Source organism: Carya illinoinensis, chromosome 1 (genome assembly GCF_018687715.1).
Source record: "Carya illinoinensis cultivar Pawnee chromosome 1, C.illinoinensisPawnee_v1, whole genome shotgun sequence".
NCBI classification, from domain to species: Eukaryota; Viridiplantae; Streptophyta; class Magnoliopsida; order Fagales; family Juglandaceae; genus Carya; species Carya illinoinensis.
In genome coordinates this window covers 40378020-40449554 of record NC_056752.1, presented here as the reverse complement: position 1 = coordinate 40449554, position 71535 = coordinate 40378020, and the positions used below count along the sequence as shown (strand labels likewise).

The following is a 71535-nucleotide window of genomic DNA, read 5'->3' as shown; positions in this document are numbered from 1 at the left end:
TGAGATGAAGATTTGTAAAATAACTGAATAAAACTAAAATGATAAAATGAATTGATATGAAAAAAGACTAAGTTTTTGAGGATCCGTCTAATAATTTATAATATTATTTCCAATCAATTTACTTCAATTAAATTAGAATAATGATTTCGTTTAATTAGAAGATTTAGCATTTAAGGTCAAGAAAAATAGATAATCAAAATATCTAATAATAAAATCATTCAATCGATCAAGCTCACAAAATAAATTTTGATCCGAAAACAATATTTAAATTATTAAACTTTACCTCTAACCTTAGTATGAAAATTTAGCCAACCATGTTCATCACAAGTGCTATAAAAATCACATAAATATTCTCCATTAGAAAACTAAAATAAAGCACAAGAAATACTAGAAAATAACTTGGAAGTAATAAAATCTGGAAATCCAACCGAAAACCAAATCACGTCAAACGAAAACGTAAGTATCACAAAAGCAAAACAAATAACTAGCCGCCGAATGAAAACTAAAAAATAAAATAAAATAAACTGCAAAAATGAAAAATAAAATGAACACCCGATAGAGCTTCACGCCTACTGTCCCAGTACACAAAAACTAGAGAAAATAAAGCAATACCAGCCAGCCCAGATCTCCTAAGGTTTGGAACCAAAAACACTATGAACGGAAAAAAAAAAAAAAAAAAAAATTGCGAAAACAGCCAATGCCTCCAAAGGTCTGGACGAAAAATGCCTCTCACCGACACCTCTTCACTCTAACGACCCCTAGGTAGAGCAAGGAAAATAAAATTAATCCCACCACCTAATGGTCTGGTACCTCCCCCTCACGCCTGTTCGCTCAAAAAAATATATCCCCCCAATCAAACTAACCGACACTCCCTTAACTCCAACGTCCCAAATAGAGCAAGGAAAATCCTTTTAAATAGCCACCTCAAGTCCAAGACGCCAGACGTGAAGACTCCCAATCAAACCGCTCCCTTTTTCTTTCCGTATATGTCCTGAATTCCTTTTCCCCCCAAGAAAATAACTCTTGCCTTTTTCTCCATAAAATCCATCGAACATCCTCTTTTTTCTTTTCCTTTCCATATACGTCCAGACCTCCTGCATTTTCTTTTTAAATCCCCATGTCAAAATGGGATTCCGAAAACTTTCGTCTAAGCCTTCAGTGTGTTATTATTACTTTCCTTTTTCGTAAAGTCCAGTCTTCCGTCAATCCCGCTCCTCTTTTTTTATTATTTTTATTCTCTTCTCAGATTTTCATTCCAACTGATTTTCTTCTTTTGCAAAACTTGTTCTTGACTTTTAACCCATTTCTATGACTTTTACATTGTATGTGTTTGTCTACTGCAAACTATTTTTTTCACCGCGTGCATCTACGAATAACCAAGATAAGAAAGTTACTACAAAAAAGTCATCTTCATCTTTTTTTTTTCAGCTGCCTAAGTACGCCGCTTCCTTCTTTCTCTTCATTCCTCTCAATTAGTATACACTTTTGGTCAAAAGTTTTAATTGGATCCCATGTGAATTTTATCTAAGATGAAAATAAGTAGATAAAAATAGCACTGAAAAATAAATTAAAATGAAAAATAAATTATCAAAAATATATTATATTTGTGAGGAAATATTGTCTAATTAAACCATAGTTATAAAATTAAGCATAAACATAAATATCAATCAATTAAAAATCACAACTCGTATTTATGCTTATTAACCATTTTTTCCATCTAAAACTAATAATAGTGTCAAGAAAAATTTAAAATATATTAGTTTTAAATATCTGAAATATGCAATATTTCAACTCAATCAGACACCCTCATTTTCAAGTTATTTTTTCTTTGTCTTCCAATAAATGTTTAGAGATTTTTGGTACTTTGAAAAAAAACTTTGTTTGTGCTGCCTGTCAAATGGGAAAGAGTACATTTAGATTTATAGTTGAGATGGTTTGTGAATAATAGTGTGATTGTTGAGTTGAGATGAGATGAGATGATTTTTAAAAATTTTATGTGTTTGGATTAAGAAGTGAAATGAGATGGTTTTACTTTTTGGAGATTTGATAGATGTGGGTCCCACCAATCATTGCATGGTATTTGTAATATTTTGTTTTATTTATAAATAAATAATAGTAATTAATAAATTAGCTACCCAATTTTTTTTATAATATATTTCCTAATAATATTATAAGATAATAATATTTTTATAAATTTATATTATTTTTAAGAAATATCTTATAAAAATATTTTTTATTTAAAGTTTAATTAATTAAAAAATTGTTCTTAAAACTGGAAAGCCAAAAATGAAAGCGATCGTTTTCTACAGCGTTTGAAAAAGCTGACACTGTTATGAACAGAATGAGAAAAGAGAAAGTTTCGAAGATAGAGAAAGAATGAGAGAGAACTTAGAGAGGTTGAGAGAGAATGAGAGATGTTCTCTTATTGATCTGTATATTAAACTTATCAATTTCTTAAAGAATTCAACGATATATATAGGCGTACAAAGGGGACTATGCTAGCTCACTATGCTAGCACTATGCACTATACATTTGACGACTAGATAAATGTGGTCATACAATTCAAGATAGTTTATAACACTTCCCCTTTGGATGACCATATTTAAAGAATATGCCTCGTTAAAACCTTGCCAAGGAAAAATCCTGTGGGAAAAAACCAATGGCGAAGGAAAAAGAGTACAATATTCATATGTATCGCCGAGTGTTTTAGGATTGCCTCATTAAAACCTTGCAAAGGAAAACCCAGTGGGATAAAACCTTAGCGAAGGAAAAAGAATACAATCAGCACAAGTCTTCAAGACATTACTTCCCCTGAAAAGTGCATGATAACAGGTCTTCAAACCTCCGCATTCCAATGTTCTGCATAATCTTCTTAAATGTTGCAGTTGGTAATGCTTTAGTGAATAAATCTGCCAGATTTTTTTTTTTTTTAACTTGACCATACCTTCTTGATATCAATTTCAACTTTCTTCTCATGAATTGCAATGATCTTCTTGTGTGTATCTGAAAGATAACTCGCATTTGTACATCCAACTAACTGTGGACTTGATCCATGTTGATAAAATAATCACAACTGGATCTTTCTGTTGATCACTACTCTTCTGGAGTTGTACTCTTCTGGAGTTCTTGTAAATAACACAGTTAGTGGAGAATTTATCAACATTAAACTGCTAACCTCATTTTTAATAAAAACGGTGGCCAGCCTTTTGAGATCAGACAAGCACCGCAGATTTTCAACTCCTCTGTAGGTGTCAGGCGTGCTGTTAGGTGCTGCAGCTGTCAGGCGCCTCAGCTGTTAGGCGTGCTGTCGGGCACCGCAGAGCTATGAAGCTATATTTCGTCTCTTTTCTCTTGCTTCACGAGAGATATTGTATCATAATTTTCTCTATAAAAGAGATATTCAGCTCATCTTCATTCACATCTCATCTTCTTCACTTTTCTGTAATCATACTGCATTTTTACTCTGCAATCTCTTTCTGCATTTTTACTCTGCAATGGTTCAGCGATCTTCTCATGGCCAATATATGAGGTACTCTGCACCTCGTTCATCAGCTGTTCCTGCTTTTACCACAGGTGCTATCATGCAATATAATGATCTGACTCGTAGGGCAGATAATGAAGCTATCTATGAGCTTGTGAGTCTCGGTACCCGATACTCATCATCCATTGTCGCATTTTCTCAGCGACTGCAATCCAGAACTTGTGGAGTTGATGATCTCCACGAGAATATTGTTATACTTCAGCGACTTCTTCTGGAGTCCAACATGAAGATAGAATCAATAAAGCAAGAGAATAGGAATTTAAAATCCTTGCTTAAATCTTCTTTTCGATTGCCCACCGCTTTAGATAGGGATGCCATGCATATTCTTGAAGAACAAGAGCATTTGAAGAATGAGGCAAAGTGCCTTAAATTTCTGTAATTCTTGTTTCAAGATAATAAAATAATATTTCACAAATATTCATATTTGTGTTTCTATCTTTTGGTAAATGTTCTGTGTGCTTTATTTCTTCTTTAATAATGCACATTTCATATCAAACCCATAATATGAATCTGAAATACTAATTGTATTAAAAGATGGCATTTCATGACTAATAACATCATTCATCTTCCCCTTGAAGCCGCAAGGGTTTCAGATTTAGATTTCAAATATGTGCAGTTTTTATGAGCTTTTCTGGAGTTTCAATGACATTTAAATCATATATATAAACTGCAATAATAGCTTGTTTTCATTTGCGTTTGGATTGCTTTAGATCATATAAGGATCTTTGAAACTTGATAGAATACATATTTCCAGATGTATTCATATTAGAAGTTTCAGACATTTTCTATCCTTCAGGGATTTTCATATATATATATATATATCATGATCCAATGATCCATATAAATATGCAGTTAATCATGCATATCCAAACTCTCGGTAACTTTCAAACTAATAAAAATCTCAATATGATTTCAACCACTTTAAAAACATATCAATATTGTTTCTTCGAGAAACTAACTTGTGATCTCTTATATCACATTTTCATATTAAAAGCTTCAGGCTTTTTATATCATGTATATAAATATCCACTGATATTTAACAAAAATCACCTTTTTAGGTATTTGGACTTCAAGTCAATATTTATCACATTTTACTTAGTGATATCAATTCTGCAGGAATTGAAAAACTGACTCGTGATTTATATATCACATTTTTATTTCCTTTCTATAAATACCCACTGACATTCAACAAGCATCACCTCTTTAGGTGTTTGGACTATAAGTCCCGATGCATCATATTTTACTAGTGAATCAATTCTGCAGGAATTGTTTTTTTCAAATTTGGCCAATATTTTACGTCGTATTCTTCGACGATTCTTGATTCACTTTCATCATTACTTCTGGTAATGTCAATTGCCATCTCATATGGAAATACGTTGTTGACAACGATTTTATTTCTATTCATAATTTCTCCATTATTCATGAAATGTAACGAGATATCGTTATTTTCAGGTACCTGTCCCTCTTCAAGGGAAGACATTTTCATGATAAACCTCTTCAGGAGGCACTCTTCAGGAGATTTGTACTCTTCAAGAGTTTATATAGGAGAATTTTATACAGAAAATCTGGATGGACTTTATTGCTTGTTTCGTGGGTATGGCCTCTTCAGGAGCACCAATTATTTGTGTCTTTCTCTTTTTTTTTTTTTTTGAGATGCTCTATCTTTTGTATCAATAAGTCTCACATGCCTTTAGACATATCTTATGTTCATTAGACTGCTGAATTTCTTAATTGTCCTTCAGGAACTTCAATCCTCGCTGGGATTTTAGCAGCTCGAATATGAGACATTTTTATCTTATTGCATCCATAATTTAATTATCATATGAACTTCTGGTTCACATATGATAATCAAGATAACGTCGAATTATTTCATCTTATTTGCTTATGACAAATTTTTCTTTCCACTTCTGGTGGTAAGACTTTATAGTAAAAGAATCTTCTGGTTCTTTTATGGACGTCCATATGAAAATCATTCGACTTATCGTAATTCATTTTAGATTATCAAGATTATCATGAAAAGATACAAATATTTTGAATCATATCACTTTTTGATGCATCATAATATTTGATTCAATAATTGTATAATATCATCTCAAAGAGAAAGTTTATAGCTTTTCCAATACGAGCTTCTGGCTCGAAAAAATATTTATTATCACGTTCAATCTCTTAGTTTCTTTGAATGAAACGCATCATTATTTTCACTTCAGGGAATAGAATGATATAAATTCATTATCATTCACTTCAGGGAATGATGTAGATATAGTAAGACGTGACTAATGATTCTCATCAAAAGCTCATTATTTTGATCAGTCATTAAAAGACCATATATAAATTTAAAATATATTGTGAACGTTTGCATTTCATATTGCTACTTCAGGAGCACATTCGAGACGTTCATTCAAATATATATTCTTTAGAAACTTTTCTCTACACAATTTCAATTATGCAACTTCAGGTGCATTAATCTTAATGAACTTTTGATACAAGTATCAATCATTTAAATTATGAGATACTCAAAATCTATTATTGATTTAGGGCGATCCTTCAGAGATGCTCCATTTCTATTTTCAGATAAATCATATCATCAATAATTTATAACAAGTATAAAAGAATAAATAAAACTTATATCTAAACTATGTAAATAAATATAAAATTTATCAAATAATAATAATGAATATAACTATAAATATTCACCTCAACAATTATAAATAATATATTAAAAACTTATTTAAAATAAAAGATCACTAACTTGAAGATCATGAGAACCTCGTGCAGCTCTCCATGAGGACGTTATCATGTGAGGGTGTGTTACCAACTCCACTTAATGCTCAAAAGCTTTGAAGAAAAGTCCAACTATCCAGCTAGCTGCCTAGACAAATGAGAGAAGATTCCCTCACGCCATCCCTCAAAAGTCTTTATTTTTGTCTATACTTTTATTTTCTTTAATATCTATGCTATCCTCATCTTGGTTTTAATATTAAATCCAATAAATTTATGCCCCCACGTGTTAAAAGCTTGCGCATGTGATTTCGATTTATGGCTCCAGGGAGACCTTCATAGAAAGCTGGCCAATCACAACCAGAGTTGAATTTGGTTGTAGACCTATAGAGAGGCGTTCCACATCCTGCACATAGATAAACTCCCTCGGCAAAGAACTTGTCGTATTCTCCTGAGCCTGGATACTCTGCCCTTTTGCCTTAGAATCCGAAACTGCTCGGGCGAGAGGATGGCTTGCCACTCCTCCTCCGACTTCTGGACCGACCCAATTGCAGCCATGGCTACAAAACCACCACGAAAGCTACGCTTACTCCGATGAAACTATCCGCTAAACCCAAATGCAGAAATGGGAGCGGTAATTATGGGTTTTGGAGCAAAGGTTCTAAAATGGATCCCAAAGAGAGAGGTTCGTGCAGTCTTTGGTTGAAAGAGGAGCTTTGAGTGAGTGGGTTTGGTCGTAGGTTCTGGATCCGCCTTTCGAACCTTCTTGAGGATGGACTGAATCGGTATGGGAAGAGGTACGAGAAAATTTGCCATTAATCATTTTCAAGCGGTGAAGCGAGCAATCAACCTCAAGACCCACAGTCGATGCCGATCCAATACTCCTGCTTTGCTGGTGTTGTTTGCTGCGGATCAGGTCAGGTCTAATGCATCGGATCATCGGTATAAGGATGGAGATCCAGTGCCTCTTTACGCCAATAAGGTCGGCCCTTTTCACAATCCCAGCTGGTGTTTGCAGCGGCATATTTGGGGTCAAACATGATGGAGTTGGGAGAAGAGAGAGACGGAGAGTAATCGTACTAATAACGTGTTATGAACTGAATGAGAAAAGAGAAAGTTTCGAAGATAGAGAAAGAATAAGAGAGAACTCAGAGAGGTTGAGAGAGAATGAGAGATGTTCTCTTATTGATCTGTATATCAAACTTATCAATTTCTTAAAGAATTCAACGATATATATAGGCGTACAAAGGGGACTATGCTAGCTCATTATGCTAGCACTATGCACTATGCATTTGACGACTAGATAAATGTGGTCATACAATTCAAGATAGTTTATAACAGACACCTTTTTCTCCAAGTTACAAATGGGTTGACACTATTTTGTTCTTATGTGAAACACAATTAAAATGATCTCAACTCTAAAGCTAATGTAAAACCGGCTCTCTGTATGACCAAAGGTGAGATGAAATAGTGAGATCACCTCTGAATTCAAACCACGCTTTAAAAGAATTCCTTTTCCTTCCTCCAATCGATGTTCCTCTCACCCTCTGTTTTTGGTTTATTGTGACATTTGGAGCTCTGCACTAGTCTCTTCTATTTCTGGTTATAGATATTATATAATCTTTATAGATGACTTCAGTCGTTTTGTATGGCTATATCCCATGAAAACCAAAAATGATAACATTACATGCTTTTTTTACTTCAAACGGATGATCGAAAACTATTTTTTTTTAAATATTAAATATTCTCAAAGTGATGGGGGCCTTAGAATTAACAAAAGACGTATTCAAATCAGTACTGGATGATTGTGGCATTATCTCCTGGATCTCATGCCCTCACACTCCACAGCAAAATGGTATCTTCAAAAGGAAGCATCATCATATTACTAAATTGGGACTCTCTTTAATGTTTCACAGCTTTATACCTAAAAGGTAATGGCTGGAAGCCTTCTCTATTGCTGGATATTTGATCAATCGGCTTCCTACCCCTATCTTACAACCCAAATCACCATTTGAAGCACTGTACAATACTCGTCCAGATTATGGCATCTTAAGAACTTTTGGGTGTGCTTGCTATTCTTACTTGGGGCATTACAAACAAGACAAACTAAGTCCCAAGTTTGTTCAATGTATTTTCTTGGGGTATAGTAATCAACACAAGGGATATCTTGTCTCAAGCCTAAAGATGGACGTGTCTATATTTCTCAATTGTAACTTTTGACGAGTTCCTTTTTCCTTTTGCAGCCATGGACCTCGAGTCCTTCACGGAGACTAACCATCACTAGTGGGTGAATCTGCCCATTTTTTTTTTCTATCAGCACAATCCATAGATCCACCCTCCCTTTCACTCACACCTTCAAAACCAACTTCATCCTACATGTCTCCTTTACCCCATGATACAAACAGCTCACCTCGGCCACTCTCACTTTCCGATTACCACGTCATACACCCTACTGACCTTCTAGGCTCATCATCAACTATCCCTGAAACCTCATATCTCCCACCCCCACCAACTTCCTCTCATCCAATGGTTACTCGGCTTAAAGCTGGTATTGTCAAGCCCAAACACTAAACCTATCTTACAACCAAGCATCCCATTCCTCAAGTGTTGTTAGCCTATTTACCCTCTAAAGATACTGCTAAACCCACCTTTTTAAAACAAGCTTTCAAGGATAAAAAATGGTGCGCTGCTATGCAAGATGAGTTTAATGCCCTCATCTCCAATGGCACTCGATCCCTTGTTTCTCGCCAGCCCTCCATGAATGTCACAAGCTCCAAATGGGTTTATAAGATCAAAGAAAAACATGATGGCTCCATTGAGCGGTTTAAAGCTCGTTTGGTAGTAAAAGGATACACCTAACAAGAAGGAGTGGATTTCACTGACACATTTAGTCTCTAGTCAAACCTATCACCATTCGGACTGTTCTATCTCTTGCACTCACTCACAATTGGTCACTTCGTCAACTTGATATTAAAAATACATTTCTCCATGGCTTACTTTCTTGAGAACTTTATATGGAGCAGCTACCTAGTTTTTCTAATTCCTAACATCCTACTCATGTTTGTCATCTTCATAAGGCAGTATATGGTTTAAAGTAAGCTCCTCGTGCCTATTTTCAATGGTTTAGTTCCTTCCTCCTTCAATATGGTTTTTGTTGTAGTTGAGCTGATTCAAGCATGTTTGTTTTTTCGTACATCAGTTGGGATTATGGTTTTGCTTCTTTATGTGGATGACATTGTATTAACGGGTAGCAACCCCTCTCTTTTCAAATCATTCATTCAAGTGCTCAACCAACAATTTTCCATAAAGGATTTAGGTGACCTTCATTATTTTCTGGGTTTGGAAATTACACGTACTCCATATGGACTCCATCCTTCACAAGCAAAGTATGCTCTTTCACTTCTATCACGTATTAACATGCTAGAAGCCAAGCCATGGACCACTCTAGCTTTAGTAGGGTTTAAACTCTCTCTCCATGATGGCAACCCACTCTCGAATCCATCTCAATATCGACAAATTGTGGGTGCCCTTCAATACCTTACAATGACACGGTCAGATCTTACTTATGTTGTTAATCGAGCTTGTCAATTTATGCACTCTCCTAAAGGTGTTCATTTGCAAGCTATAAAACGCATCCTTTGCTATATCAAAGGCACACTTGATCTTAGCATTCATCTGACCTTATGCTCATCCATGACTATTCATGCATTCTCGGGCATTGATTGGGCTAATTGCCCTGATTGTTGACGTTCCACAACTGGCTTCTGTATTTTCCTTAGCTCTAATCTTGTATCCTGGTCTTGCAAGAAATAAACAACCATTGCTTGGTCAAGTGCCGAGGCTGAGTATCGTGCCCTCACCTTCACTATTTCTGAACTTATTTGGCTTCGCTCTTTACTTAGTGAACTTCACACCTCACTTTCATTGCCCAGCATTCTCTACTGTGAGAATGTTAATGCCACCTACATTGCAACAAACCCCGTCTTTCATGCTCATACAAAACATATCGAAATTGACTATCACTTCATTTGTGATTTGCTCACTTCTGATGTGCTTCAAGTCCAATTTCTTCGTATGGAAAATCAAACTGCAGATATCTTCACCAAAGGCTTACCTTCTTCCAGGTGTCTAGTGATTCACAACCCCATCCTTGATTTGCTCTCCTTGATTATAGTGATCTATTTTTTGTATAGGCATTGTTCTAGGAACGTATATGATAGTCTTTCCTTTTATATTGTATATCATTTTCTATTAAAACACACAGTCAATATATAGAAAGTTACAGTTTCTACAATGAGCTTAGCAATGGGGTTTGGAAATTACCGGAATAGAAGATGATTCAAGTTATGTTTGGGTGTCAAACCTATCTCAACTTATCACAAACTAATCATTGATGAGACTCATTACTTTTTCAACTTCTCATAAAGAGTTAAATATATCTCAACTTACTTCATATATTCAAATATATCTCAATTGGACTTACAAAATATTATTATTCATAAATCAACTCAAATCATTTGAGATCAACTCAATACCTAAATACAATCTAAGAGCTTGGTCCATAAATGTTGCCTGAAATGCTGTCAAAGCCAAAGGGGAAAAGGCACGTGATTTTGAATTTTGAACGATTTATTTTTCATGTTCTCCGTTTTCGAAAAAGAAGTCTTGATTGCGACTCGTCTACAGTAGTTTTTTAAGCTCGACTGCCATCCAGTTCTTGCCCTACTTATCCTTTCAAATTTGGGTAACGATATTCTTATACCTCTTTTACTACTTAATTAATTTTTTTTATTTGAATTTAGATTAAAAATTTTAAAATATAACATTTTTATATAATCTAAACATAAATAAATTCAATCAACCAACATAATCATATAAATTAATTTAAAATATATTTAATTTTATAAAAATTAACTCAAAGAACAAAAGAATGTCAATTTTTATAAAATTAAATTTATTTTTAATTAAATTACATGATAACATTAGTTGATTGAATTTATTTTCTTTTAAATTATATACAGAGGCCATATTTTTAGGTTTCTAATTAAGATTTAAAAAGTAAAAATAAAATTAAATAGTAAAACAATAGTAATAAAGGAGATATTACCTTCGAATTTTAATGAGTGCGTTGAAGGCAAGGCCCACGGCACTGCTTTCTTAGTGCAACACTTGCTCACCTACCGACAATAATAATTTAAGGCTTACAGCCTTGTTTTGGACTATATAGATTGACAATCACATATTTACTTTATAATAATTTTTTTAATTTAAAATATTATATCAAATCAAACTAATTTATAAGTTAATATTTTTATATAATTTTAATTATAGAAAAAAGTATTTCTACCAAATAATATTAATTGACCTGTCTTTTTTCGTCTCACTGATCAGTTATATTTTATTTTTTATTTTGAAATATTCAATTTTCAAATGATCATAATTGCAATATTTACTCTGGTAAGGATGAGATAATTAAAATAAATCGAGTATTTAAATATTTAATTTATCAATGTAATCATTACTACAAGTTAATAACCAACAAAAAACAAAATTACCACATGTTCCGTACAAAATTCCATTTAATATGAGAATTGTGTATCATTATCCATATTAATTAGACTATATAGTATAAATGTGTATCTCTTTTACAATAAAGCCGCCTGTCGAATTGTGAGCAGTAATTTTTGTTTGATATCAATAGTTACATGTTCGTCCCTGGCTATCCCAGTGTGAGCAGTCGCTTTTATTTGATAAGGTAGTATTTAAGGTAGTATTTTCTGGAGTCGGCTTTTTAGTGTATTGTTGATGGAGTATCTATATTTAAAATAAGATGTACTTTTTAACCATTAGACAGAAAATTTACTTGTAAGGGATTAGTCAATACTAAATTTTATAATTTTTAGCTACAGTATTTGTAAAGAGAATATCAAATTTAATATTTACTGTATAAAGAGTAAATTCTTATTTTATTAATTTTTTCTAACTCATTTCTTTCTTCGAATCATGCTAAATATGGTTAGATGAGAAATATAGAAATTTAATTTGTAATTAAGACATTTATATAGAATAAATAGATTTAATTAGATATTTGTGGTTATTAGTATTAAATGATTATTGAAAAAATATAATTTTTTAACCCATAATTTATTCAAAATATGATTACTAATTAATATATATAAATAGGTAGGATAGTAAAATATGATAAAATAAAATAAAATAATAATTAAAAAAATTAAATATTTTTTTAATTATTAATTACTCATTACTATGTAATGAATAAATAGATAATCCAATGTGAAGATTTGATGTGAATAGTCAAAGTCAAATTTATCTCATATTATTTTATTGTTATATAACGAAAAAATAGCTATTCTAATAGAGAGACTTATGTGAATAAAATAATCTAAATCTAAATTTATTTGACATTCATAAAAAATGTCCCTTACATATGCATAATCTATTAACAATACTATTTACTTTTATTTGATGTAGTAAATTACATATTTATCCATGCAATGTATTTAGGGTTGGCTTTTAGGTGGGGCCTTTTGTGTTTTCTTTTTACAGTTAGTGCGTGTTAACGCTCTAAAAATCGGTCAATAGGCCAGAGAGAGAGAAACAGTTATTCTCAGCCCATTGGTGCGATTCGAGTGTCTATCGATGATGTTTGGGGCCTCCTGTTGGTGTTCCAGCATAGTTGTACAGTGTCGGTGCGTACATTGTGGAGAAAATAGATAAAAATGGTCCAAATGGACACACGGATTTACCTGATTCGGCATTAGGCCTATGTCCACCGGGGGGGTGAGGGGTAATTCACTATAATATTCTTATTTACAGACTCTTATGACCTCTCATCTTTTACTGTACAAAAAAAGCCATGCATACATTTTTCGGAGAGGAACACTTGCTCCAAAATCCCTTGGAGTTAAAGAGGAAGACTGAGGAAGAAGAAGTCGAGATCCACTTTTTCTGGAGGCTTTTTATATATCCTTTTATTGTGTGTGTTGATCTGCAATGATGGAACCTTGCCTCTTTGCGTGCGCCAGCTTCATTTCTTTTCCCACTTTCCCTCTGACTTGCCTTGAAGCCTCCTGCCATTTGCCTACCCCATCTCACTCCTTGTCCCCCTTTGTTCTCTAACACCCAACTAGGTGAGCTGGGCCTGGGCCTGGGCCCTGGACCCTAGGATTTTACTTCCCTCACAATATCCCTTTGTTCTTAAGGGCGATTGTTCTTAAGGGCGGCCTGTGATAACAGAAGATCTTGAGAATCTGTAAGATAAAATATACAATAGGAACCGTTAGTAAGAAAGCAAAATATCTTGCATGTGTCAAGCAATAAATGCCTTATTGGGCAATTTTGGCAGGAGAGGCGTGTGATAGTGCGGCGTGCAGGCACGGAACTCGGATGCAACAGAAGATTGCTTGACAGTGCAACATACGAGCGTGGAGCTCGGATGCCATGGGAGGCTGGTTCGACCGCTCAACATGCGACTGTGGAGCTTAGATGCGACAGGAGGTTGGCTCAACTGCACAACGTGCAAGCGAGCTCGGAGCTCAGATGCAATGAGAGGCTGGCTTGACTGTGCAATGTGCTAGTGTGGAGCTCAGATGCGGCAGAAGGCTGGCTCGACCGTGCAAGGTGCGAGTGCGGAGCTCAAATGCAGTGGGAGGCTGGCTCGACTGCTCAAGGTGCGATCGCGAAGCTTAGATGCGGCGGGAGACTGGTTAGACCTCACAACGTGCGAGCGTGGAGCTCAAATGTGGCGTGAGGTTGGCTCGACCGTGTAAGGTGCGAGTGCGAAGCTCAGATGCTATGGGGGGCTGGCTCAACCGCTTGGATGCTACGGGAGGCTGGCTCGACCGTGTAAGGTGCGACCGTGGAGCTCGAATGTGGCAGGAGGCTAGCTTGATTGCGCAATGTGTGAGCGCAGAGCTCGGATGCCTGGGAGCAAGGCTCAACCATGCAAGGTGCGAGCGTGGAGCTCAGATACGGTGGGAGTCTGGCCCAACTGCTCAACATGTGAGTGCATAGCTCGGATGTCGCGAGAGGCTAGCTCCAACGTGCAAGGTGCGAGCCAAAGCTAGGATGCAATAGAAGGCTAGCTCGACTATGAAACGTGAGAACGTGGAGCTCAGATGCTGTGGGAGGCTGGCTCGACCGTGCAAGATGCGAAGTTTGACGGTGTGTAGTTTGTATGTTTATTGTTACGAGAAAAGGTGTATGCTTGTTTTGTGTCTTTGTTTCTGCTTCACTGTTAGTGTTGGAATTTGTGCAAAATAACCCACGTAAAGTGTTTAGAGGCCCCGTCGGCCCCCTGGGTCCACCTTTAGCAGTTGATTGGCCTGTCAACCCATTCCTGAAGGTAACCTGCGCAAGGTGATTATGGAGCTTGGAGGCCCGTTAACTCTGAAGGCTCCCGAAGGCAACCCATTGGTAGTGGTAATGGCTCGGTTTTGTTGGATGGGGGTCTACTAGTCTAGGGACTTGGCCTTACCTCGTGTTGGTTGCGAGTCAAGGGACTCGGTGAGTCTAGGGACTCAACTTTGTTAGACAGTGGTCTGCCAATCTAGGGATTTGGCCTTACCCTGAGCTGGTTACTAGTCAAAGGGCTCGGCGAGTTTAAGGACTCGACTTTGTTGGATGGGGGTTTGCTAGTTTAGGAACTTGGTCTTACCCACGGCTGGTTGCAAGTTTAGGGACTTGACTTTGCTAGACAAGAGTGCTTGCCCACGCTGAATTGCTCTGTTAGAGTGTGGGGCCATGTGGCCAATATTCTGCACTACAAGAAGTGGTTAGTAGAAATGAAATTCACATGAGTTTTGAGAGAGATAAACCGAAGAGTTGAGGCCGCTATAGTCAATCCTTTAGCTTGACTGAAAGATTCGTCCGCTGCCGGCCGTGATTTTCTTGCCTTCTCGCTTCTCTTCCTCCCTCTTTCTTTCTTTTTATTATATCTATATCTCTTTCTTTTTTTTTTCTTTTTTTTTTTCAAAAGGCAAGGCCATGTCTGCTCGCTGGTTCGAGCCAAGTTTTGTAGTCGAGCCAATGGTGGTCGTGCAATGCATGGTGACTGGATGAGGAGTTGAGTGTGCAAAGTTGTGTTTGAGGTGGAGCTTAGTTGCCAAGTCTTTAGGGTTCGATTCAAGCCCGTGCATGACTGTTGTGTGGGTATCTCCTATGTAGACGACTCCTGCATGGAGAAGGTCTTCCAAGCTGTGAAGACTCAAGCGGTTTTTCCTAGTCCCAAGCCCTAAGTGGTGATCTTTCGAGCCCCAGGCCCTCAGCACTGTTCTTCGAACATCAAGTAGTGCAGCTTTCGAGCCCCAAGTCCTGAGAGGTGATCTTTCAAGCCTCGAGTGGTCTAGTCGAGTGGAGGAGGAGGGGTCTTCCAGAGGAGTCTTCATGTCCTGAATACGTGCCGAGTGATCGAGCGAAGTAGAGGAGTTTTCCCGAGTCGCATGCAGAGTTCCGTGTCGCTCGACAGGGTCACGAAACGAAGTCGGTTGCTGGGGGTAGGAGTCGGCCCCTGGGTGGTCAAGACTGGTCTGAACTGTGGAATGCTGCTGGCCCAAGTTCATCAGAGACCCACCATTGGGTGGATGGGTGGCCTGTCAAACTGGATGGCCGAGTCCCGAGCTGTGCTGCGTGTCTGCTGGTACAAGTCCTGCAAACGGGAGGGTGAGCGTGGTTGCTAGAAGGTCACCTTGCCCAGTGACAGAGATCGCCAGCGACTTAGGTGGTGTAGGCTGCGCGACCGCCTGTTTATTGGAGTTGGCGAACGCAGCCTTCATTCGAAGCACATGACACAGGGTGCCTCCGTGACGCTCGTTCGTGGTTCCCATGGTGGAGCTTGGCTCAGGCGGGGACAGAACTCATCAGTTGTTCACTCAGTGACCGTAGGTGTCCCAACCGAGATGCGACGCCACTGGGCATTGATGCTTGGCCATGTACATCGTTGTACCCATAGGCACATGGCTCGACTGTCGGGTGCAACTCAGTGAATGGAGGGACCACTATGGGCTAGACGGAAACAACTGGCAGTCCACATGGTGGCTGCCGGCAAGTCATTGGACCCTACAGCACTAAGCCGCGAGGCTTGGGGGCAGGACAGGCGTGGTTGGCGTGGAACCTCCCCGTGGGGGTAGGTCAGTCAGCGACCACCCTAGAGAACTTAGACGACGCCGGCGGTCTATTTGGTCTCCACTAGTGCCAGTTTCAGCCGTTACAGGGTGGGCCACATCGTCCTTGGTCGCCCGGCTTGTGCCCAGTCGGTACGTCCCCCGTGGCATGCCATGCATGGGGACATGCGCACTGTGCACTTAAGTGCACAATGCCATGACCCCCACATGTTATGTATGGGCTCTGCTTGGAGGTATGCGTGTCCGAACAAAGGGCTTGTGCATAAATCAAGTTCATCATGAGTACCCGCTAGAGTGAGATAAGTGCAATGGCAAGGAATTCGGCAAGTCCTCCGCTTCTGCAAGAGGAAAAAAATAATCTTTCCTCGCCCACCATGTGCCCATTTTTTAATAAATGTAAAAATTAAAGGCATAAGAATACTCATCTTGGAGGGTGTCATCTGCTCGTCTGTTAATTATTCAACATGCTGGAAAATTGTCTTTCTCCAGCCTCCAACGAAAAGGAAAAATCTAATCCCACAAACGGCTCTACTATTAATGCTCTAAAAATCAGTTAGCAGACCAGATGGAGAGAAATAGTCATTTCCAGCCCACTGGCAAGATTCGAGCGTCTATCGATGATGTCTGGTGATCTAGTGTAGCTGTACAGTGTCGGTGCTTATAGTATAGAGAAAATAGAGATAAATGGATACACGAATTTACGTGGTTCGGTACTAGGCCTACATCCACCGGAGGGAGGGTTGAGGGGTAATTCACTATAATATTCTTGTTTACAGACTCTCATGACCTCTTATCTCGCACTGTATAAAGAAAGCCATGTATACATATTCTAGAGAGGAACGCATGCGCCGAAGTTCCCTGGAGTTGAAGAGGAAGATTGAGGAAGAAGAAGTCGAGACCCCCCTTTTCTGGAGGCTTTTTATATATCATTTTATTGTGTGTGTTGATTTGCAGTGATGGGACCCTACCACTTTCCGTGCGCCAGCTTCCTTTCTTTTCCCACTTTTCGTCTGATTTGCCCTTAAGCTTCTTGACATTTGCCTGCCTCATGTCGCTCATTGTCCCCCTTTGTCCTCTAGCACCCAACTAGGTTGGCTGGGTCTAGGCCCTGGACCTTGGGATTTTACTTCCCTCACAATGCGCGAGTCTCGACTTGGATTTTTAGATATTTTTTTCTCTTCTTCTCTATTGGTTAGTGAGTCTCGTCTTATCTAATCCTTTGGAGAGCTGGTTTGCCTGCTAGTTACATCTTTTCAGCTCACTTCTCCAGTGCAGTAGTGTGAGATTGTCAGTCCTTAATGTAAATTGGCCCATGGTTCACATAGTTATGTTGTATTTTAATTTTTTTAATTTGATATTTAGATTTAATTTAGGATAAAATTTACATGAAAAATTTAGATTCTGATAAGATTTGGATTTAATTTGCAAAATCCTTATTTTAGGAATAAAATTATAATTTCCCACAAGTAGAGAGATAAATTTGTAATTTAGCTATAATTCTGTAAATTTCATGTTTTAAGTATTTAGGTAGATTTTATAACCTTTAGAAATATTTCATTTTAGTTCAAGCTACAATTTTATGTTGCACTTATTTGTGGTAAGTTAGCCTCTAACTTACTCCCTGTTTAATTATATATGTAAGGTGACAAGCTTATTATTGTCATGTTCCTGTCACTTATAATTATTATAAATTGTTTAATATGTCATGCCATGCCATTTATTGCAAGTATATGCTTATATGTTACATGCCATGTTATTTGTTCCACGTTCATTTTGTTACATGGCATGCCACGTCACATGTATAAAGATTCTACCATGAAAAATATTTTCAAGTCAATTGGAGTCTTTTATTTTATCATGACTCCAAGTACTAAGATGAAAAGTTATCCTAGTAGAACTCCATTGTCTATACTGGAGAGCTTAAACTCGTGTGAAATTTTCTAAATTAACATAGTACCGTCAACAGGTTTTAAATGAGATCTAAGTAATTGGTTATGGGAGCAAACTCAGTCACCCACTACCTATGGTGCCAACCTCATGTTTATCAGTTTTTAAATCGGTTCAATTATCATGACATACTCACAGTTGACGTGTCACTACGAAAAAAAAAAAAAAAAAACTTAATTTACCGACATCTATATTTTCAGCATTTTTGTATGTACCAACAAATATATATTATTGTTGGTACTTAATTTTTACACCGATAAATAAAAATTTTTGTTAGAATTAGCAAAAAAATATAATTGTTCCAACATTTTTAAAACGCTATTAATTTATTAATTTTGCGCCAGCAAATAAAAAATTCTGACGGCATTTACATTCTCGGATTTTTGTACACGACGATAAGTAGATTATATGGTAGCCATCCCACTCTCTTTCTCTCTCCTCCTCCTTATTACTTTCATATCTGGATCCGCTGCGCCATTGACGACCACGTGCCGACCTGCAAGCCTACCCATCCTTAAACGATTACGTGCCGCCATAGGTACATGTGGAACCTAACGTGCCATCCTTTCTAATGGCCTTTAAAGTTTGATCTTCATATTCTTTCTCCTATTTTGGCACAATATTCAGGTTCTTAAAGGATCCAAGCTAGACTGACCACTATATCGACCAAACAAGTTAATATTTATGCTATTAATTTAGCTTTTCCCTGAATTGTTACTTGGGTATATAATTAAGAAATTAATGCATATTTAAGCACCTAGCTAGCAAGCTGCTAGATGTTCTAAGAGAGTCCCTGCCCCCAGACTTCTCAGTGAGCCAGGTTATACTAGATTCATGGTCAATGGCACATGCGATCCATATAATCAACAAATGTCTCATTGGTTGTTCTTTGAAATATCACATGGGCCGTTTGAGATTGTAGTGGAAGGTCTAAAAAGTACAGTAAAACGGTTTAAAATACTTAAATAACAAAATTTATATGCTTAATAGTTTTACATTAAGGTATTTTTAAACAAAAAGAAAAAATCACGTTTCAACAAAAGTGAGGCTTTTGTTAGAAGCACTTAAAAAAAAATAGTCTCTAGTTTACTGTGCTATATACATTACAAAATTACCCTAATCATTTTAACACAATGACAACTTTGTCCATCTTAGAAATCTCTGACTTCTGATATCCTCCTATCAAATTTCTGCTGAGTACTCCTCCTCCATTTAGACTAGTCTTCAGCAATGCGATCTCGTCCTTCCTTTCAGAAGTCTCCATATTTATTGGGTTAGCTACCTACTCAAAAATTAGATTCTTTCATCATAAAAAAAATGTGAAGAAATGTATGAACAAATTTCTGTTAATGCCCATTCCTATTGATTCTCACTTATTTTTCATCCTAATGAAACTCCACCTCTCATCATACTCTATTTAGACAAAACGGCCCATGACTGAGTTTGGTGGAGTGTGTAAAAAAAAAATAAAAAACCCTTATTTTCCACTTAGTGGTATTGCAAATGGTGTGGAGTGTGCATGCATTCGATGGTATTGCCATTTGTGCAGAGTGAGTTATAATCATCCATTTACAGTGGATTGGAATCTAGGTATATTGTGATTGATATTATTTATCATTTATTTGTTATTTTTGTTTGGTGTTGATTTTCATTTGGGATATTGAGTTTGTGCTTGAGTTATTGGACGGCTGGGAAATATTCAGGCAATAGCAAAGGGTTATGGAATGTTAGAATTTGGAATCTCGTCTGTTTTGAGTGTTATGCATTGGATGGGATTAAAAAAAAAAGAGGCAAGGTTTCTAAAAATTGGTTGGAGGAAAATGCATGTCCAGGAGAAAACCCTTTTGAGTATTATGATTACCGATTTGGCTTAGTTCATGATAATGAGGCATATAGGAGTGGTAGAATCGATGGAGGTCATGATAGACAAGCCTCCATAGCCATAAGTGATTTGTTGTATGAGATGGGTGATGGTGAAGGGGTTCACATTGGTTCAACGAAGCATGAGTATTATGGTTTGGACGTTGCAAGATATAAAACCAACTCTGGTTCCTTTAGAGGTAGATATCAATATATGAATTCGGGATATAGGATGGAAGAAGAAGAAGAACAGGAGAGATAGGTACGCCCTGTAGAGCTCGATGTTTCTTTCAAATCTAACTCACAGGTGGCCAAAGCAATTGTGGCACCGTCTAGCTCAGGAGTTGTTTCTGATGCAGATTTGATCCCTAGAAATGAAAAAACAATGAAAGTCGCTGATGGAGATCATTCAAATTCCCGACTAAGTAAATATGGCAATGTGGGTACTGCCAATATGGATAGCTCCACAGGTATTGCTAAATTGCTAATAAGGCTTCCACCTCTAGAAAGGACTAGAAATAGTTTGAAAAGAGAGTAATGACTTCTGTTTTTGGGAGTGTTCATGATGATACTCCTTAAGTGTGGAAGCAGTGCAGTCCACTGCATTAATTTCAGTTTTAGGATTCTCAGAAGTCTGGAAAGTAGCAAACCACTCTCCTTTTGGGTTGTTCTTTTATTACTTTCATTTTTTTAGTTCAGACCAGAACGAGACAAATATAGCTTGTGCTCTCAGTTTTTAGGTTCTAATTATTTTGTTCATAAAAGGGTCGACCATTTTATTCATTTGCCATATCGAACTACAGAGTCCCCCCAGAATATCAGCCTGTGTGATGAAAATAGGGCTAAAATAGGAATAACGAAGATGGCTGCGGGTTAACAATTATAGACTCTAATTTTGAGAATTTAAGACGCTTGATTGCACTTTTATTGATTTTTTTTTTTTTTTTTTTTTACAGAAATTGGGATTGGGGATTATAGAGTCCAACAACTATTGCTTTTATTGAAGTCTTACTGGGCTGATTTATCATTATCACCATTGTTGTAGATCTGGATAATGCCCATCATTTATGTACTAATGCTTTTATTGAATGGGCGCCTATAAATACTTTTCACATGGGTGCCATCCTTAAGCCTTTATTCATTTATGTTCTACACCTAATTGATTTTTGCATATTCGGCAACTTTACTTTGCAATAGGGACTTCTACAGCTCTGCTGCTTTGATTTTCTTGGCATAATTCTATTTCACATGGAAGGTGTCAAGATTGCTAACCATGTCTAAGAGAAATCGAAACTATGTTGTTGCGGCTACACAAATGTAAGATAGTTAGACAGTGAGATTAATTTAGATAGATAAAATGCTAGAAGATTATGTAGACATATGTGTTAGTGAGATTTATGCGAGTAACCGTCCAGGACCAATTTTAGTAAGATAGGGTGGAAAAATGTGGTTAATAAGTTTAACGAGAAAATTGGTAAAGAATTTTGCTATAAACAACTAAAGTATAAGTGGGATAGTTTAAAAAATGATTGAAACATTTGGATGAAATTGGTAGGAAAGGAAACTGGATTTGGATGGGATCTGATGAAGAAGACAATTGACGCTACGGATGAGTAGTGAGCAAAAAAGTTACAAGTACTATGTTTTTACCCATTTATTTTCTTCTATATAATCAATTAGTATTTATCATTACTGATTACATTGTATCGATATATAGGAAATTCTAGAAGCAGCTAAGTTTCAAAATGCAGATTTGGCTCAAATTTTTAAGTTGAATATAATGTTTAGAGGTATAACTACCACTGGTGAGGGAGATTGGGCCCCATCCTTTGGATTGAGTTTTGAGGATGCAATAAAATTTGATTAGAATGACGATGTATTATTAGATGTAGAGGAGATTTATGACTCGGATGATGAAGCTAATGATATTAAGGCTGATTTAAACACTAAGACAAAAGAAAATAAACGGATTAGTCCTGCAATCCAAGATAGGAAAAAGAAAAAATGAATTCAAATATTTGATCAACATTTCACACATCTTTGTGATGTACTTGAAAAGCGGATTACAACATCATCCTCCAATAAACTTGGCCATAGAATTGATGAGGTTATGGCTGTTGTACAGGAGTTAACTAACATAGAAAAGGGCTATGAGTTTTTTAGGAAAGCAAGTGAGGTATTCCTTATGAAATCACATAGAAAAATGTTTATTGCCTTAAAGGACCAAACATTTCATATTAATTTTATTATTAGAATGAAAAATAAATAAATCAATAATGACTATCATGATCTTATTTTGAGGGTTCATTATGATTTTGTTTTCCAAATACTTTGTAATGAACTATTTTAGAGGTTGTTGAGACTTACTTTTTTTAATTATATTTTTTGGGTGAATTTTTACAACATTTTTTTTTATTGATGCTTGTTCTTAACCATCGTGTCTTTATTATTTATTTTTTTCATATTTTTTTCCTTTTTATAGTCATGGAGAATAATAGTTACAATACTAAAGATTGATTATACAAGCAATATTGATAATGGTGAAGAAGAAGAAAAATAGAATGATATTGACTTTATGATAGTATTTTAATTAATGATGGCTTCTAAATATTACACAACGTATATTTTAAAGGAACCTTGTAGGACCTCTCCGCACATAGGTCACAATTTGTTATGGAAATTCTAAATGGTCATCATGATAGATGTCATCAACAATTTAGGATAAAAAAATATGTATTTCATACTTTATGCAAAGGGTTGAATGGAAAATATAACTTAACTGGTACTCGAAACATAACTATCAAAGAAATTGTAGGAATTTTCTTGATTACATTAGGTCATGGGTTTGGAAATAGAATGGCACAAAAAAGATTTCAACATTCAGAAGGGACTATTAGTAGGCATTTTAATAGTGTATTAATAATTATTTCACGAATGGCGGCCAACATTATCAACTCCACTGATAAGGAATTTAAGGATGTTAAAGAAAAATCCATGAAGATGAGCGATATTGGCCTTACTTTAAATATTGTATTAGAGCTATTGATGGAACACACCTGCCAGTTACTATTTCTCCAACAAAACAAAATCTATTCATTGGTAGAAAAGGCATATATACTCAAAATATCATGATCGTTTGTGATTTTTATATGCATTTCACTTTTGTTTGGGCTGGATAGGAAGGTACCACATATGATACACTTATTTTTATGGAAGTTATTGCGCTTTCTACATCCATCTAGAGGTTTAAATTTAATAAGAATGACATTAATGAACTTTAATAAGACTCATAATTTTATGTGTATTTAAAAGTGTTTTAGATATACGGATTTCAAACAATAAATATTTTTTTAATAGTAAGGCTTATTATGTTAAACATAAAGGTATAAGACTCAAGCTAAAAATAATATTTTCTATCATAATTCCAAATATGGAATATATTAGGGTGCTCCTTAAATCACTCCTTCAAAGATACCATGATCAACTAGCTCATACCTATCTATATATCTAGGAAGAGAAATCCTATTTGTAATCTCCAAGTAGAGATTGTATATGCATACACTTTATTAAAAAAGAATAAATATTATTTTAGAATAAATATTTTAATAATTTTAAAAAAATTTAAAAATAAAATTACTTATATTTAAATTACAATCCCTAAAATAAAAACTGTACTTAGCATTTCTAGTAAAATGCTAGGATGTTGCTCCCTAAATTTGCCCCTATGTTTACCTCCCGACGTGGCCTTTCCACGTGTTAAATTAGTTCCCATTTTCTCTCTCAACCGGCCATGAACTTGAGCAACCACTTCTTCACCCAATCTTCTTCAGCTTTCAGGTACTTGCTATTTCCTTTGCTTTTCTTCTGCACCATTTTTCTCCATTTCTTATTTCGTTTCTTTATTTGTTGTTTGAAACTACCCATTAAAATTTCTTGTTTTCTCGAGCTTTAACGTTTTTGGGCTTCTTGTCTTACTTACCTTCTGGATAATCTTTTCGCAGCTAGAAAATATTGTATCTGTTTCATGGTGCTAATGCTCCCAGTTTCTTAAACAATGTCTATTTCAAAAGTGAATGCATTCATAGTTCTTTTTTTTTTTTTTTTTTTTTTTCAGAAATGGAGCTCGGTTTCTGCCGAAAATGGAGTTGGAGGTGCAGGATGAAGTTTTAGGGTTTCAGAAACAGGTTCAAATGGGGACGAAATCAATGGTCCCGGACGTGTTTCGACCCCTCTCTTTTTTCTTTTTGATAATGACTGACCTGGCCGTCAAGGCCACGTCGGGGGGCAAATATTGCACGGGGCTACCTAGCATTAACGTCCATCTATCTATCTATCTATCTATATACGACAATTTAGTATTAGAGACTGGTTGGTGGATGCTTAATTTCTAGGCCTTAGCCTTTATTCTTTTTACTGTCATTCAAACCGTACTCTTAACTCAATTTAATCCCAGGGTGCTAGAACAGGAACAGAAACCTTAAAGACAGTGACAATTGACCACCAAATTAAGGAATCCGAAAAAGTCCCACGAATAAGGAACTGGCTACCTAGCTATTACCACCTCTCAATTTCTATCTATTTGTCTTCATGTGAAATCACGAAGATAACCGGATCATACATTAATGAATGTGATCGTCAACATACCCAATATACATTTGAATGAGTTTTCATTTGACTTGTAGTGGTGTTTGGCCACCAAAATATTGTGGTCCCCATGACACAAAGTAGTAGGTTAAAAATTAATATAAAATAATTAGAAAACCCTAGAAATTGGGAATCATTTTTAACCTCCTTGTCAACATAATCCACACCATCAAGATATTTCCCGTTTAGTTATACAGATAAGATAAAATGAGATGAAATATTTTAAATAATAATAAATAAAATATTTTTATAATATAATTTTTAAATATTAATTTTATATTAAAATTTAAAAAAATTAAATTATTTATTATATTTTATATAAAAATTTTAAAAAAATATAATGATAAATTAATATGAGATGAGATGAGATTTTTAATTTTAATTAACCAAACAAGGCGTTACAAACATTAACATGTATCCTAGCTAGGCATGATGAAGGATTTCATACCAGCATGTTTAGTGTCGGCAGTAGGCCAGCTTGAGCTAATTAATTTGCAGGTATCCTTGATCAGTAGTAGCTTTTATTAATTATTACGTGCTATATTAATATTGATAAACTGCTCTACCAACAAATCATTACTCATGCAAACATTACTCCATGGAGTTGAATAATTAACGTTATATATATATATATATATACACAAACATAGTGTCAGCAAATTCCAATATTAATTATCATCTATGTTTCTCAGACCAAATGCCGACAAATTAATGTAAGATATTTATAACTTCGTCTTTTGCGCTCCGTCCTATAATTGTCGACAATGCTTCTTTGTGGCAATGATCAATTCTTTAGATCAACTCGAGATAACTAAGGTCCCGTTTGATTATATAGATAAGATGAGATGAAATATTTTAAATAATAATAAATAAAATATTATTATAATTTAATTTTTTAATATTAATTTTATATTAAGATTTGAAAATATTAAATTATTTATTATATTTTATATAAAAATTTGAAAAAATTATAATAATAAGTTGAGATGAGATTTTTGATTTTGTGTAACCAATCTCGACCTAAGTCATCTTGATATATTCCCATTCGGCAAACAAATTAAAACGTACTAATAATCTATTCTCAAGGGTTGTGGGGGTTCTGATAGATTAATTGAACCCGAAACAACAAGAATCGATGATCAATAGTATTTTCAAAAGATAAGGTAAAGAAAAAGATATATATCGAACTAAAATCTCTTGTTGCCACTCTCAATTCCCTCGTACAAACAAACTAAAGCAAGTTGCTTGCAATTGCTTCGTATGGATCTTCAGAACTTGAGCTCATCATGTGAAGTTCAGAAACGAAGCCCAGATGCGCAAATATTGTATGTATAATGAAAGCACTCAAGCAGCATATATATGAAAAATGATCATCCATGGTCTTTTTAATCATATATAAGCAAATAAAGGTAATTAGAAGACACAGAAATCACGACATTGTCTATTAATCTTTTAAAAAAGCATAAAAATTAAATAAAATTTAAAAAAAAAAAAAAAAAAAGCCTTTGATCAGTTTCGATGACATTGACTTTCTTGGTCGACTCAGATCATGATCATCAGCTACGTACAACCTGTTTTCTTATTTTTTGTGCTTAATTCTACTTTAAAATGCAGGTTCATGCATAGTCATTCTAGATCTTTCAGTATGTTCCTACCATTTTCTTGATTGGCTCTATCTACTTCTTGCTCCCTATATCTATGCAAATACCTTCTTACTGGCCCCGCGTAGTCATCAAAACCTAGCGTTTCCAGCGCCCAGCAGACGTCGTCACCGTTCACGGTCTTGCGCCTTTCCTTCCTGCACTTCTCGGATGCCTCGCTGGTGACAAAGCTAATGAATTCCGACACACATTCTTGCATTGTCTCCTTGGCCTCCTTGGAGATTTTTGCGTTGGGTGGCAGAATTTGCTTCATGATCCGTCCAACGTTGGCTATCGGCAGCAATTGCTCTTGCTCCTTGATCATGTAATTATCTTCATTTGAAGAACGAGCACCAATATTATCGTCCATTCCAGCAAACTGCTTGTTCCTGACCAACGAGCATACAGTACTACTACTGGTCCTTTTGGATCACAAGCCCTCTTTATATAGTTATAGACAGTGCCGGAGCTACATGTCGGTCTACCTCCCTTTGAAAGAAATTTTTAATATTTCTAGCTCGCCACCATAATTTTAAAGCTGACCAGGTCAAAAGTTCGATATCTAATGTGGCTGTGCCGAACTGGTCAGCATCAACGGTGGGGCCTCTTCTAAGGAAAAACCTTCAGGGGATGTTATTTTTCACACCGACCAATAAGCAAATGTCACGTAGACATTTCAAAAAGAGAGAAATTGCAACCGCATACACCCATCTTTCCCTCTCATTCACTCTCTCCCTTTCTCTCTCCCTTCCCCATCTACGTTCGACGCCGACGGAAGGAAACCCAAAAAAATTGTTTTCTGGTTGAAAGTATAAGAGTAATCGGTCTAGTTTGACCTAATTTTAGATAAAATTTAAGATCAAATCGATAGGTATCGATTTTATATTTTTTAAAATCGATTACGTACCAATTTTTTTCTTAAACCGATATTTCAATTTTAATAAAATATAAATTTGTCATAAAAATTTTGTTAAAAAAATTGATTAAAAAAATTCTATTTTATTAAAAATCTATTACCATTTACAAAAATCTGTTTTACAAAAAAGATCTGCTATATAAAAAAATTCTGTTATAAAAAATCTATTTTATAAAAAAAGATCTGCTGTGTAAAAAAATTCTGATATAAAAAATCTACTTTATAAAAAAAATCTATTATATAAACAAAATTATGCTATATAAAAAACTGCTATAAAACAAAAATTAAAATAAGCAATCTAGTGTAAAAAAAAATCTGCTACAATCCTATATTAGACGATTAGTATTAGTGTATATATATTAGTATTAGTTATAGCTATATAATATATTAGACAATATAATAGTATTAATATTAGACTATTAGTATAGTTATATATTAGTATTAATTTTGATCATTTAGTATAATTATATTAGTATGAATATAACTATAGTCTATATTAGAATAATAGTATTAGTACATATGTGATTATTTTTTATGTGATAAAAAATTATATATAATATAAAACATATTATATATAATATTAATATATAAATAGTACCGGTCCAGTCCGGTCCAAAACTAATTGGAACTGAAATCGGATCGATTATGACTGGTTTTTCATTTATGGAAACCGGTTCTAGACCGAATCGGTTCAAAACTGGCACAATTGGTCCGGTTTGGTTCGGTCCATGCCAATTTTCCAGTTTGTCAGATTTTTTTTACACTCCTAATTGAAAGGTAAAAAACTTTTTCTTGTTTGGTGAAGTTCCAGATATTGTAGAAACCATATTTATTTATTTGCCTTTCCTTATTGGGTTGCATTTGTCGATGGTTCCCTCTCCTTCTTCAAGGAGACCTCTATCTCTAATAATAAAAAAAAAAAAAATGATATTAACAGTCGTGATTGTGCAAACAGCGTGCAGTCACTTTGAAAAAAATGAATTAATATGGGACCCACATAAAAAAAAAAACTAACTTTTTAATCGTAAACCCTACTTTTTTTCAAAGCGATTGCGTGACGTTTGCAATTCTACGACTGTATGTAATATTGCTCTAAAAAAAATTATCTTGTTGGTTTGCTGGTTTTAGTTTTCTCAGATTGATGGCAGAACACAATGTTGTTGTTGAGAGCTTAATTTTATCGTTAAGATTGATTGTATTATATATGTGCATATGGATTGAATGAATTCTTTTATCTTTATTAATATACCTAGTTATTGTGGTTTTGTGAACATGCAACCTATAAATTGATATAGCTGAATTCTTGTCCAGCAACAAATCTCTCTCTCTCTCTAATATGGCAAACAGGTGATTGGAGATAGATAGTAATCTTTTGTGTATTAACTCTGTATATTTCATATAAATTGAAATTGAGCTTTCCAAATAAGGTTCTGATTATTTTCAAATTCCTTCCATTATCATCGAGTGCAGATGGGGGAGAGAGAGGAAGAGAAAGGAGAGGGTGAGATTGATAGGACTTTGGCATGAGTGCAGATAGGGGAGGGAGAGAAAGAAGGAGAGGGAGAGATTGGGTGTATGCAGCTACAACTTTTCTCTCTTTGGAATGCCTTCATGGCATTTGCTTACTGGTCGGTGTGAAAAGTAGTATTTTTACACCCATCCGGCCTCAAGCGCGACTCCTCATCTAAATCCATTGGAGAACAAGATTTCAAAAAGATTCCATGATTCGGTAAACGAGAATAATGACACGTATAATTTCTAAACATGTATACGTTATGTGTATATTTTTTATAAGAGAAAAATGAGTTATACTGTATACAGTTACTTTTATATATTATTTATACATTTAACTGATATGATTGATTAAAATAATTATTTTATATTAAAAAAATAATGTAATAAATTATATTAATATAATACATAAAAAATATATAAAAATAATTGTTTATAGTCTATGCCTAGTATGTAGAATGATTCGTATGCAGGATACACTACAACAGTTAATGGATGCTGATAGGGTTTTGCAAAGCTCTACCTTTAAAGAACCCGCTAGGCCTAAAGCTCAAAGGATCATCATGTATGGATTATGACCAAGCGCGTGCAGGCTGAGCATGTATATCTAGAATGTTGAATAATATTATTGGTCATTGGTCAACAAGCTTTAAAGGTGCGACTTTTGTGAATGCATCATGTCGTGGCATGGATCCAACCATGGCCTAGACCTTTCAAAAAGGTTTAAAAAATAAGAAGGATTTAATTAAATACATAGTTTTAGTTGAGATTACATCATTGTATACGACAGCAATGTACTAATTCTTTTTATATATTAATTATTAAAGTCAGTGGGGTCTCAATATTATTAACTTCCAAGGCCGTACAGTTAGTGCTACACAAAGCCATGGCTAAAGTACCATCAATAGCTCAAAGATTGCCGGCACTTTCCACTTCATTCGCATGTTGAAAAGTCGGAGCATAATGGCAGATCCACTTTGATCATCTGTTTAATTAATTTCTTATATATTTCTAGATTTCCTTTCCGTCTTTTAATTAATTGCGTTTCATACTTCCTATAGATGAATCAAAGAATATCTATTGAAGGAAAATATTTTAGTTATAAATAAATTATACACAAATAAATTTATAAACTGATGTAACTTAATATGATACATTAGATTGTAAAATTATTTTTATTACAAATCAGATCTAATGGATTTTATGAAACCATATCAGTTTGTGAGTTTATTTTATATAATCTCTTTGTATCTATAGCAGGTCTCTATATTAAAAGTACATATTCGTCCCTCGCGGCCCCGCGGGGCTAGACCCGGTCCACTTCGTCAAGACCAAAAGTCTAAGTATTAAGGCTCCGTTTGGTTACACAGATGAAATAAGATGAGATGTTTTAAATAATAATTAATAAAATATTGTTATAATATAATTTTTAATATGAATTTTGTATTGAAATTTGAAAAAGTTAAATTGTTTATTATATTTTTTATGTAAATTTGAAAAAGTTGTAATGATGATATGAGATTTTTAGTTTTGGTTAATCAATCCAGGCCTTAGGATCCAGCAAATGCTTGCTCACAATGAAAAAAAAAATTAAAAATAACTGTAAATAAAGTAAACAAAAAATAACTGTAATGTAGAAAAATAACCACAGATAAAAGGCTTGTTTGGATAGTGAGATGAAATAAGATAGTTGAAAGTTGAATAAAATATTTTTAAAATATTATTTTTTAGTATTATTATTATTTTAGAATTTAAGAATGTTGAATTGAGATTTGAAAAAATTGAAATATTATTTATTATATTTTGTGTAGAAATTTAAAAAATTTATAATGAAGAGATGAGATGAGTTGAGATGATTTTGATATCCAAACTTTTTTTTTTTACTTTTTTAACAAAATCCAAATTATCTCATCTCATCTCATTTCAACTCATCATTATAACTTTTTCAAATTCTCATATAAAATATAATAAACAATTCAACTTTTTCAAATCTCAAAATAAAATTAATATTAAAAAATTATATTATAAGAATATTTTATTCATTACTATTTAAAATAGCTCATCTCATCTCATATGAACTATGTAATCAAATGGGACAATCATGTTATTAAAAAATAATATTTTAGATTAGTGTTATCTTTTTCGTTATCAAACTTTAGCAATATTCAAAGTTTTTTTTTTTTTTTGTCCTTTGGGATCTTTTATAATATTCCAAGTTGAGATTGAATGCTAACCTTTGTCCAAGGGAGTATTCGAATGATTCCAAGTTTGATAAGTTTTTCTTATTTTGTGGCTTTGGACGGTGGATAAGTATTCGTCTTTGGATGGTGGATAAGTATTCTTATCGTCTTTCACTTACGTAGATATATATATATATATATATATTATGAGTTGTGTTATTTGTAAGTTTTGTTTATCAGCGCACCACCTATAATTAAAAAGTTAGCATCAATATTTTTTAATCATTGCAAGACCTATTTCAGTATGGGAAATGACGTACATATCCACCGACGATTTGGCTTGAGAAAGTACTGATCGCACTTTTTCCACAAACAAAAAACAAAAAGAGCTTGTTCGACTCAAGAAAAGATTCTACTAATTCCACACCTATCCTTGTCTGTGTCTCAGCCAAAAGGGGAAAGGAAAGAAGTCTAGCTTATACTCCCACACGTACACTTCAATCCAACTCCCTTTATTTTTTATTTTTTTATTTTTAAATAATAAATCCAACTCATTGACAGGTTTTCAAGAAGCTAACTCCAGAGTGATTCTGCCCCACTAAAAAATCTATAGAGCACTTTAATTTTGATTCAAGTTTTTTATTTAAAAAAAAAAATTGATTCCAGTAGATGAGTGAAAGTTTTGTGGCAGAAATAAAATAAATAATCCTTTCACACACTATATATTTTCTTTTGTTCAGTATTAAATATAATATTTAAGATGAAAAAAAGAAATATATAACATGACCATGTTAATTAATAATTAAAAGTTTAGGAATGATACAAATTTATTATTACTTCTTTTGAATTAAAAGATTAATTAAGTGGTAACTTTAATAATTTTTCATATTGTTAAATAATTAGTAATTTAAGAGTTTTAATTATAAAATTTTTCTAAAAGATCAGCCTAGAAATCAAACGTTAATCATAAAATTAATATGCGTAGAACGAAGTATGTACAAGTGCTCTTTTGAAAATCCAACGTATTGTAAATAATTAGTTAACAAGGCCTTTCCTCTCTCTGCCATCCCCGTTATTTTCTCTCTACCGAAGGATCCAAGCATCACAGCCTTTCTGCCAAGAGGGGGTGGAGTTTCGCGCGGTTCCTCCATTCCTCCTTCAGTTTGGCATATGTTCAAACTCTCCATAGGTTTTTTTTTACTTTAGTTTTTGTTTTAGTTTTCCATCCATAGTACCAAGATGTGCCAATCTGCTACCTACCGGCCTCTTACGGGAATAGTCATATCCAAAAATAAAGTAACTTTTTAAATATTAGAAATAAAAATAGTTTATATTGGATTAATCAATTTCAAATTCTTTTAACTTTTAATTACAATAAATGTAAAATTATAATCAAATTTGATAATTACTGTACAATAAATAAATTATTATTTATTATTTTTCTATAACTCTCCCTCTCTCCTTTGAATATTTTCAGAACGTTTGGTAGAATAAAATATGGTTTGATTAGAAAATTGAGTACATATAATTGAAAAATATAATTTTTTAACTTATAACTTAATTAGAATATGATTACTAATTAACATATAATAGGTAATATGATAAAATTAAATAAATTAATAATTAAAAAATTAAATATTTTTTTAATTATTAATTACTCATTACTATATAATGAATAAATTGATAATTTAATATAGAGATTTGATCTGAATAGTTAAAATTAAATTTATTTTATATTATTTTATTGTTATATAATAATAAAAATAACTATTCTAATATGAAAATTAATATAAATAAAATAATCAAAATTTAAATTTATTTTACATTCAATTCTTTACACATGTATAATCAAATAATATGTCTTTATATTCAACTTTCGAATTCCATATCGGTCAAGTAATTATTAGCATTAATGGTTAATAGGAGTCCAATCCTCTGATCCGGATATTGAGATCGGCCCACTACGATTAATTAGGACAAAAGCTTGAAAACCTTCATAATTATAATCCGCTTCAGTTGTGGATTAAGAAAAATGATTATGCCTTTTCTTGTCGGCCGGCCCTGATCAGCAACCGATCCCTCATGTTTCTGATACTTTTAGGAAATTAAGCATCTTGAAGTGGGTGATAATTACCAAAAGTTTTATTGGCAATATATGTTGGCCATAGGCCTGCAACCCGTGAAGGAAAAGTCGGTTCTGTGCATGGTCGAATCCGACCTGGTTGGCCAAAGCGCGCCAACCCGACTCAACCCGTCCGTACAACCCGACTCAACCCGTCCGTACATGCCGGGTTGTACGGACTTTTTTTTTTTTTTGGGTCTGGTTCTGTTTTGATGAAATTCTACAATTCTTGGTTTCTTTTTCATACAAATCAATATCATTTCATTACTAAAAAGTGAGCAAAACAATAGTACAAAAGTATCAAAAGAAAAATTGCAAAATAAACATCTTTTTCTATACAATTGTTGTTAAAACCATTAAAACCTCTACCAAACTATTAAAACCAATTCCATAATTTGTTGAGAAGGCATCAACAAAATTCCCCTGCATCACATATAATTCGAAACCTCCACTCATTATTGGGTTTCCAAAACTACTAACTACATTCCATTTTAATCCACTATTTTGCAAGTGAATCTACAAATCCAATATCAAAGGTTTAGAAACTAACATTAGGGAAAATCAAATCATAATTTTTAATTCATGCAAATCATATAAAAATGAGTGAAAATGAAAATCATACCATTCATACATACCATAAGCCTTGAGTTACTCCTCAATCTCATCATCATAAGCAAAACTTGATTTTGGACCAAACTCTAAAAAAACACATGATGATTATTAAAATGATATAAAAATAAACATTATGAAAAAGTTTAATAAATATGTAAATAAGAAATAAATTTATTACCCAATTCCGCCTCAAAGCTTTCAATATTATCCAAGGAGGCACGAAGATCGATGGATATTGGATCCTTCAACCAATTTTGTGTACAAATAAGTGCCTCGACTGTTCTTGGAGATAGTGAACTACGAAATGGATCAAGCACACGACCCTTTGCACTGAAGGCTGACTCAGAAGAAACTGTAGAAACGGGAATGACCATTACATCCTGTGCAACTCTTACTAAAATAGGATATTTTACTTCATTAATCTTCCATCAATCCAAAATATCAAAATTAGGAGCTCGTGCCTCACAACCATGTTCTAAGTACTGATCGATCTCTGATTTGTTCATCAAATTAGACTCAATAATTTCTTACTCATACTCAATCCAAAAACTCTGTTAAGAATCAGAATCAATCATAGTAGGATCAACTGAAGAAGGAGGCTCAAAATAGGAAACTCCACTTGAACTCCCATACACAATACTATACTCCCAGTAAATGTCCATCATCAAGTGTTTCACTATTGCAATCTTTTTTTCGACTAAATTACCACCATATATCTTTTTGAATCAAAAATGTAAAAGAATAAATTTGCATCTTGGATCAAGAACAACAGCAATAAATATCATCAAGTTAGTCTTTTCAATTGATCCCTAATATTTGTTATACTTAATCTTCATATTTTCCACCATACATTTCAACACTGCATCATTAATTTGACTCATTTTTTACAAATGCGATTGTATGCCACAAAGCTCCTGCAAATATGCATTAGATATGACATACAAAGAGCCAGAAAGTCTCACAGTAGCATCATAAAAAATTTTCAAAAACTTTATCAATACTCTAACTCTCTCCTAATCATTAGAGTTAGGGGGGCCCAAATTCATACTACAACAATAACGAACAAATGAATCATCATCCTTCTCCAATCGAAAAAAAGGTTTTTTTATATATTTCTGCAACTTCTAGCATTAGATAAGTCGAATTTCATCTCGTGGAAACATCAAGGCATACCAATTTTGTACAATCAATTTTCTCCTTCTCTATACACTTTTTGAATTTCTCCATTCTTGCGGGAGATGATCTAACATACCTAACTGCATTGCACACCCTTGTGATTGAATTATCACAATCTTTTAGCCCATCATTCACAATGAGATTCATTATATGGGCACAACACCTGATGTGAATATACTTCTCTTCAAACAAATGACCTTCTACAAACTTTCTCAAATACTCAATGGCAACATCATTTAAAGAAGCATTATCAACTGTAACAGTAAAGATTTTGTCAATGTCCCAATCTTGTAGACATGAATCTACACACTTTCCAATAGTTTCTCCTTTGTGATTAGGGATCATACAAAAGTTTAGAATTCTTTTGTGTAGCTTCCGGTCAGAGTCGATAAAGTGTGCAGTAAGACACATAATTTAAGTTTTGAATCAACGTCCATGTGTCAGTGGTTAAACTAACCCGCCCAACCGTTTTAAATATTTTCCTTAACTTCTCATTCTCCATTTTAAACTGTTTAATACAGTCTCTCGCTACAGTGGTTCTAGATGGCACTTGGAACCTTGGTTCAAATGATCTACACACCTTCCTAAATCCCTGGGCTTCTACTATCCTAAATGGAAGCTCATCACAAATGATCATTTCAGCAATTGTCATTCGTACATTTTCCAAATCAAACTTATGTGCACTTGCCGAGTTACTAACATCACTATCTCCAACTCCCTCAAGAGTCTCCCCACGACTCATATTCTGTTGATCCGTAAGCCTGATTCTATGAGGATGTTGCTTACAAGTACCAAGATGCTGCAACATACTTGATGTACCATGTCTTTTGGGATGACAAGAGTAAATCTTGTGACAATAATTACACTCCACTTTTGGATCATTTAAAGGGCATCCATCTATTTTAATAAAATGGTCACACACTACTGATAAGTCCTTATTTGCCCTCCTTTTACGAGGAGGGAGACGTGTCACTAGACAAGTTAATATTTGATGCATTTTGTGATCGATTATCCAAAGGAGTAGCCGTCTCATTATCTCATAAATTTGTATTAGTATCACTTTCGAAGCAATCCATATATGAACTGACATATAATATTAGATGCAAAAATCAAGATATTAGTAAAAAAGAAAAAGATGCATCCAGCTACACACACAAATAAGGCACTTTTCAAGAACTAGTGCATGCATCACGATAACATTTTTCTCTATTGTCTCTCATGGGGATTTTATTTTTTTAATTTGTCTCTCATGTTTTATCATTTTTCTCTATTGATCCATTCATTGAGTGAGAAGAGAAAAGAAAGGCTCTCGAATGTGGCTTTTTGAACTTCCTAGTGTGTTCAGTTTTTGATTTTGAGGAGAATTTAGTGGAATTTGTGCTTACGGAATGGATTTTGAGTTCTTTTACAATTTTTGGCCGTGTTGGCTGTTATAGTGCGGGTCCAAATTCTAGTAATTTCAGATTCTTTGTTGACAATTTCCTTTGCCATGGAAGACACTTGTCATATTTCAAAAATATGGGCCGCGAACTTCTCCATCTTGTCTCGCTCAAGACCCATCCAAACATTTATGCATCCCCCATTTCCCACGCTTTTTCCCTCAGAAAGAAGCAGCGCAAACTCATCATTCCCACTCGCCACCGGTCCGCCATGGGCAAGCTTCCCGAACCCAAAGTCAAGCTCACCAAATGGCAGTTTGCTCCATGCTGAAACATAAAAGTTTCCATTACAAGTTGCAGGGACGCCCTTGTAAACCTCCAACCAGTCTATCACTGACCTCACGTACTCCTCTGTAACTCTCTCAATTGCTTCCCTCATCTTCTCGACGCAGAAACAGAATGGTTTCTCCACCAATTCGGCCACTTTTGAGGTTGCAAATGCTGTGATCACAGCATTCCCGACAAACCCGTTTGGCAGAGGTGGAGATGTTTTAGACCTTATGTCCACTGCAAAAAGAACAGTTGAGACTTCAGTTGGGTTTGTAAAAATAGCCTTTGTTCTTGCTCTCCAAAGGTGAGCTGCAATGGCTTCAAAGCTTGAGCATCTTTTCATGGCTTTTTCTTTTAGAGTGGCTATCATTTCAGGAGTGAATGAGAAGAGCTTGTGAGTGAATTTTTCTGAAAAGACTAATGGAGAGGGAAAAAGCTGGTTTGGTGCAGTGAACGATGAGGCAAGAGATGAAATATCCTGTAGCTTTACATATTCCATATGTGGGTATTTGATTTGGGGTGGGATTCTTGCTCTGAAGCATGTTCTGTCATTGTATAGTACTTGGTTCACTATGTTTTCGCCTCTGCATATAGAGGCAAGGTTCTGGAACATTTCACTTGCTGATTTTCCATCAAGAATGCCGTGATTTGTAACAAATCCGACTGAGAAACCTCCACAGGAAAATCTGGTGACCTGCAAAATACCCTAATGTTTATTTTTTCGAAAAGAGAACTTGCTTAATAGAGGAAAAAAACAATCTTGGTAAGAGAATAATTTTGCAAAGCATTGCCTGGATAGTAAGAAGTGCAGTTTCGGCGAGGGTTTTGTAAAGGCCAGGCCGATGAACAAAATGATGAAATGTTGAATTCGGAAGATAAAGCTTTCCAAGGTCCTTCAACCGAAGCCTCGAGGTGGCACTGACAAACAAAGCTCCAGCATTGTTGCAGAGAAGCTCCAACCTCCTTGTCTGACGGTTGAAGTTGAGTCTCCCAGCCATAAAATAGTAAGGAACTAAGAGCACCTCAGCCACTGCTTTCTCCAATCTGTGAGAGATATTCAGTGTTGAGGAGCTCTTGTCTGGAGTTACTTCAAAAAAGAAAACTGTTTCAACAGGGAAAGCCACTGCTAGATCAATATTTGATAGGAATATGATTTCTGGGGGGTCTGGATTATTTGGAGACACCAGTTTCAGTGGCTCTTCCTTTTCAACATCTTGGTTGGTTATGGAGACTGTGAAGTCCATGGAGATCGAGAAGTGATCAGTAGGAGAGCTTTTGAGGTCATATGATATATAGGTGATGATGATGGGCTTATGAGATTTGTCATATGATTTATAGACTATAGTGGTTGTAATCAAAAAATTATTTTTTTACCTGATATTATTTCAGTGATTAATGCTATATATTCTTTGTTATATACAAGAATATTATTTTTCTGTAATTTCGGAACCAACCCTATTTTTAAAATCTCAATGCTCGATGTACCTGGTTTTGGACCAAGTGCAACCGGGGCCGAAGATCCATGAACAGTGGAGGCGGGAAAAGCATGACCAGTGGGTTCTAAAGAGTACCGGGTCCTGATCATTTGATTGGTGAAAGAATTTTAAATATTTTTGTTTAATTGTGTAAAAGGAATTAAGTGGTACATTCAGCATTCGTGGAGCCTAAAATCAAGGCAATAAGATACGCGTTTCTTTCATCCATTTCCATGGCTTTAAAAGAACATAATGTTCGGAGCGACAAAGATGGAGATCGATCAGGGATGCATCTAATGAATTAGCATTGTATTTTCTCATTATATATATATAATTATATATACAATCAATTTTATGTATTCTTTTACGCACTATACTAATATGATTATTTGTAATTAAAAAAATTAAAATAATCAATCACATTAATAAAAAATATAAAAAAATATTCAAAAATAGTTATAGGTAACATTACTCTACCTCCTCAAATCATTATCCGAACTTACGTAGAGGCCCATGCTATGGTATGTTAGTAGACATCCTATAAGTCAGCCCACTTTGGTATTAAACGACCAATCCCAGCTTTATACAATGCCCAGCCCAACACAGCCTACAGGCTACAATGCGTTTAAAGCAGTATGCAATTTCAAAACTTTCAATTTTTACAATAGAAATAATATTTACAATAGTAAAACATATAAATATTACATAATTTTTTTATAAAAAAAATGAGTAAATATATAACTTACATAAAAATAAAAATAAACTAATTTTTAATAATAAACTTTACTTTTTTTCATAATAATTATACAACACTTACACATTCTACGACTGTATATAATATCACTCTGAAGAAAATTATACATAAAATAATTATACTTATAAAATATTTTATAAAACAATTATATTTATAAATTAATATGATTTTACATCAATCACATTATTGAAGTGCATAAAAAATACGTAAAAGTGACTACATATTTTATTTTTGATAATTATAAAATAGATTTTGACAAAAATCACTGAAAATATTATTGGTAGATAACAATGTTGTGAAATTGACATCATATGTTGTACCTAAAACAAAGCAAGAAAAAAAAGAAGGGGGGGGGGGGGGGGGGGGGGGGGGGGGTTCAAAGTTGTGGGTGCGACGTGAAGAATTCCTTGGCCTTCTTTATTCCACGCCGTGGACCAAGAACTCAAAAGAAAATAAATGTGGGGAAAGAGACGACGTCGTCAAACTCATTCAACTCGTCTATTTTATTTTTGTCTCTTGGGTCAACTGTTGGATATTGAATTATCATGCAACCATTTTTGTGGCTTCTTTTTCTCCCGAACCTCCATGGTAACTTCCATGACATGATCAACTAATAATAATAAAATATTAAGGTATTGTTTGGATAGCGAGTTTAGATAAGATAAATTAAGATGAAAATTAAAAGTTGAATAAAATATTATTTGAATATTATTTGTAATAGTATTATTTTTTTAGATTTAAAATTTTGAATTATTTGTTATATTTTGTACGAGAATTTAAAAAAATTGTAATGATAAAATGAGATGAGATAAAATATTTTTACTATCCAAACTTGGCCTAAATATGTCTTCATAATAATCATGAATTTAACTTTTTAATCTTAAACTAATTCCTAAAATTTTATTTTATCAATATTTTATCTGTTAGTTTGAAATCTCTGTAATTTAAATGGTTTAAGGAGTTTTTGTTAAATAAAACTATTAAAAAAGATGAGAAGTGTTACAATTGCATATATATTCCACAAAAATAAATATATAAATTGATACAGTTTCATATGATACATTAAATCTATTTTATATTAAAAAAATTTACAATCTAACGTATCTTATCCAATCATGCTAATTTGTTAATTTATTTTTATAAAATTTCATTGTCAATAAAGTATTTCTCTTCGGAGTGCTAGCATTGGCTTATGCATCGCAATCTTTATCTTCAAATGTGAATAATATCTATTTAAATTCATCTATATTAGTTTATGCATCTCTAAAATTTATAGTTATGAGTAGTGTTTCTTCAAATTTGAAGAAATACTATTCACTATTCAAACATTATTTTACTACTTTTTTTTCTCTTCTACCTATTAAAATCAACTTTGCGTAATTTATATTAAGATAATTTTAATACATGAAATTTGTATTAAATTAATAATACAAAGTGGGTACTAATTGTAAAATACATAAAAATTAATAATTTTAAGAATAAGATAAAAAATAGTAATATTTTATTATTATTTGGTTCAAATATGCATAATTCAATATAAGAGTTTTTCTTTACATGTAAAACCGATCTTTAAAAGATGTGATTATGAAGATGTACATAAAGAAACTAATGCTAGTGTTAAGTAGAGACATTTGTGAGGTTGTAGTAATTTTGAGAGAATATAGTCCATATTATATCAGATTCATTCTTAAATTTGTGTAAATTTTGTGTGCTTCTCTAAAAAAAATTGAAGTTTACTATTAAAAAAATAATTTTTTTATATAGGTCTCAAATTAAGAGTAATGCTATACATTATATTCTCAAGTCTTATTTTACTTTTATCCTATTAAATAAGATGTGACATATCTATTATCGTAAAACTGCTTAAAAAAAGCCAATTGTTGACTGTTTATACACTTAACTCCTTAAAAATAAAAATAAAAATTGATTAAAAAAGCTGCTTAAAAAAATAATAAATAACATCTAATAAATAAATTAAATGGCCCTTGCAACTTTTATTACTTACGCATCTCCTGCAATGTATATAGCCGTAAAACATAATTACAACATAGCACAAAGGCATTAAAAAAAAAAAAAAAAGTGTACCTTGAGAAATTAAAGCACGTTTTTTATGGTGTTTTGGTTTGATTTTCTGTCATTTGCTCTTACCCAAAAAGGAAGTGGGAAGGGACCATTGTCTAAAGTCCCAAAGTATTTATCTTTCCATTTCAAAATCAGAACTGATCATGGTCCAATTAAAAATGTCATGATTGGTCACATTCTTTCAAATTATTGATAGATTTTTAATTGTTTTTACATTAAAATAGTAATGATATGACTTTTACTGGTATAAGACCCTGACATAGTTTTACAAATCATTTCTTAGAAGCAAATTTGAGTTGTGGTAGACAATTACAATTACAATTATATTTTATTTACAGTTTTTAATAAAATAATATTTTTAAAATATTTAAATACATTTAATCAAAATAAAAGTCAATTTAAAATTTAAAAAATAAATGATAAGCTTATAACCCACTTATCAACATTTTACTACTCCTTTTACTTTTTTAATTTTTAATTTTTATTTAATAATTAAAAAAGTGACTATTAATAAAATTATATATTTTTAAAGTATACGTCATCACAAATGATAAATATGCCGGGAGGCTTTTACGGGCTGCACAATAAATGTCACAAATTTGTTACTCTTGGTTGCACTCTTCATGTGAACAGTATTATTGTTACATAGAAAAAAAATCTAATTATAAGTAATTTTACATACTAATACGTACATTCATCTAATGTGATTAGTTAAAAAATAGATTTTATTGAAAATAACACTAATTTAAATTTTAAATATAAAGGCATAAATATTGATACGTAAATTGATACGTAAATTCACTTATGGATAACAAAACTCTTGTTGCCATTTTGCTAGCATGGTGCAAGCGGTTTACCCCCTATACATGAAGGACTCGGGCAGTCGGGTATGGGTACCCGGCCAGCAGCCCTAGTAGAGGAGTAAGATTATTTTATTCTTCTTATAATGCCTCCTCATGAACAATAATGAATGTTTGGAGCAGAATATTATAACAAATCCTAATCTTCCAGATATTGGACGTTAGTTCCTAGAGAGTTGTGTGAGCCATGGGCCTAGGTGGACTTCCAAGGCCTAGGTGGACTTCCAAGGATAATGCTTGAAAGTACTACTTCTTCGTGCACTTAACGAGACCCACCAAACAAGACTTCATCATTCAATGACATAGATCCAGCAAAATGAAAAACAAAGAAGAAGCTGCTCTGCTCTCGGAAAAGCTCCATAAAAGCAACTGGTATATAATGACTGCTCTTGCGCTGGCATTTGAATCTCAAAAATAGCGAAGAAACACTTTTAATTTGCCCTTTTATTTCCTGCATTCATTCAACATGCCCTGGCCCGTCTGGCAAAAATATTAATTGGGGGGAGGACATATACGAGAAGTACTCCCGTTTAGAGATTTTTTAAAGAGGAAATAACTTACTATTAAAATAGTATTAGAGTTTTGCTATATATAAATAAATTTATATATTGATCTACGTATTAATATTACTATCTTCAAATTTAAAATTTAAATTGACATAATTTTCATTAATGTCCGACTTTCTAATCAATCACGTTGAATGAGTGCACATATTGATATGCAGAATCGCTTATAATCAGATTTTTCTTTATTTTATTTTAAGGCCTCTACACCTTTACTTGATATAATTTAATTTTAAAGATAAATTTTAAATTTTACTATTTAAATGATGTTGAATATTGATGGTGTGCTCTACACATAAGTTTCATAATTGAATAACTCTTAATTAAAATTAATGATGTGTACAAAATCGTATATAATTAACGCTCCTAATATTATTTAATTGATACGTAGTTTTATTATTTTAACGAGTAATGACTATACATCTCGTTCTCAACATATTATATAAGATGTTACATATTTATAATATTAGATGATAAATAATCATTTAACAAAATATCATCCAATGATGATAAATGTATCATATAATCTTACATGTGACGCCCTCAAATTCCGTTTGGGATTGGACAAATATTTGAAGCGTCGAGACATGCAACACAAGGTTACCTGCCCCCGTTCATGACATATAAGATGCAATGTTCCTAACATGCATCTAACAATATGCAATATTCGCAGCGGATAAATTTTTTTTTTCTTTAGCAATACTATGCACCAAATTGAAAATATCTCAAATGCTTAAAACATACTTCATATATAAAAACCCATTGAACAATTAAGATCACAACACTAGTCCAAAATGGTTATGATCCAAAAAGTACTAGAGATGCAACTCAATCGTATAAGTAGTAATTTACGTTAATTACTATATTAACATTGATGTCGCACCATCGCTTAGTCAACTGTGTCTAGTTGATCAGCTCCTGATTCTCCTTCATGTCCTGTGACAAGATCTACCATTCGGGGGGAATGGTAGTTGGGACTACCAAAGTGAGATTTGATTACAAATCTCAGTAAGTTAACAAAAAACTTCCACACAAGCTAATGATGCATGGATGACAGTAAAAGCATAAATGCATAATCAAATTCATAAATAATTAAATCATAACTTGGCATACAACATAGCATAATTGACAGAACTTAAATTGAAACATGAACTGAACTTGACTTGACATGAACTTAATCTGAAACTTGACTTATCCTGAACTTGTTCTAAAACTTGACTTAACATGAAAAATACATACTCCACAGTTGTTGTGGCCCCATGTATTTTACACAAACTTGACTTAATATGAAAAATACATACTCCACAGTTGTTGTGGCCCCATGTATTCTACGAAAACTTATTCTTTAACTGCTTATATACATACTCCACAGTTGTTGTGGCCCCATGTATTCTACGTGTCACAATTGTTATGTCTCACGTAGTGTATGCGTCACAATTGTTATGACCTCATACATAAGTAATCAAGATGAAACGTGACTGGAATACGAAATGACTGAAACTCTGACGTAACATAACGTGACTTAAATATAACTTGAAATACATGACCAACTTGAATAGAAATATTTTGTAACATTGCATAACATATAATAGACAACATATTTAACATGACATACTTGCAACAGTGAATATTACATGACTTGACATACATGTAATAGATGGCATACTTAGCATGACGTACTTGTAAGGTACAGTAATACATGACAGAATATATTATGTAACAGATAAAAATTGACGACAGAATAAATTCTGTATAATAGACAATTACGTGATAACTTGGCATGGCATGACATATATGATAACACACATACATATACTGTAGTTCCTTTACTTAGCACACATACACAGTAGACTGCTAGTAAGTTAAAAACTAACTTACCTCGATCTCCGCGTTTCTTATAAAACTTCAAGTGCGACCATGAGGAACTGTAATTAGTGATTCTAAAAGTTAGAACTAAATCACTAATAATTTGAAATATGGAAAATACTAACTTAAAGAGTAAAATTTTCATTTTACTCTCTACATGTGGGAAAATGACCGTTTTACCCATAACTTAAGGATTTTTCATACTAACTCCAAAAGTTTACAAAATTTACATTTCTCATGTAAATTTTGTCCTAAACTTAAATATCAACTCAGAAAAATTTAAAATAAAACACAACTATGGAAAACACACTATGGCCGAAACATCCATAGGTCATTTCCCTTGATTTTTGTTGCAATTCCTTCCAACTTCAAAACTCATGCTTAAACCAAAATTTTGCAACAAACATCTTCCAATCCTAAGTTCAAAACCATACTTAAAACATCCATTTAGAAAAAACTAATAATCAACACCAAACTTTTTTGTAAAAAGATCCAAACACTTGAATCACAAGTTTTGACTTTAAATCAAAACATCTCCAAGAATTTCAAAAATCAAATCTTACTTCTAACATATTCATAATATCATCCTAACATCAACCATGCTTTAAATCATCAAACTAAAGTCACCAAAATCACAAAATAACATTTGGAGTTTTTGGTTTTACACTTAGTCCAAAAACAGAAACTTTTTCCTCAACTAGTTTTGATAAATCTCTTGATCTATGACTTATAAATATATGATCTTCAAACCAAACCATCACATGGTTTAAAAAGATGTCCTAAAATATATATAAGCTTCTAATTCAAGATCACATAGTTAGAAATTAACCAAAACATAAATTTAGCCAAGAATATCCACACTTTGGCTTATCTGAATATCTCTTTACATAAAATTTCATATCTTTGAAACTAACATCAAATATTTTCAAAATAATAATATAACATGTATATAAGATGCTTGGGATCCTCCAATAAAATTATTAAAGTCATTGGAATAGATTTAGACCACCAAAGAGTTAAACTTTCTCAAAACAGAAACTGTTTTTCTTCTTCCAGTTTCTAAGTTTCTAAATCTAAAAAAATCTTTCATCAAAACCTTTAATCATGCAAAAATCCTCAACCAATAGTCACATATACATGTTAACAATACTCCATAAAAATTTCGGACCAATATCTATCCATTAGCTTGGTCAAAAACTCCAAACTATAACATATTCTCCAGTTTATCTCCTAGAATGACATTTCTATAGTTTATATAATATTTAACTAACCAAATGATCTTCAAATGGGGAAAATAATATATCTATGTAAACTAGACTAAAAAAGGAATAACTTATATGAAGAAGACTTTCTGATAAAACACTTACAAAAGCTTCGAAATGGGCGTGCAAAAGAACTCCTAAAAGCTGTCCGAGAGAGAGTGTTTGATATTCTTTTAATGGAAAGTATAAATAGAAATAATTTCGTGGGGAGAGGTGGCTGGAGATACTTATGGATGAGATATGGAAGAGATGAGGCTGGATTTGAGAGTTGAGTGTAGTTTTCTCCTACCCAAAATAGCTATAAAAGATTATCTCATAATATTCTATCCAATAGTATCTACCAAAAATCAACTTAAGATATTTTTATCTAATAATATCTATAAAAATCAACTCAAAATATTTTTACCCAATAATATTCATGAAAATTACCTCAAGATATTTCTTTTTATCCAATAATATCTACAGTTTTGAACAGACGTTTTGTCTGAAAATATGAAAAAATGTTATTGCGCCATAAGACTTTAAATAACCCTTCGAGTCTAATGACACGAACTATAATACATTTTGACACTTCTAACTATCTCCAATAATTAAAAACACACTTCTGATACCATAGTAAATAATAACACTAACTATGTAGTTAGACAAAAACCTATACGATTAATGGATTCGTGAAAACTTAGGTTTTCACGAGATTCCTAAAATTAATATAAAATTTCACAATTGAATTTCTAGCAGGCTGTTACATTATATAATAAAATGAAAGTGAGATGTCAGTGTGTTGTATAAATTTTTCTTATTTAAAAGCTCTAACATTCTTTCCATATAATTTTCCAATTTTGATTGGATTATGCTCATTGTTCCTTATCTGTCGCAACACGCGAGGAAATAAAAATTACAAAATAATTAACAATTTGACATAGACATCAAGAGATATCCTCTTCGTTATTTACTCATCTATTTATTTTAATAATATATAGAAGTGGTCCATATATATCGACGCGTCCCACACATACCACATACATTTTTGCCACAGATCACACATACCATGCTGGGGCCTTGTAATAATGATAATGGTAATATCTACATACATACATACATGCATACATAAGTCAAAATCGTCAATTTTATCGCCACATCAATGACGTAATTAAAGGTTAAATTTGAATGTTAAGACGTTTTTAAATGATTTATAAATAATAATAAAAAAATAAATAATATGAAAATAGCAGCGAACAGTAGCAGTGTATAGACTATCTGAGACTACTTCATACGTCATATACCAAATACAACCTAAATCGTCCAAATACGAAACGCATGGCAGGAACTGTTCAAGTTGGCTCGCCATCTTCACGCCTGGAGTGCCTGTGCCAATGGACTGAGTTGACTCTGTCTCGTTCAAAACCCAGGCTCGACAGAGACTGCATAATATGACCCAATTTTTCGTATTAAGTACTCTTTCTTTTTCAACGCCTCCCTCGATTTTATTATTATTATTTATAATATCATGAGAATTTATCCTAATGATTAAATAACCTAAACTAAGTTGCATGTATATCAATTAATTAATTTTTTTAAAATAATTTTAAATATGATTTTAAAATACGCAACTCAACGTAACGCATTTAACGTAACGCATTCTACTAATGTCATTGATTAAAATATTTATTTTATATTAATAAAATGATGTAGCCAATCATAATAATAAAAAATATAAAAAATACATAAAAATAACTGTATATAAAATTTTTAATATTATATTAATCTATTTTTTTAAAAAAATACACAGAACTTGTAAATATTAAAACTGTAGAAATTATTTTTCATTTAAGATAAAAAAAAGAATCCAAGATTCCAACGCTATGGTAGTACTCGTATTCATTTATGAGACCGGAGCCAGAATGAAGCCTTTACCTAACTCCATGCTCAGCCGCAAATGCCCGGGTTTAACCAAACGAGTCGGTTCAGCCCAAACCCGCTTTCGTTATTTTCTTTGAATTTGGAATAACAAATAGCCTCACATCGTATTTAAATTTTAACAACTTTTAATTAATAATTAATAAAATGCAGACACAACTCCGAAGGGGTAGTTTGGTCATTAAAGCAAAAATCCGGTCACAGTGACGAGCTATGGGTGCGTGAGGCCGCCCCTTTGCTGTAACCTCCCTGCACCTGTACCAGCACGTAGCAAACGATTCGCTGCGACACTCGTACGGATTTAAGAGAAAAAGCTTCTCTTGCAGTTACGTATTTGAGGAAGAGTAATAGATTAATGATAACGTGGCGACATACGATTGGAGAAGTGTAATTCGTGCGGGTGGGCAGCTGTGTACTAGATCTGTTCGACGTTATCGCACTGGAATCTTACAGTGCCACGCGTCGGGTGATGTGATTCGGCTAACCACGCTCCAGTTAGCCGCGTGGGAGAATATCACCTTCGCCCCCTCTCTCTCTAAAATACTCTCTAAACTCATATATTATTATTCTCTCTCTCTCTCCCTTGCTCTCTCTCTTTCTCTCTCTGTAGTTCTCAGCGACTTCGCTTTCTCGTTCTTTTGGCTCTCTCTACGGCTTCGGGCTTTGGCTCTGTTCCTCTCCGGATTCAGCCTTCGTGGCCATGAAAGCTAAGCTCTCCTAGCCCTGGTACGACCTCTCGTCTCTGTCTCTCTCAGTATGTGTAACATGTATGCGTATGTATATACCCTGTGTTCACGCTTTTACTTTCTCTCTCTGAAAGAACAAAAGGAAAAAGAAAAAATATAACTGTGCGAATGTTCACGTTTTGTTTATATTTTTTTTTAATCTATGAGCTGCCAATCGGAGCATAACCATGAAGACCCATTTTCTCAGGTTTGCTTATTCACGTGGATTTCAGCGTCTTGCTCTTTATCCATGTAGGTGTAGTAACAATTTCTTTTCTTTTTTGTTTTATATATGTGCTTTGCTTCTCGTACGATTTAATGTGGTTGTACTTGGCTCCGAGTTTTAACGGTTGCTTCTTGCGTAGACAAGTCTAATTATTTTTTGGGATCATATTGGAATTCTATTTGAGAACGGTGGTTTTTGCTGTCTCGGTGCTTCTTGTTCTATTCTTTCGTTTGCTTTGTTGGGACGTTTCTGGCCTGTTCTTTTCCTGTTGGTTTTGAAGATTTCAGTGTTGTTTGACTGCTAGGATTATGCTCGGATTAATGATTGTGATAAATGTGCAAATATATATTTATGAGGTTTTATTTTTGGATGTGGGGCTGCTTCTTTTTTTTTTTTTCTCTCTCTCTCTCTCTTGAAAATGTGGGGATGCTTCAAATTTTGTTTCTGGTCGGAAAGTGGATCTGGGATTGATTACTTTGTTCGGGGTTTGCAGCAATACACTTTATGTGTTCCTTGTACATCTTATTTGTTATGGTTATTCGAACATTTTTTTTTTAAATAATATGTCGTTGTTTAATTTGGGATATTTGTTCTTCTGGAAGTTGGTATGTAGTCTTTTTGTTTCTGGCGGGAGGGAAAATTGCAATCTTCTATCTCATGAATAATTGAAACTGGTACTTGGAAGTTGCTTTCTGGAAATCTATTGATTTATTTTGAATCCTGTTTTGATCGACTTAAATCTTTCACGTTTATGTTTGCTTTCTAAGAAGCAGAACAACAATTTGGGTGGTTCTATTAGATTACGATAACAATATTAATAGCTCAAAACCACAGATAGTCGAACCATAATGTTGTCTCCTGTTTCTAAGTGGATTTTGGTGTCATTACATTGTACAGAACTGCTAGTTATGTGCTGCTAAATTTGTGAGTAACCGTTCCGAACAAGCTTGAAGCTGTAAATGTACCTGATAAGCTATGCATTTAATTTCCTATGAGGCCATAGAAATAAAAAAATGATAAGTCTGCAAGTAATGATACATTAATTGTTTGCTTCATCTCTTTTGTTGCGCTACGATTTAGAATGAAATCATTGCTTATAAAAAGATAATTTAGTATGAACACATCATAAGGAAAAAGATCTGAAACCTGCAGACGTATAGCTTCTATTAGGAAAAGGTTTCTTTAATTCTCAAGTTCCTTGCTGAAATTGTTCTTGTAAATCCCTGCCTCTTTTCTAAATTTTAAAAAACCAAATAACCATATAGGTTTACTACTTCGACAGATGGATTCAGCTCAAGTCAATGAATGCGGGGATATTGTTGAGGATGGTGCATTTGATGAGCAATCAGCTTATCCAGAATGTACTCATTTATATGATGTCTTTGGAGAACCACGGGTATTTCCTCGAGTGGGTAATGAATACCAGGTTGAAATTCCACCACAGATTACAGGATCTGACTCTCTCCGGTTTACAAAGAACCCAGCCGATGCAGAAAACACAGCTGGCGATCCTCATGATTTTCTGGTGGGATTGTCTGTGCCAGTAATGTGGATCAGTGGATCAGTGGAGAATGTAAAACATGAACCACATGAAGCTATTGGTGATTCAACTGAAGTATCCGTCAAAGATGATCCTCTAGGATATGAATATGATGGAAAGAGCCACAAGATTTTGGAGGGCAGCAACTTAGAACCTAAAGATGAGCCTACAAATGATACATTAGACAATGGGATAAACTTAGGAGAATTAGCAAATGTAGCTATGCAACAAAAAATGAAGAATACACATGATGTGGATACAGGCAAAGGCTACTACCCAGTTCCTGGTTCCTTGGGGAATTCCTGGAGTGATAAAGAAGAGGCCAGTTTGATCCTTGGTTTATATATTTTTGGGAAGAACCTTGTTCTGGTGAAGAAATTTATTGGGAGTAAAAAGATGGGGGATATACTATCGTTCTATTATGGGAAATTTTATAGGTCAGACAGGTACCATAGATGGGCAGAATGCCGGAAAATGAAAAGCAGGAGATGCATATATGGACAAAGAATTTTTACAGGATTAAGGCAACAGGAATTGTTTTCTCGTTTGCTTCCCCATGTGTCAGAAGAATGCCAAAATACTTTAATGGAGGTATTTCTCAAATACTTGTACATGCTATTAAAATTTTTTATGCTTATAGATTTATATGCACAGATACACAACAATATGACTAAAATAAAATGTATACCAAAAAATCAATTTCGACTTCTTGAATAGTTTCTACAAATTTTCTATCGTTGTGTCAGAATCTTTTCATTTTAGCTTTCCTTTAGCCTAAGATTGTAAAGATTCAGAAACAGTAATAAACTGGTGTATTGGCATCCTCACGTTCAGTGGCGGACCTAAGAGGGGGCCATGCGCCCACCCCAAAAAAAAAAATATATTTTTGAAAAATCAAAATACCTTAATTTTTATTTATATATTTTATAAATATAGAAAATGCCCTCCCAAAAGATTTATAATCTCTATATATTCTATAAAATTTTAATATACTTAGAAATGCCTTTTCAATTTTTTTCCTATAGTCTCAAAATTTTGTATAATTCCTATATATTATTTATTTTCAAGAGTGTGGTCTTAACAAAATTCAATCAAAACTAAGTTTAGGAGAAATAATAAACTTACTAATGTGAATTCCAAAGTTTTTTGTTATACAATATTAGGCTTCTTTATTTGGAAATCAAAGTAAAAATACAAGAAAAATCATTTAAGATTGATAATCTATATGGAAAATAGTTGAGAGATTTTATCCTCTAGATTTCATTGAGCAAGAAAAATCTTATTTAAGGTATCTATTATAATATTATATGCTTAATGTGACATAAAAATATCTAGAGTTTATATAAAACTTAATAAACTAGCTTACATATATACTAGAATGAAAAATGACATTCTAAACAATCATTTGATAGTTTATATGAAGTAAATAAATTATAAATATTTCATTATAAAAATAATAATAGACGAATATTATTTCATGAAACATTATTGTCAAAAACCTGAAACATAGATTAAGATGTTTTATTTTTACGTGTATATTACAAATTATTGAGATCTAATTTTATATATATTTATGTTTTTATGATTTTTAAATTTCAATGTGTCGCATATTAGAAAATTTGGCCCACCCTCAAAAACATTCCTGGTTCCACCACTGCTCATGTTGTTGTTTTTTAGTCCTATTATATACCTATTGTACATATCTCTACAGTTTCTTGCACCTTTAGGAATTCTCACTTTCATGTCCTTGCTTCACTAAAGGTATGGTATCTTGCTTGTTTCAAGCTGGATGGGATTGGAAGACTGTGCATTCCTTTTTGTTTCTACCATGTATGAACTGATGTTTTTTTTAATCAAATCGTGTTCAGTTTTATGCATGGTACAGTCTCTCTAGTAAAAATTTAGTGTTTTGCAACTCCCACTGTATCGATGTTTGACGAGCTGGTTTTTCATTTTTTTTTCCATTAGCTGATTTTATAGATTAAAATCTCTAATGTTGACTTTGCTCAAACTTCAAGCTGCTGCAAAATCTTCTCAATAATTCTTGCGGCACGGATAATAGAGAGAATTTTAGATGTTGTAAATAATATGCTATAATCGCATTTTTCTTGTTCTCCATCATTCCATCACGGTAACATTTTGTCATTTGTTATTGAACAACAGCTTCCCCCCCCCCCCAAAAAAAAAAAAAAAGAAATGACAAACTTCAACAAATTGGCAGGTCTCAAAAGCATTTGGGGAGGGAAGAATGTTACTAGAAGAATATGTATTCACTATAAAGGGTTTAGTTGGGTTGGATGCACTTGTAGAGGCAGTAGGAGTTGGTAAAGGGAAGCAAGATCTTACAGGCATTGTGGAGCCTCCAAAGTCCACTCAAGTTGTTCTGGTCCGGCCAGAGATACCAATTGGCAAGGCGTGCTCCACACTTACACCTGTGGAAATTGTCAATTTTCTAACAGGAGACTTCCGGCTAAGCAAAGCCAGATCAAATGATCTCTTTTGGGAAGCTGTTTGGCCCCGTTTGCTGGCCAGAGGATGGCATTCTGAGCAGTCTAATAGTAATGGCTATGCTGCTGGTTCCAAGCATTCCTTGGTGTTTCTTATTCCTGGTATTAAGAATTTTTCAAGAAAGAAACTAGTGAAGGGTAACCACTACTTTGATTCTGTTAGTGATGTCCTGAGTAAAGTTGCTTCAGACCCAGGGCTTCTTGAGCTTGAAATTGGAGCAGATGACTATAGAAGCAAAGTAGAAAATGGGTGGACTGACGAAACAAAACTGGACCTAGATGATTTCCCTGATCAGCAACGCCACTGTTATCTCAAGCCACGAACTCCTAAGCACGACACAGATGTATTGAAGTTCACTGTTGTGGATACAAGTTTGGCTAATGAGAAACCAATTAAGTTGAGAGAACTGAGAAGCTTGCCATCTGGAGTAATGAGTCCTTCAACCTCTGGAAGTGATTCTGAAGATGATAGAGATAGTTCTGAGGAGCTAACAGATAAATCTGATTCTGTCAATACATCAGGCTTTGATAGGGAGGAGCCTAGAGCCACCAATAGCATTATTGACCCGGAATTTAATTCTGACAGGATGGGCTTAGAAAGTAATACTCCCAACGAGGGTTTTCAGGGCAATGGCCGATATCATGCTAATTTACCTGTGAATATCCCCAGTGGTCGGAAGACCAGTATTTGTAACGACACACAGGTAAGGAAGGCCACAAAGTCCCAATTGAGCCAGAGAATGGGACCAGACAACACTAACCATTTACCTCCTGTAATAAAAAGACGCAGAAAATTAAATGCTTGTGGTCGCACAGATACAAACCCCAGGAAATTCAACATCTTGCGAGGTCCCACATTAAAACGAGATAAGCCCAGTGGCTCTGCACTAGATCCTGATTTGAGTGGGAATGTTCTTTCTCAATTGGATTCATCTCAGGAGGAGCAAACATCTACCAGCTTGCCTAAATGCAGCCCAGTCATCAGTTGCGAAGGCATTCTAGGTTGCTCCTATTTTGCTGCTGAACGTCCTCATGAAGTACCTCAACCCCGGACACTGATTGACTTGAACTTACCTATTGCTCCAGATGCTGAAGATGATGAACCTTCCATGACAGAAACAAAAGAACATGACAAAATTAGCAAGGAACCAGATGATCCCAATGCAGTGAAACCATCTGACTGTGTGGCAAATTCTGAGCAGCAGCCCAACATAAATTTCAGGAGACAGAGCACGAGGACCCGGCCACCAACCACTAAAGCACTGGAAGCTCTTGCTTTTGGATATCTAGACCCAAAGCAGAAGCGAAAGAGCAGAGATGCCTCTCCACGAGAAAACTCAATGTTAAGACCTTCTCGACGTGCTCGTGGTCAAGTGAGAGCTAACGAGAATTTTGGTGCTAGCGTGGTGGATTTAAAAGTCGAGGAAAGGGCAAATGGTGTGTGCCATAGTAATGGTGACATGATGACAAAGTTGCAGGCTTGACTCAAGGGAAAAGGGGATCAATGCCTCTGGTTTCTGGACTGTTTAGCTGCTGAGATGTCACTTAGTGACAACATGAGAATATGACTTCCGTCATTCTTTGTTGTTTTCACGAGCTCTGAAGTATACCCAATTCATTCAACTGCAATAATGACCCGTCATCCCAATGAGCAAGCAGTTCTTTCACTCTTCTAACTGGTTCAGCATTTGGGGCCTCAGTTAAAATTCACAAACGAAATATACTCCTAGTCTTCTTTCCATGTGGCTGTTTTCATTAGACAAAGCTCCTGTGGTAGGAGGCACTGAGAATCAGGAAAACAGAGGTGAGAGTAATAGGTGCCTGTCATTCCAACTTGTCTCGGAATTAAAGCTCCATTTTCTATGGACTTCACCTTTCAGGGGCTATTCTTAGTTATTAGTTGTCTCCATTCTCGACCAGAATACATGTCATTGATTCATTGCTCAATTTCTGAGCATGTTTCTGGCACCTGTGCTCCCCAAGATAACTGATAATAGTTATCCACAGTGCCTGGTTCCTCGTGTTTTCGTGTCAACATTATGATACTCCAAAATGTGTTATAATCTATGCAATGCCCTATTGATTTGAGTATTTTATTCGACAATTAAAATGATAACATATTAATTATGATGATTTGTTTTAATCATGATTTCTAGTTAGTAAGCTATAATACATTTGGACTGTATTTGCCTGGACCTACTTGCTAAACTGAGACTGTTAAGCACGTGATCCAGATTTTGGTAATGGTGGGTAATCACGTGATTTAAGAATTTCATGACCTTGAATATAAATATGACAAATGTTACTAAATTAATGATGATGAAATTATTGTTTTGTTACCAAATGATTGACTAGGGGGAAAATTAAGGATATATTTAATGAATATTTAACGAATGGATACATTTGTAATTTTTATTTTTATTTATTTTGTTTTATTTTTATTAAATTAAAGAAATTTTTTACTTATTATTCATATATCATATATTTAATAAGAAAAAAAATAAAAAATAAAAAATGGTGTGTAGTATGATGTAAAGATAATAAAAATTTTCCTTTTTTCAATAGGTCCCTGCTCCCTGCAGTACCATGCATGGGGGAGGAGAAGATGAAAATTCTATCAAATAATTAATAAATGTTGTAAAATAACATTGTAAAATTGTATGACCACCTTGAGCTAGCCGTCAAATGCACAGTGCATAGTGCCAGCATAGTACTGCATAGTAACTGGCATAGTAAATGGCCGACATCGCACAGTGTGCATAGTGCCAGCATAGTACTGCATAGTAACTGGCATAGTACATGGCCGACATCGCACAGTGCGCATAGTGCCAGCATAGTACTGCATAGTAACTGGCATAGTAAATGGCCGACATCGCACAGTGCATAGTACTGCATAGTAAATATGCACAGTACCAGCATAGTACTGCATAGTAACTTGCATAGTTCCCTTTGTACGCCTACTGCATAGTAAATATGCACAGTACCAGCATAGTACTGCATAGTAACTTGCATAGTTCCCTTTGTACGCCTATATATATCGTTGAATTCTTTAAGAAATTTATAAGTTTCATAACTTCTCTGAGTTCTATCTCTCTCTAGTGCATAGTGCCAGCATAGTACTGCATAGTAACTGGCATAGTAAATGGCCGACATCGCACAGTGTGCATAGTGCCAGCATAGTACTGCATAGTAACTAGCATAGTAAATGGCCGACATCGCACAGTGCGCATAGTGCCAGCATAGTACTGCATAGTAACTGGCATAGTAAATGGCCGACATCGCACAGTGCATAGTACTGCATAGTAAATATGCACAGTACCAGCATAGTACTGCATAGTAACTTGCATAGTTCCCTTTGTACGCCTATATATATCGTTGAATTCTTTAAGAAATTCATAAGTTTCATAACTTCTCTGAGTTCTATCTCTCTCTCCTTTCGATAGTTTTATAACAATAAATAAATATATATTTTTTAATTATTTTATGTCACTGACGATGAGACAGAGTATCTGATTCTATCAATCTAAGAAGCAATGAATGAGGAGAATCTTAAACAAGGCAACGAGCCACGTGGTCCGGATATTGCAGTGTGGGCACGGTCTGTCCTCCATAGTCAGTTTTCTTCTTCGTTCCAAAATTGGAAATTTGGAACCTAGAGTTTGCGTTATGTGAAAAAGGAATGGGTCAGGCCTTCCGTCGAGCATCTGGAAGAATCCGTACATCTTCTAGTATCGATCCGATGCCGTCCACCTCGTCAAAATCTAATAGCGTCGTCGACAGGCGATCACCGATAGTGGGCCCCAGCGACGATCTGAATATATCGAAGACCGGCGACCATGGCGCTCTTGATCATTCTGGTGAGCTTGAGGTTATGCGCGCCTTTTTTGTGATCATTTTATGGAATGCGGAGTTTGAGGGGGATTTGGTTGGTGGTGTATTCGATTTCAACTACTATAAGCTGTTTCTTGTTCTGGAATTCAGATTGAGCTTTGAATTTGGGGAAAAAAAAAGGTTTTTAGTATGATTTGGCCTTCAAAATTTTCATCTTAAATTTAAAATTCTCATCTCATCTTTACAATTTTTTCAAATTTCTGTATAAAATATAATAAATTAATTAATTTTTTCTTTAACTTTTTCAAATTCTAAAATAATAATATTAAAATTCATCTTAAAACTAAAAATTCTCCTCTTACTACCAAATTCAAAATTCTCATCCTCACAGTTTTTTCTTCTTATTTTTTAAGTGTGCCATTGCAGGTGAGTAAGTGTGTCATAGACTTATATGAGATGATTATTAAGATCAAGGATGCTAAATTCAATACACACTTTGTTTATTCAATTTTTAGATGGAACCTCAAGAATCAATGCCGAAAATGTGCTTGAAGATCGAAATCCAAAGTATGATGCCATGCTTAATCAAATGGTTGGTAGAATTACGTCAAAGCCTGGAGGGAAGCCTGAGATTGGAGAGGTAGTTACTGCTGTTCTTTGCATAACTTCTTCTTCTTCTTCTTCTTCTTCTTCTTCTTTTTTATTTTTTTATTTTTTTTTTATAACACTATAGCCCGCACTGTAATTTGTCCACAAATGTTTAGACTTTCCTTGGGCGTTATCATAACTCTCAGATTCTAAGAGAAAATCCCCCCAACCTCAAATTTCTCTCTTTTTGATTTAGTGAAATTCAATGGTGCACTTCCATGCACTTATCAAAAAAAAAAATGGTGCACTTCCATGCTGCTCATTTGCATCGAGCATTGATTTAAAAAAAAAAAAAATGGTTTGTGTACTTTCAGGCATTGTAGACACGTTAAAGGCTAAACATTGAAGTGACATATTACCAATAGACTGAGCCTTTTATGTTTGTTTTGGGAGATTGATATTAGTGCAAAAGAGTTCGGTTTGGTGTATTTTTCAAAATTGAAGTCTGCAACCAATTACAATATTCTTCAGTGTCTGCGGATGGGATCCTCTTTGTTCATGTTCACTTTGACTAAACCAATTGAATTGTATAAGACAGTGAGTGCCTTCCAGAGCTGGTAAATGGTCTGGATGGTTAATTTGTTCCATGTTTTTGTTACTAATGTTGCAGGCATCTGTGGTGGAAAAGTATAGTAAACCCATGCCAAAACTGCGAAATACAAAACCGGATTCTGGAACTTATGAGGAAAGACCGGTCCCTGCGGGAAGTCTGAATGTGGCACAGCTGCGCCACATCATCCTCCTGCACCAAGGCAAAGCTGACGACAATGACGGACCTATGAACGTCCAACAGATTGCTGAAAAATTCCGAGTTGACATGGCACAGGTTGAAAGGATTTTGCAGTCCCTATCACTGCCTCCAGAGGATAGCAGCAAACATAAAAACAATACATGAAGATCTTTAACTTCCACTTGCTCAGCAGAATTCTGTTGAATAAGAGATGGTTTTGAAGGTTTCATAAACTTTCATTAAACAGTAGATATCCTAATTTAAAGCATAAATTAGAAATTTCAAGCTCAATTTTAATTGATCTCATTCTGTAGGTAGGGCATTATAAGCTGGGCACTTTAACTTTTAAACATATTTTATTAGAGAACTGCTACATACAGAAAGAAATTATATAAAGTAAACTTATAAACTGACATAACTTTCTAGAATCTGTTAAATTTACTTTTTAATAAAAATAACTTTATAACCCATTTTATTAATCCATAAAATGAGAATTTATTATTTTATTAACCCACAGAATGGGTTAATCATTTTATTAACCCACAGGATGAGAATTTGTTGTTGAATGGACAGGGTTGGGGAACCGGTTTCCAATCTCTTTGCACGAGTTGCTACGATGATGGTAAGTCCAATCACAGGACTTGTGTTTATAATGTTAGGTATGGAGCAGTGGTTTCTTGTTTTGGTCTTGCAAGAAAATCGCAACTCTTGATGGTGATGTTGTCATCAACCCCCCCATCTCTCTCTAGCTCTCTCCCTAGTTCCAACTTCCCATGTAATTTTCTAATCGCGGAAGAGAAGCATTGAGTAGGATGGGCAAGTGGATCACTGAATCCAAGAATATCTGGACATGCTCTGTTCATTGCAGACAAATGCAACAACATTTTTCTTCTTCTAGTACCACTCACTTTCAATCAGGTTGAATGTCAAAATCAGGTCATGATAGCCCCCAATCGTGTCGATGACTTGATTTCAATGGCGTTGACTCGAAGATTAACCATTGCTATTACCAAACATTCGTCCAACAAACAAACAAGAAGACGGAAAATCATCAAGAGACTTCTGAAGGACAGCCCACCGTAACCAATGATATATTTTTAAAATAAATTTACCATTCAACATCTCAAATACAGCCACCAAAAATTAGGTTTGCCCTAGCCTCAACCACTTTCTGCCGTCTCTTACAAGTATATATTTTCTCTATGGCCTATTGCCATATGACTGACTGCATCTAAATCGAATGAGTATACTTTCCCCATCCTTGACTTCTATGAGGAGTAATAAATATTTCCATACCAAAAATATTGAGACTAAAAACAAAAAAAAAAAAAAAATATGATGAAAAGGGTAACGAAAGTCGGGATACTTTCAAGTCGAAATGGACTCTAACCAGTCTGATGCGTATTCATAAGCTACAAACGTTACAGCACCAGCTGGTGCAGCTTTGACTGTTGATGGGACTATGCCTTTATAAAGACCAGCCCAACCCTCCAACTGTAAGATTTGGCGAACTGCATGCAACATATTTCTATAAGCATGATGCTCAACTCGAGCACCATATCTGGGGTGCCTCGGTAGTCCTTCGATCTGCATTTGGCCCAAACCAAGGAAGACTGTAAACATCCAAGTTGGCAAGGAGGGAAACAAGAAAACCATTTAAGTGTTTTCTTGTCTTTCTAATTTCCAATCCTCTTTGAAATTGCTAGACAGGTATTAATTAAATGTAACTTAACTAAGAACTATGAACAAAAAGCAACAAAAGAAGCAAAAAGGTTAATAAATAAACTTTTGGTTCTGAAGTAACAGTAAAACAAATATCATCCAGGTGATTGCAGGAACAATTTGGTGGTAGGTGCAGTTAATTTATAACATTTAGAAGAACCTAACAGTACTTGCCCAAAATGAGATAAAGAACTAACAGGATCATAATGCTATAACTGAGATTTCAAGAATGCTAGAGATCTACCTGGAATCTTTTCTTGACCACATCAAGTGGATGACAGACAAGTTTCGCACAAGTCCCTGCGGCCAATCCACAGAGGAAAAGCTGAAAGCTTGAAAGTCCATTTTCTGTATCAATTAAGCTTGAATTCGCAGCTCTATACCTGTTCCAGGCCTACATTGGATGAAGTAAAATGTACCAGGTTAAAAACCAACTCGTATGAGTAGAAATCATGATGGCTCTCTAAACTGGCTAGTAATTGAATGCAGGCAATGAAATATTATATTATCTAAACATATGAGATAGATGTTCCTCATTCTCAATGATTACGTTGTCTATGAGATGGAACAAGCAAACACATAAAACCTACGTTTGAGTTAAGAACTTTTTATTGGAAAAGAGGACTAGAATCTTTTTTTTTTGATCGGTAATCAAGAAAAAGAGGACTAGAGGACTAGAATCTTACCATAGACCATCGCTTAAATGTATCATAGGTGCCAAATTGCAGACCAGCATAAGGAATAATCTCAACCAGTGTTGGTGACAATCCAGCATATAACCCTCGGAAGCCACGATTTGCAACTATATCAACAAACGCAGACCTCATGGTTGGATACACCTATATGTCGGCATATATTAACAAGCCAGTATCAAATAAATAAGCTCAATGGGCTTTTCACAAATTAGTATTTTTGCAGAAAACAAGTATTAAAAGGTGGTGACCACTTGAATGAGACATGTGAAGCCATGGGCATTTCCAAGAGCCAAAAAAATTACATTCTTCTTTGTAATGAAAGCTCTATGTGTTTTAAACAGAGACATTTTTCACTTCCATAGACAAGCCCCTTGTATGAGAGAGAGAGAGAGAGAGAGAGAGAGAGAGAGAGAGAGAGAGAGAGAGAGAGAGAGAGAGAGAGAGAGAGAGAGAGAGAGCAGTATAATAAAATTAAAAAAAAAAAAAAAAAACATTCACCTACATTGAGCTGCCAAGCTCTGTGAACAAAAATACCTCAGAAAGGCAAGAGAATCCCAGCCCACATATCCTAACTTCCACATATAATGGAAAACCACTGTGTCTCCATTAAAGGTAGTGACATCTCAACAAATTCATAGATGGTAATCTGTGCATTGGGCACATCCATACAAAGAAGACAGTCATGGATAGTACTCTGCATTTGGCACATCCATACAAAGAAGAGTAAATATAATTATTGTTGATTTAGAGCATCACATTCATTACAAAGAGACATCATATATGATCTCAACCCACAAATAAGTTCAAAGTCAAGACACATAGTGCATTTCTTTTCTAATTCTTTTCTTCCCATAATCAAGCTCTATAGAATCTGTGCACCAGCTTGTTTGTGGTAAAGCCATGGCACAAGATTTGCCAGATAAAAACTTGACTAATATGCATAACTTTGTAACTGCAGGAGTAAATAAAAAAAATCGAATGAAGTAATGTTCTATTAATTGAGTGATTCCTAAGTTCACAGAATGAAATATGCTTAAGGAAATCCAGTTTAAAACACAAAATGAGATCACTTCATGTGTCTACTCAAAATTTATACCTTCGGTTCACCCTGTGAAGCTAATATGGTTCGTACAAGATCAAAGGGATAAGATCCAACAGTGGCTGCACACCCTGCTAAGGCTCCACTGACATAGGACAGATAAGGACTCAATTGGACGTGATCCTCTGCAACAACCAGGCTCTGACTTATAAGAGAATTAGAAATAGCAGAAAGCTAAAGGTTTAATTATCTACTAAGCAGTTAAACCTTTAGCATCCTTAAACTGGATAAGGATTCAATAAATTTTTATGAACGGTACTATAATTACAAACATAGACAAGTACAAAAACTTAAATAAACTAATGGCAACCATGCCAAATAGAAAGTTACAAAAATAAACAATTCAACACTGCATTGTTTAGGGTTAAGATATAGGAGCTCCCATTTAATAAAAATCAACCAAAGAAGAGTATCAAGAAATCAATCAGTCTTGAATTCATAATTCTATGTATAGACTGCCAATGAATAAAACAAAAGATTACAATCTAATTTGAGAAAGTTCTCACAGATACCTGTCTTGGAAGAACCAGCAGCAAATGTTTTAAATTTGTGTAGCACAGTAAATTGTATGGCCGTATAAGGCATAACCATAAGTAAAGCTGGGACATTTCCACGCCAAAAACCCTGTCATGAGTAATTAACTTGCTAAGCTATGGAAAAAGGTTAACTTCATCTAACCCTGGCTTTGAAATAAAAATTCAAAAGAAATTTCCTAAAGCAGTGTTAGTGTGTTAACCCATCCACCCAGTGAAAACAGGAGCAGAATTGTATACACTGCATTATCATCAAACATCTTTTTTGACAAGTGTCTTCAAACATCTACTACGAGACTTTATAAATTGCAGAAAATATTTGATTTACATTTACTACCCAACTATGTGCATATGTATGGCAAGTCTTAACATTGTGAACCAGGTACCCAGAAACAGAAGTGCAGGAAGCTATCAACTCAGGAATAAAAGAAATAATATTTCACTTCACACAGCTCACTTTTTTGCAGAATAGTCTACTTTGATGAAATCTGGAAACCAAGGAATATCAGCACTTTAAGGGAATTAAATCAGAAAAATATGTGCTAACATCTTGTGACAATAAAGTTTCTAACCCATAGTTCAACAAAATCTGCAGCATAAACCTTTCTAAAATTCGTAGATTGGAATTTCCTGTTGACCTAGATCTTAATTGTGAATGGAAAGAGCCTACATAGAACAAAAAACAACATAGAAAATAGGAAACAAATGATTGCCAACACAAACTGACAGAAGAAAACATCTAACATGGATAAAAAGGAAATGAGTCATCATACCGCTAAGCCTTCCTCCCTAAATATATCCTTTGTTGCTTGGAACATTCCAGTGTATTTTGATGTTCCAGACAAATTGCTCCGAACCACTGCCCAAGAAGACGTCGGCTCGATTTGGACCTGTAAACAGATGTCAACAAACATTTACTCTACTAAACAACCAGCCTTTAAGATCTAGATATGCCTCAGCCGACAATCTTGTACACAAACTTGTCGTATGAACATAATGATATACATCACCAGATCAACCATCTCATTTGTATTTTGAGGCACAAATGTTTTTCACATTCCAGCAAGAGAGACTATAGATCCTTCCCCTTCATTGTCCCAGAAAGCCGAACTAACTTTTGCCAACTTGGAAAGAAAATGACAAGTCATACCTAAATGGAGGTCCTAACACATCAAAGAAGTGGAGCTTGCCTTGTGATCAAAATCTTAGCCAATTAAGGTTGAGTAGTTACACAAATTATAACACAATGTACGTGATCCATTATCGTCCAATAATAGTTATAACATAAGGAACACAACAGTCTTTTTTTTTTTTTTTCCCATAATACTAAAAACTAGATTCCCAAAAGGCCCGCAAATTCCGTAGAAATCAAGACAATATGGAAGAGAAATTCAAAATGCAGCAGAATGCAAGGCTCAATTTCCAACATTTTATTCAATAATGCATTGACCGCATAAAATAAAAGAGATATGATTCTAATTTTTTTTATAAGCGATATGAAACTAAAAAATAAAAATATGACCTGAAATCTGATCTTAATTACGTCAAGCGGCGACGTAACCGTCCGTGATATACCACCAGCGATTGCCCCCGCTGTAGCATCTATCGCTGCCCGTTTCAGCTGCCCCGGCTCCTCCATTCCCAAACAATCCCCCTTCTTCAGGTCAGTCTATAACCTAAATATATATTTCATAAGCAGACGCTCAAAAAATACATACATACATACATAGTCCTGACTCTCCCTCCAACCTAGACAATCACGCACACACGCGCATCTCTAGAGAACAGAGGAGAATGATGATTGCGCTAAAGAAGAAAGAAAATTGTGACGAAAAAAAACAAGAGGTAAATTCTCAAGAAGGCAAACAAAAGAGATAGGGTTTTCACGATGTAAAGGCAAAACTACAAAACAGATATAAATTAATACAGAAACCAGATTGAAGAGCAGGAGGGAAGAAACGTACCTGAAAAGAGGGAATGAGGAAAGAGAGAGAAGAGCCGCCATTATAAATATCTTTGGAAAGAGAGGCGGAATAACTAGGATCTTTGTCCCGGAAGAGGAGTGGGGTACGGAGCTAATTTGACTTGCATCTATACAGCGTCTCTCCGACTGGCTGCTTTAATAGAATATTAGGATGCGGATTGTTTCGGGTTAGGACCTTTCCTATCATGTTCTCTCTATCTGTTTTTTTTTTTTTTTTTTAAGAGATCTGTTATGTTCTTTTTTAAGAATATAGTTACTGTAATTTTCGCCTTAAAGTCATCCATCTATTAAAATAAAATAAATTGTTTTAATCAAATGAAAACGTCTTAAATTAAAAATATTTTCTATTTATTTGATTAAAACAATTGATTCGAAAGTTTTAGGCTTACACAGTGAAAGTATTTAATTTTAGAGGAATGCCCGAAACGCCACCAAATAAGGTAAAATATTTTTTTTATTCTTAAATATTAAAAAAATTAAAAATATTACTAAAAAACACTTTATTAATCACTAAATAAAAAAAAAAAGCTTTCTGGACCTAAATTCGGGTCCTAAAACATTTTTATTAAAATTATATCATTTTATCTCATTTTTATAATTTTTAAAATTTTTTATATAAAATATAATAAAGAATTTAATTTTTTAATATTAAAATAATAATATTTTATTCAACTTTAATCTTAATTTACTGTTCAAACAATGTCTTAATTTATTATGACGATTAATGTACAGCCTTTAGAGATATAGCATGATCAATAGGAATATACAGGGATATGAGGCTCAGCATAAGTTATGTCATCTTTGGGAAGACAAGTTTATTTCATCTCAAAAATTTATCATAATTTTCTTTTTAAATATTAATTAAATATAAAATATTTTTAATTCCAAATTTTTAATTTTTTTTAATCTAATCATTATAATTTTCTAAACTCTAGACAAAACACAAAATATAATACAAGTTTTTCAAATTATTTCAAAACAAAAACAGTATTAAAATATCTTAATTCAAACTATTTGATTAGTATTCATAAAATTCATTTCATTTCGTTGCACAAACATTCCCTTAATTTTTTCAAAAAACAAAATTTCCTTAATTAACTCTGTTTGGATAGTAAAAGTATTTTTATCTCATCTCATTATTACAATTTTTACAATTTTTCACATAAAATATAATAAACAATTCAATTTTTTCAAATCTCAAAAGAATAATAATATTAAAAAATAATATTCTAATAATATTTTATTAAAATTTTAACTTTTATTTAAAATCATCTCATCTCATATCACCTCACTGTATATCCAAAATTCCAAATCATTGAATCAATTCAAGAAATTCAATTACTTGATAAGAGCATTGGCAATGGCCTAACCAAATGCCAATGCAAATATAAACTTTAGCTAGATGTGAAAAAAAGCTTCTACATTAGACTAGCCAAAAGTCTAAAACTCAACACTTGAGTTACAGTAAATTAAGGGAGCTCTCCATTATTAAAGAATTACTATTCAATCTCTATCCAATTAACTTATTCTTTTCATTAACCTCTTCATTTATCTTCATCACATTGAAATAAATTACCACGTTGAAATAAATTACCACACTTTATTTTTTAATAAAATTATTAATTAATATATGTAGTGTATTTATAAAATATAAAAAAAAATTAATCAAATATTATTAAAATATATAATATAATATTATTATTTTACATTTAAGATGATATTGAAATTTATTTAACTAAAAATTGATATTATGACAAAAAAAAAAAGACATTCTAACTAAATTTTAGACTTAACAATAAGTTATTGTCGCTCTAAGAACATCTCATCCGGTTCCTCATCCTCATTCCTATAATTTAACTCAAAATCACATTTCCTTAAATTTATCTATAAATTTTATTCATCTTTTAAAAACCTTCTACATCTCATTTCCCATCTCTATCTCTATTCTATTAAATAATATTTCTCTATTTTTTTATTACTTTTTTCTCTCTCTTCCATTTACAATCTTAACTACTAACTTTTTTGTCTTATTATCTTTTTTTCAAATATCATTTTCTACTAAATATTTATATAATTTTGATATCTAATACAGTATTTTTTTTCAAATTGAAATTTATATTATAAAAATAATAATTTTTTATTTTTAGTTAGTGCATTTTCTAATGTGATGGGGCATTTTTTTTATTTAGTACTCTTTATCAATTTCAGTAATGGGAACCGTAGTCAAGTATTGGGATAAAATTTTTTGTTACTTTTTTTAACGATAATATTTTTTGTCTTTTTTCAAACGGTAACATTTTTTATTTTTTTTCCAATGGTAACTTTTTTTTCTTCTCTCAAACGGTAACATTTTTTGTCTTATATGTAACGGTAACTTTTTCCTCTATAAATACGCATATTGCTAGCATTCACATTCTCACAATCTTAACACAGATTTCATCTATAGAACCGAAATTCTATTGTATCATTTGATCTCTCACTCGCTTCATCAAATGGCTCGTATTTTCTTTCGATGTTCTTAATGAGGTGGCCGATGAACAGTCATCGAGGCATTGTGGCAATTGCCAATGTCGTAAGTTTATTCGACATGATCATATTCAGGGGCACGAACGTCTATTTCACGATTATTTCGTAGAAAATCCAGTATATTCCTTGAATCTATTTCGAAGGAGATTTCAGATGAGTCACCCCCTATTTCTCCGTATTTTAAATGAGATAGAGTCTTACGAGCCATACTTCGTCCAGAGAAGAGATAATGTCGGAAGACTCGGTTTATCTTCTATGCAAAAGATAACTACAGCACTTAGAATGCTGGCGTATGGGGTTACTGGAGATTTTATGGATGAATACATACGTATTGGTAAAAACACTGTAATGGAGAACCTCAAAAAATTATCTGAGACAATAGTAAATATTTTTTCAAATGAATATTTGCGATCTCTAAATGCCAATGATATTGTCAATTTGTTTGTGGTTGGTGAATAACGGGGATTCTCAGGAATGTTGGGAAGCATTGACTGTATGCATTGGAAGTGGAAAAATTGTCCCACAGCCTGGAAATGTATGTACTCCGGCCACATCTGTGAACCAACTATTATTTTAGAAGCAGTTGCTTCATATGATATCTGGATATGGCATGCTTTTTTGGTATGCCCGGTTCACATAACGATATTAATGTAGTAGAGAGATCTTTTATTTTCACGGAACTTGCCTAATGGCGTGCTCCTCCAATCAATTATACAATCAACGGCAACGACTACACTATAGGGTATTACCTTGTGGATGGTATTTATCTCAAGTAATGAATTTTTGTGAAGACGATTCTATCACCACGAGAGAATAAGAAGAAAAATTTTGTGAAAGCACAAGAATTTGCAAGAAAAGATGTCAAGCGTGCTTTCGGAGTACTTCAACAACGATTTGCTATTATGCGTGGACCTTCCCGAATGTTCAAAGTGAAGAAACTAACAAATATAATGAAAGCATGTGTTATTCTACATAATATGATCATTGAAGGCGAACGTGATGATAGCGAGGGTCCGAACATTGAATATGATTAACTCGTTGATGAACTCTCAGAACTCTCGCGCAATCATACAACTGAACTTACGGAATTCATCCAGCGTCATCATCATATTAGAGACAGTTCAGCACATCATCAGATCCAAGCAGATCTAATTGAACATCAATGACTATTATATTCCTAAAATTAGAAATGTTACCTTAGTATAGTATGCCGTTCATGTTAGTAGTGAATATGTTTGAGTTAATCTCCACTTTGTTTGTATTTCCTTCATATTAGTAGTGGCTTTGTTTTTAGATTTCGACGCTTTGTTTGTATTTCCTTAATATTAGTAGTGACTATTTTAATGATAATCATATTTTATTCCGTATTTCTTTCATGTTAATAGTCACTATATTAAAGGTAATTTGTAATTGTTTTTGAAATTCATATGGGCAATTTTCTTACATCTAGTATATTGACAACACCATAAAGCATTGAAATATAAAAGTTTAGTCAATCCATATACTCATCTATCATTGTCTGATACATAATAAACAAACTGAGTAACTTTTTGTTAAAAATAAAAATCAACATTTAATCTGAGTTACTTTCGCGTCTCGCCATGATTTCCTTCTGTAGTTGCTGGAAATATAACCGTTGCATTTCTGGCATGGCACTTGTGTCCATCATCATAATGCTTTGATTTGATTCCTTCTTTGAGAGTTCTACTTCTTCGGCCTCCAATCTCAGTCTTTCGTCCTCAAGGCATAATATTTTTTCCTCTTTCTCCTTATCATATTCCATCTTTTCAACCTTAAGGCGATAAAACTCTTTCTCATGAGCGCGTGACTTTTCGAAAAGAGTATACTTCATCTTCCTGAATTGAAAATTTTCCTCTACTTGCTTGCCTTGAGCCTTTCATTTTCCTTTTTTCAAAATCAAATAAAAAACTAAGAACATCAAATGAAGTATAGAAAAGCACGGATATTACCAGGACATTTACAATATTCCAATAACTAAGCATATAGAAAATGAATATGTTATTGGTGCACTATTAAAAACACCATCCATTCATACACGTGAAAAAATAAAATTATTAACCTGACAAATAACTTCCAAGCTGATTGAACCAATAACAGATTAACAGGTCCTGGCTATAACACTCCCAATCTAAGCATGTTTTAACATTATAAATGCATTCACAGCACAAAAATAAAGGTTAGGTTTTAGATGCATGTTAAGTAACATTTGGATTATGTATGTGTTGAGGGAAAAATGAGTGAATTGGTATATTCTTATTAAAACTTGTGTAAAATAGTGTTGTGACAAGTATTGAAGCGAGAAGGCTTAAAGTGTGCTCGTCATTGGTCAAAGCAGAAGTATTCGCTCGACCCTCGCTCAACAGGACACTCGAGCGAACTCAGACAGAGTTGAACACTCGACACTCGCTCAACATGGCGCTCGAGCGAACTCAGGCGGAGTTGAACGTCGAGTATCGCTCGACACTGAACTCAAGCGAACTCAGGCATATTAGAATGCTCGATACTCGCTCAACACTAAACTTAAGCGAAATCAGACAAAATATGTCGCTCGACATTCGCTTGAGCCAATGTTCCATATAACTTAATGTGAGAGTATTTTCAAAAGACAACAAATTGAAAAACCCATTGAGCAAGTGCTAGAAACTCCACTTGCTAATTATATTCCCAATAGGAGTCAGAAAGCCTAAAAACTAATTTTTCAAACACAAGTTCTTAGTAACAAACAAGAGCAAGAGAGAAAATGACAAGAGCCTACAGAATACAGGGAAGATGATGGAACCCCTTTTCCTTTCCAGTACCAACTAAGAAAACTACAACATAATATAGAACTGAAATATCGCACATTTAATGGCAACTAACCACCCATTTTTAAACAACTAACTATAATCTAAGAGTTACCATAAGCACCATGGCCAATAAACAAAATATCAAGTGAATTGCACCCAACTAAACTAACTTTTCTTCAGATTGATGCAGGAAGTAGTTGGCCAAAAATCGGAAAATACATACTTGTTGGTAGATTTAAAGGAAATAGACATATTGAAAACGACAAACCTAAGAATTAACAACTTAATTAAAGAATATCAGAAATAATATTGGGAAAAAAATGCAACATATGTGAATTGAAACATAATTTGCAATGTTGAGTCAAACAAAGTTTGGTGATTATCTTGTGAAAAAAACAATTGGTAATTGGGATTAACCAACAAGAGTCAGAAATCCTACATTTCTCCTGATCAAGCATACAAATTACAGAGCTTACTAGTGAAGACCATGGCTCCATTTCATTGAAAGTGGGTCTTTAAATAAGGCTCTCCCCAACATAATCAATGTCAAGTTAATAAAGAATCCATCTTCAACATTATATACCGCCAAGAACCACATCAAAACTAAATTTGCTATCAAAGGAAATTGTTAATGAAGAATCTGGAATTACTAGAATTTGGACCAGCAATATAACACCCAACACAGCCAAAATCTGTAAAAGAACTCAAAATCCATTCCGTAAGCACAAACTCCACCAAATTCTCCTCAAAACCAAAAACCCAACACACTAGGAAGTTCAAAAAGCCACATTCGAGAGTCTCTCTTTTCTCTTCTCACTCAATGAATGGATCAATAGAGAAAAATGATAAAACATGAGTGAGAAAGCATCTCAACTTTCTCGGCAACCAAACGGTCTTAGTGAAGATGCAATCCCCTTTCAAATTTGTACTTAAAGAGAGAGCCGACGTAGAAAGAGCGAGTTGTAGGCAAAAATTTCTCACAGAATTGAGGGCAGAGAGAAATATCAAAAGAGGCCGAAAGGAAAAAAAAAATGTGAAGAGAGAAAGTAACGATGGAGATTTTCACTTACAGGAATTGCCGATGGAGACCTGCAATCTATGGTGGAGCGTTGCGAGGGAGGGGCCAACGGTTTACCCTAGCAAGAGAGAAGAAGACGCGGGACGGAAGGGTATTTCGCTGGGGCTTTGGAGCGATCGGGATGTACAGTAGTTCCCCACATATGGGGAACTTCTGTATAGACCGTAAAACATTTATGCAAAATGGGGATTGGGATGTGGATATGTTTTTGGCCAAAATCCTAAAATATTCTCTAAAATATGTGGATAAATCTGATATACAGAACCGGATGAGGATGCTCTAAGGCATGCAAGGTAACTGAACATTTTCTCAGACTTCTCAAGTCTCAACCGCCATTAATGTTCGGAAATGGAACTTCGATTATGCACCTCGTAATCATGACGTTTAGTACTGTAATCAAGTACATGGCCTACAATAATGTGGCCAGGTCCATCATGGTGTAGTATATATAGAAACAGAAACAACAAGCGGCCAGAGGAACAGTGGGGCCACCACGTCCCATGTGACGAAATAAGAACGACGTTGTTTCTACCATTTGATTTTCATCAAAACGAATGTTTCCCCCATTTTCCCCTATTTTCAGATATCAAAACGAATGATATCTTCGATATCATTTCTCATCATTTATACAATCTCAAATTTCACAATATGCACTAGTGATCTCAAGCTGACTTCAGTTAAAAAAAGAAAAAAAATTATGAAACAACACTAGAAACCTAACCAAATGAGGAAGCATGCAGCAGCAGCAGAAAACACAACCCAACCAAGGAGTTAACTAAGGAAATCGTCATCATCTCCTCCTCCTTAACAAAATCAAATTCAAATGCTAGTAGCCAAAGCTTGTCTTCCATCCTCAACAACCCCCATGTGGGCAAATTAGATTGGTGGTGGTCCTTCTCCTCCACCAACGTCGTCCCGAGTTCACGCCCTTAATCTCCTCATCCGATGGTTCACGATCTGATTTTCAAAGCTATGTGTCTTTGATTTTGGAGTTTTGTCACCAATTCGAGAACATCCTAAACCATGTGAACAAAGAGAATGTGGATTTAGAGAACGTCAGAGGTCTAGACCCATCCTCCTTTTTGGTCAAGAATTTGCAAACGAGACCACACCATATAGCCTCTCAACCCTACCATCGGGGAGTTTGCGTAGAGAGTAAGTGAGAACAGAGTAGCTGGCAAGAAGAGAATGAGAAACAAACATGAGGTCTGCTTGGTTTAGTTTTGATGTGATCGCTTGTGAGAGGTTGACGAAGGTGGTAAAGACAGAGTGCGCATGCACATGTGTGCACATAGAGAGAGAGAGAGAGAGAGAGAGAGAGAGAGAGAGAGAGAGAGAGAGAGAGAGAGAGAGAGAGAGAGAGAGAGAGAGAGAGAGAGAGAGAGA

The 71535-nt window shown here is 34.2% G+C and overlaps 5 protein-coding genes across 8 annotated transcripts; 2 read left to right on the top strand and 3 right to left on the bottom strand.

The window, feature by feature from the left end:
• Positions 1 to 26392: 26392 nt before the first annotated feature.
• Positions 26393 to 26973, bottom strand: LOC122302753 (nuclear transcription factor Y subunit B-5-like). The gene has a single exon (XM_043114171.1). The coding sequence runs from the start codon at positions 26860 to 26862 to the stop codon at positions 26479 to 26481; it is 384 nt and encodes a 127-aa protein (XP_042970105.1). The 5' UTR covers positions 26863 to 26973; the 3' UTR covers positions 26393 to 26478.
• A 9188-nt stretch (positions 26974 to 36161) lies between these two features.
• LOC122302747 (omega-hydroxypalmitate O-feruloyl transferase-like) lies at positions 36162 to 38075 on the bottom strand. Its single transcript, XM_043114159.1, has 2 exons — positions 37511 to 38075; positions 36162 to 37413 (listed from the first exon to the last, which is right to left on the bottom strand). Exons 1-2 carry the CDS (start codon positions 37961 to 37963, stop codon positions 36514 to 36516), a joined length of 1353 nt encoding a protein of 450 aa, XP_042970093.1. The 5' UTR covers positions 37964 to 38075; the 3' UTR covers positions 36162 to 36513.
• A 9984-nt stretch (positions 38076 to 48059) lies between these two features.
• Positions 48060 to 54587, top strand: LOC122318881. Of its 3 annotated transcripts, none has more exons than XM_043136605.1 (4): positions 48060 to 48224; positions 48432 to 48475; positions 49732 to 50580; positions 52211 to 54587. In XM_043136605.1, exons 3-4 carry the CDS (start codon positions 49732 to 49734, stop codon positions 53978 to 53980), a joined length of 2619 nt encoding a protein of 872 aa, XP_042992539.1. In that variant the 5' UTR covers positions 48060 to 48224; positions 48432 to 48475; the 3' UTR covers positions 53981 to 54587. The 3 variants fall into 3 exon arrangements, with proteins under 3 accessions (XP_042992539.1, XP_042992549.1, XP_042992556.1); XM_043136615.1 differs by having other exon boundaries at positions 49715 to 50580; XM_043136622.1 differs by lacking the exon at positions 48432 to 48475.
• A 1336-nt stretch (positions 54588 to 55923) lies between these two features.
• Positions 55924 to 57996, top strand: LOC122318874. Its single transcript, XM_043136592.1, has 3 exons — positions 55924 to 56353; positions 56843 to 56967; positions 57586 to 57996. Exons 1-3 carry the CDS (start codon positions 56176 to 56178, stop codon positions 57868 to 57870), a joined length of 588 nt encoding a protein of 195 aa, XP_042992526.1. The 5' UTR covers positions 55924 to 56175; the 3' UTR covers positions 57871 to 57996.
• A 777-nt stretch (positions 57997 to 58773) lies between these two features.
• LOC122318864 (mitochondrial thiamine diphosphate carrier 2-like) lies at positions 58774 to 63880 on the bottom strand. 2 transcript variants are annotated; one of them, XM_043136569.1, is made up of 8 exons: positions 63719 to 63880; positions 63277 to 63430; positions 62528 to 62644; positions 61734 to 61845; positions 61219 to 61346; positions 60114 to 60266; positions 59672 to 59821; positions 58774 to 59292 (listed from the first exon to the last, which is right to left on the bottom strand). In XM_043136569.1, exons 2-8 carry the CDS (start codon positions 63391 to 63393, stop codon positions 59074 to 59076), a joined length of 996 nt encoding a protein of 331 aa, XP_042992503.1. In that variant the 5' UTR covers positions 63394 to 63430; positions 63719 to 63880; the 3' UTR covers positions 58774 to 59073. The 2 variants fall into 2 exon arrangements, with proteins under 2 accessions (XP_042992503.1, XP_042992513.1); XM_043136579.1 differs by having other exon boundaries at positions 63277 to 63423; positions 63719 to 63879.
• Between the last annotated feature and the right edge of the window lie 7655 nt (positions 63881 to 71535).

What these genes read in the sequence shown, in the direction of transcription:
- LOC122302753 (XM_043114171.1), bottom strand. Translation starts at nt 26,862, where the DNA reads ATGGACGATAATATTGGTGCTCGTTCTTCAAATGAAGATAATTACATG.
- LOC122302747 (XM_043114159.1), bottom strand. Translation starts at nt 37,963, where the DNA reads ATGGACTTCACAGTCTCCATAACCAACCAAGATGTTGAAAAGGAAGAG. An exon ending in CTGCACTTCTTACTATCCAG is followed by an intron (nt 37,414 to 37,510) that starts GCAATGCTTTGC and finishes GGTATTTTGCAG; the next exon opens with GTCACCAGATTTTCCTGTGG.
- LOC122318881 (XM_043136622.1), top strand. Translation starts at nt 49,732, where the DNA reads ATGGATTCAGCTCAAGTCAATGAATGCGGGGATATTGTTGAGGATGGT. An exon ending in GCCAAAATACTTTAATGGAG is followed by an intron (nt 50,581 to 52,210) that starts GTATTTCTCAAA and finishes ACAAATTGGCAG; the next exon opens with GTCTCAAAAGCATTTGGGGA.
- LOC122318874 (XM_043136592.1), top strand. Translation starts at nt 56,176, where the DNA reads ATGGGTCAGGCCTTCCGTCGAGCATCTGGAAGAATCCGTACATCTTCT. An exon ending in TGGCGCTCTTGATCATTCTG is followed by an intron (nt 56,354 to 56,842) that starts GTGAGCTTGAGG and finishes TTCAATTTTTAG; the next exon opens with ATGGAACCTCAAGAATCAAT. An exon ending in GGAAGCCTGAGATTGGAGAG is followed by an intron (nt 56,968 to 57,585) that starts GTAGTTACTGCT and finishes CTAATGTTGCAG; the next exon opens with GCATCTGTGGTGGAAAAGTA.
- LOC122318864 (XM_043136569.1), bottom strand. Translation starts at nt 63,393, where the DNA reads ATGGAGGAGCCGGGGCAGCTGAAACGGGCAGCGATAGATGCTACAGCG. An exon ending in TAATTAAGATCAGATTTCAG is followed by an intron (nt 62,645 to 63,276) that starts GTCATATTTTTA and finishes ATCTGTTTACAG; the next exon opens with GTCCAAATCGAGCCGACGTC. An exon ending in CTTCACAGGGTGAACCGAAG is followed by an intron (nt 60,267 to 61,218) that starts GTATAAATTTTG and finishes GCCGACATATAG; the next exon opens with GTGTATCCAACCATGAGGTC.